Below are 72,089 nucleotides of genomic sequence, written 5' to 3' on the forward strand. Positions count from 1 at the left end.
TCTCATATGGCCATATGTTCATGTTGTTTGCTACTGATCCGTGCCTCTTTTGAGGATGATCAGTAAGGATGTTTTGTTAATATTGTAGTGCTCTATCCATCCATGTCTTTGTTTGCAATTATGGAGCACCCTAGCTTGAGTCAATCGAGCTCTACTTTTGCTACTTCGTGAATCTGGGCAGATTGTCTACTTGTTAGCGATTTTGCCGATGATGTTGTAGTTGATCCATGCATGCTATGTTATTGTTCTTGCCATGTCTAGCTTGTATTTTGTGTATTCTTGATGGGTGTATGCTTAGTTGGTCATGACTTGCTCTGTAGTGAGTGCATCGAGCTCGTAAACATGCCTACTTGATATCTGTTTCAGCATGCTCCAGTTTTCACTAAGTCTGTGATCTGATTATGTTTTTGCCATGTTCACATGCTTGCAATTGTATTTTCTGATCCCTTTTGGCTCAAGGTCACTAAGGGACTTTTGTTAAGATCTTTGAGTAGATCCATGCCATGCCTTACTTTGCCATGTTCAGGTCCTGTAGCATGTGGTTTTGTTGCTCCGAAGAGTGCTACCTGATCTGAAATTCCAGACAAGTGTTAATTTCACTAAGTCTGAAATCTGTTTGCCATATGTATTTTTGCCATGCTTGTTTGAACCTGCTAATGGATGAATTGGCTGTAGCTCAGTGCTAGACTTTTGTTAAGCATCATGAATGCATCCCTGCCATGTATTGTGTTGCCATGTTTGGGTACTGTAGCTTGTTCATCTCATTGCATTTAGATGGCTACTTGCTGTAAATCGCAGACCGGTGTCATATTTGAATTGCTTGCCATTTCCAAACCGTAACTCCGATTCCGGCGTTCTTTATATCGTTTTCAGGCGATTTCATCTCATATTTCCAGTGGCACACTTGGATTTCCAAGTTGAGGCCAGGTTCATGCTTTCCCTTTTCAAATCTTGCATATGCATCCCGCATCGCATCCCGCATAGCATACCATCTTTGCATCATTTTGGTTGAGTTGCACGTGGTTGATTGTGTCCTTGTTGCTTGTTTGTCTTGTTTGGGTAGAGCCGGGAGACGAGTTCGCTAACGAGGAGCCCGTTGAGTTTGCTTTCGAGGATCCAGTCAACTCTGACAACTTTGCAGGCAAGATGATCATACCCTCGAAATCACTACTATTTTTGCTATGCTAGATTGCTCGCTCTTTTGCTATGCCAATGCTATGATGCCTACCACTTGCTTTCAAGCCTCCCAAATTGCCATGTCAAACCTCTAACCCGCCTTGTCCTAGCAAACCGTTGATTAGCTATGTTACCGCTTTGCTCAACCCCTCTTATAGCGTTGCTAGTTGCAGGTGAAGATCGGAGGCCGTTCCTTGTTGGAACATTTATTTTACTTGTTGGGATATCATTATATTATCTTATTATCTTAATGCATCTATATACTTGGTAAAGGGTGGAAGTCTCGGCCTCTCGCCTAGTGTTTTGTTCCACTCTTGCCGCCCTAGTTTCCGTCATATCGGTGTTATGTTCCCGGATTTTGCGTTCCTTACACGGTTGGGTTATAATGGGAACCCCTTGATAGTTCGCCTTGATTAAAGCTTTTCCAGCAATGCCCAACCTTGGTTTTACCATTTGCCACCTAGCCCTTCTTTTCCCTTGGGTTTCCGGAGCCCGAGGGTCATCTTATTTAACCCCCCCCGGGCCAGTGCTCCTCTGAGTGTTGGTCCACCTCGTCAGCCGCCGGTGGATACCAGTGGTAACTCTGGGCTGGCCTACCGGAAGTTTAGACAATCTGAGTGTGCCCTGAGAACGAGATATGTGCAGCTCCTATCGGGATTTGTCGGCACATTCGGGCGGTGTTGCTGGTCTTGTTTTAACCTGTCGAAGTGTCTTGAAGAACCGAGGTACCGAGTCTGATCGGAACGTCTCGGGAGGAGGTCTATTCCTTCGTTGACCGTGAGAGCTTGTCATGGGCTAAGTTGGGACTCCCCTGCAGGGATTTGAACTTTCGAAAGCCGTGCCCGCGGTTATGGGCAAATGGGAATTTGTTAATGTCCGGTTGTAGATAACTTGAACCTTAATTTAATTAAAATGAATCAACTGAGTGTGTTACCGTGATGGCCTCTTCTCAGTGGAGTCCGGGAAGTGGACACGGTGTTGGGGTAATGTTTGCGCAGGTTGCTCTCTAGTTTCCTGCTCGCGCTTTGCCTCCTCTTCTCGCTCTCTTTTGCGAACAGGATAGCCACCATATTTGCTAGTCGCTTGCTGCAGCTCCACATATATATTTTACCTTGCCATACCTATAAGCTTAAATAGTCTTGATCGCGAGGGTGCGAGATTGCTGAGTCCCCGTGGCTCACAGACTACTATTACACCAAATGCAGGGCCTGATGATTCCGCTCCAGGTGACGCGCTCGAGCTCAAGTGGGAGTTCGACGAGGACTCTCAACGTTACTATGTTTCCTTTCCTGATGATCAGTAGTGGTGCCCAGTTGGGGGTGATTGGGACCGTGTCGCATGTTGGGTTATCTTTTATTTTGGCGCCGTACTCGGGCCATGAGTGTTTGGATGATGTAATGTTATTTATGTACTTGATTGACGTGGCGAGTGTAAGCCAACTATGTTATCTCCCCCTTTATTATCTATATTACATGGGATGTTGTGAAGATTGCCTAACTTGCGACATATGCCTTCAATGCGATTATGCCTCTAAGTCGTGCCTCGACACGTGGGAGAGATAGTCGCATCGAGGGTGTTACAACGTTCTTATATTATGGGACGGAGGGAGTAGCTGTTAATGTAAGTATAGTGATAGACGACGTTCAGTCCTTACAAGAGGACTGCAGAGCTAAACCTCTTCAAAAGCATTGGGTTGATTCTAAATTTATGTAAGAGTCCATACGGATCTTATAATGTCCACCAAATGGACGATAACGAGGCTAACATGTGCAGTGATGCTACATAATCAAACAACTATGAAAGTAACTATGGTCATACAGGGCAAGAGGTACTCACAAGAGCAATGCAGTGTGCAGTATAGTTGTGAGATTCTGTGGTCCCTTGAGAATGGATGTTCTTCTGCTAAAAGTTTTCGTACAAGTGAGACGTTAAGGAAAATGCAGAAATGTAGTTCAAATTGTGATGCGATATCATAGACAGTACCTTACGCTGCAGCCGAGACCAATGTGTAACAAGATTATTCCAGTCACCGTCGGATAAATGTAGCACAGGAGACTTTATAGAAATTTCGTTTAGAGGCTTGCCATTGAAGTGCACTTGCCTCAGGTAGGAACGATACTTCATCAATGAGTGCTTGAAAAGCGCAACCAACCCTTGCTCGTCTTCACAATCCAGTTTGGTCCTCGCCTATTTAAAAGAATGAAATCTTGTATCTTCTGTCAGCAAAAACATATGCAGTAATGACCATGAATAACATTAGTACATTACTTACGCGTAAGTTGCGGAGGAAGACTGGAAATTGTTCTGTGTCTGCGGTATAATCTTTCCATGAAGGAAAGATGCGCACAAAGTTTCTGACAACAATATAAGGTTCGTCTTCTAAACTGGGAAGAAATGGAAGGGCTCTCTCTGGTTCGAAAAGGGATTTGGCAACTGGATTTGGTGTACTCTTTGCTGGAATGGGGGTTTTGCATCGTAGAGCTGGTGCTATGTCAACTGGCATAATCATACTGTTTGCTGCAGCTAGGGTCTGCTAAGTTGGGGCATCAGAAATGACCAGTGTAGTAGGGCCAGAGTCTGCTAGAGTTGGGGTGTTTTGTGGGTCAGGAGATATTGCAACTACACCTAATGGGCTATTTGATTTATCAGGTGCCACTACCTTTTCCAAGTACTTTGCTTGTGCTCATCCACGATCAGCAATCACCCTCTTCCTTTTGAACGTCTGATACACAAGAACATCATTTGAATGCATAAATATGGTATGATGACAGATGGAATATGTACTGAAAATGGATAGGCAGGGCGTATTCACATACACGATGTGTAAACTAAGCTAATGGCAGTTCAACAAAGTAGAAGCAATGCAAATCATCAGTTGCAAGATATGTGCGACCAATATAACCTTGGAAAGTTAGAGAAGCACCTTGATGGGTGAATAAGATAGGGTTTCCTCTGACTCCGCCACTAGGGAGCTACATTGACTTAGGTCTCCCTCTAGCTCAGAATCACTGTTAGGATCATATTCTAAGCATGAATCTGTAGGTGGAGAGCATTTGCATTGCATTGCATGCACACTTGATTTCAGTCCCTTAATGCCAAGTTTGACAGCCATGGCATTGTTCTGCTTTATTCTTTTCATGCGCGCAAGCTCATAATCATTATGATGCTTTTAAGAATCTGAGATTTATGAAAACATAAAAAGTAGTCAGATTATCTATGGAATGCATTGCGGATTCAACTCGAAGAGTGTCTCCCTATAAACCCCTGCATATGCAAAGTTCACCCCCCAACCGTGCTGATCAGACCACACACAGAAATACAAACCCCTTATGTCTCTATAAGAGGCAGACACACATTTCAAAACTGAAGTAGGAACATTAGAATCATATGAAATTCGTATTTGAAAAAATAAACTAAGGAATTATGAGTGGCATAATGTTTAGCTTCAAGGGTGGAGTGTTGGTAGTGTGACACAAAGCAAGTAGGCAGATTGTATTCCATGTAAAAGATTGAAGCCTATGTAAAAGCTGGAAATGACACTTTCTTTCTATACAATGCAGTGTTCGTTGCCCACACATGATGGAAGAGATCACATAGAGAAATACTATTCACTCATGTCTACGGTTCCAATATTTAGAAACAGGGTGGTCCACCCTAAAAGAATATTGACAACAAATATGACAAGACAAACATAGATGTAGTGAATCAATCATTTACTTGTGAGCTTACTAGGACAAGTATGCAGAATTGTAACTGTAGTAAGAGACCGTCCAAAATCCTCCTAGAGTCATGCCGTTCGGGGACGCCAAGTCGCCGGCGAGGCAGGCGGCTGGGGGCGAGTAGAGATCGGAAGCGCGCAGCAGAACAAAGGGGAATCAGGGCCTGGGACGACCCAAAGTTCTAGGGTGGGCTGGCCCACCGTGGGCACCCTGTAGAGATACACACCCGAGCGGCGAACATGCATTTTTGAAACTAATTTAGGAACATTTAGCTGACTAATTAAATGACTCTATTTTAATAATATCATATTCGTATTTGAACAACTAAGCTTGTTTAGCTTGATGAGTGGAGCAGTGCTATTATGACACGAAGCACATATTCTGATCTTATAGTGATCATAAAAGGGGGAAACTCTAAGCATATTTTTTTAGCAAAAGAGGGCTTCCCGTTCGATTTCTATTAAAGAAACCACCACGGAACCAACATGATCAATTAAACCGTATTATGATTGTGCCATGGCAGATTTGAAGCTGCAAATCAAAGAAATGATATTTAGCAGCCATTGTTTGCTTCGAACTAAGAACTAAATTCTAAGAGCCGAAAAGAAAGTAGAGTAACCAAGTTAAGATCTATTTTCTGGTTGAGATCAAAAGGTTGAGGAGATATGAAGTACCACCTCTCTTGCGGCGCCGTGTAGGCATCGGGGGTGCGATGGCCGTCGGTGGCGTTGAAGCAGATCTGCGATGGTAGACGGGTGCATCGGGGGATAAGCCCAGTTGCGGTGGAAGAGAAGGTCATGTGAGCGGCCCCGGCAAAGAGGACGACGGCGCCGATGAAGCGTAGGATGTGATGCAAGGCTCTTGGTCCGTCGCCGTGGATGAGAAACGTCCATCTCTTGCAGTGGATGACGCGGTCTTGGTAGGCGCTCCGGCATGGTGGAGGACAGTGGCGATGGATGTGGTGGAGGACGACGGCGATGGATGGGGTGGAGGACGGCGGCGATGGATGGGGTGGCGGACGGAGGCTGGTGTGTGGATGGTGTTCTAGCACGAACGATGTATGAATGGGAAGATGGAGGGAGAGGTACGGGGAACCATGTTTTTGGGACGCGCCTGTCTGAAATATGGGAAAGTTGCGAAATTAGCCCCCGTTTAAAATTTGGACGTCTCGTCGGTTGGGGATACGACGGTAATCTCGCATCTCGCCAATATTTTCCTAGAGTGATTTTGGGCGAGGAGAGGGTGGTTGGCGCCCATGGTTGCTGCCCACGGTGTATGAAGGGGGTTGACAGATAGGGCGGTTGTGTCACGTCCGAGTGAAGTTACAAACCCGCCCCTATTGAAAATATTTGCCTACATCGATTTCGGCCGAGTCGAGTTTGTTTTTCCACCCACCGTGTATGAATGGGCAGATGGAGGGAGAAACAGAGGTCTTTCGGACGAGTTTGAATCAAATGTGTTTTGCCGCCCATGTTTGGCGCCCACCGTGTCGGAATGGGCTCAGAGGCGGTCGTGTCATGTCTAATTGAAGTTACTAACCTCCCCTATTTAGAGCAGTGGAAATCGGGCCGATGGATTGTCCGTGTAATGGGTAGACAGTAATTTCCATCTCCCAAACACTTGGCTTCGGGCAGCCGACGTGGGAGTGGACATTTTGCCGTTTCTCTCAAATTTTGGGACAATAAGCATCCACATTTACCCTGGCAACTAAATTCGAATCCATTTTGTATTCCTATACGAATCTTTATAAATCATTCTATGTGTTTTTTATATATCTTCAAAATGACGACAAAGATGTATTCCACTGTCATATATGAATATGGTTTACAAATGCCTATACTCAAATTCAGAAGCTAAAATCCAGTTTAAGGTGAACTAGAATATTTGGAACACTTCATGTGCAACTCAAATGTCACACGCATCATAGTGTGTACTCCCATTTAGATATGTACACGAGCGATGTATCAAGATTCAAATACCGAGTCAATCAACCAAGAATGTACAGAACTAGCAGACATATAAACACTTATAGAGTATATGGATCAAAAATATCAACTAACATACATAAGCCAGGCCGATGTACTTTTTTTTGCTACAACAACATCCTTTTTTAGCCAAGCTACTACAACATCTTGGCCCTTTCCGATGCATGCCACTTATGGTCCATCTATACTACTATTATTGCTGAATGCACATTCAGCCCAATTGGCATATTTGTAGGTCTGGCACAACAATCAAAATGAAATGTCTCCGAGTCTTATCAATTAATACAGACTTGTGCTCAAATAAAATTACAAACCAAAAACCAAAAAACAAAAAACAATTATTACATGATCTCTAAAACAAATGGTTTGATTGATTACATGAACAAACAACACAAAGGTTATTCAACGATGGAAAGAACATTTCACCTATGATTTACCAAGTGGGAATTTAATTTCCTTTTTTCCTTCAGGACCTTAACAATGTGGTCAGTCTCAGCTTGCTTCGTTTTGAAATCCACCAAATATTTAATAGTTGTCTTGAGTACTGCTTGTGATTGTGCTGTTTGCTTCCTCAACATGTCAACTTCATCTCTAAGTGCAGAAGCAGAATCTCTTTCTACCACTAGTTTAGCCTCTAGAGCATCAATAGTTGGCAATTCGTAATGCACGATTGGGCTGGTGCCACTTCTGTGGGATGATATCGCATCCATGGGGACCTGGCTCTTTGATCTTGGGCTAACCTATTTTGCCATTAAAGTTCCGATTGGATTCAGAAAAGTTGAAGTTAGATAAACATCTCAACTGGGAGTTATAACATCAAACTAGTTAAACAAACAAGGAATTAAAGAGTTTCAATTGGATGCTGAAAAGTAGTTATTAACATCATTGTAACACGTTGTTGCAGCAGCAAAGCAGTTAAAAAACAAGTAGCTATTTAAGTTCAGGAAAATAGGTAATTCTTAACAGTAAGTATCAAACACATAGATAGGCGCAGTCTATAATAGGATTAACATGCCGTGGCATTATGTAATCAGTAGCAAACTAAATTAAGCCAAGCAACGTAATTGAACAATTTTGCAATTAGTGGCTAACTAAAATTCCAAGAAGCAGGTAACTGAACGTATGCTAGTTCTTTGTACAGGCACACTGCAACTTCTTTTTTGCTTACAAGGTTGTACGAAGGAGTCCATGGCATCAATTGCTTGGATACGCAGTCCCAATACTTCTTTCTTCCCACACTGCATTGGTAAGTCAAATGGTTAATCTGGTAAGACGGTGCGTCCTTGATATGTTATATGAGGATGTGTAGTCAGACTAGTTGTAGCCACACACATCACACTGGCTTTTACTGTATATTTCGTGCGATTACTTTTGGCATATCGAGATCTAAGCAATCTACAATAGGATGAAAATACTGGCATCCTTCACATTATTGGCGAATTCAGTTCATAGAAACAAGCAATTCAACCATTCCGTGGGTAAATCAAAAGCACCACTGGAATATTTTTCACTACCCCAATCATACACGCAAAAAGGGGTGACGCCACCATAGGGGCTGGTATGGGAGGCCGCCTCGGGTGGCTAGAAAGTGTGCACCTAGTTTGAGCCGTCCAGGTTGGCCTAGTCTAGTTTTGTTCGTCCCAACGCATGAGCAGGCAATGTAAAACAGTGAATAAAAATGTTTCAATCTGGATGGGCCAATAACATAAGTGCAAGGCATGCCCTATAGCAGGCTCGCGGCCCAAACGAGCGCCTCCCATATCGATCGACAGCAGGAAAAATCCTAATTCATTCGCTCCAGCCTCCAGTCTGGTTCGCTCCTAACCTAGCCGCTGCTGGACAGACCGACACATCACTTCCTCGCGCCCTCGTTGGAGGGCGGTCGCCGGGCTTCAAGCGAACGGAAGGACAAGAAGATGAAGATCCAACCCTGGGTGTAGCCTGCATGGGAGGCAGCGGCGGCAGCACGGGCATGGCATCGAGCTTGCGCAAACGGACAGTCGCAACTTGCAAGAGTAGCATGTGCAACGAGCAGGTACATCACATCCCTGATAATATCTAATTCAACTCTTCAATTTCTGGCCAATAGTTAAACCTGACGGTGTAGTAAAACTGTTTGTATGTAGGGAATCTATGAGAAAATGAAACCAATTTCTACTTATTTTATAGCTCCCCCAATCAATACTAAACTGACTGAATCTGATGTATCTAATCAAGTTTCCGGTGCAAACATCCAAGCTCATGTCGTTCTTGAGCCTGAAGTGTCTAATGAACAGACTGCTAATGAAGGATTTGATGCAAACATTTTACATGCTCGTGGTGATGAACATATAGTGTCTAATGAGGGATCTAATGCAAGCATTTTGCAAGCTCCCATTGAAGGATTTAGTGTCTAATGATGATCTGCTATGTTGAGAGAGACATAGAGATTTGTAGGCATTGATGACAAGCAAATTATAGTGCATTTTCATGGCTTGAGGAAACATCGAGGCCATCTACCAGAAAGTCCCCGTATCATGACAACGTAGCATAAATACTTTTCTAATCTGTTGTTTGAAACTATTGGCATACTTGTGCAGGATAGATATATTGATATGCAGTTTGCACACTGGTTATAGGTGCAATTACACTTCGATATTTTCAGCCACAGAACGAATAATTCAAGCAGGTACAGACCATGTTTGTAGTCCTTGTACACCATGTTGCATTTTGTGTTTTTGGTGCTTGCATCATTTAGTGTTTATAATCTGAACTACTTTGGATCATTAGCTGGTTTTCAAAGTGCATGTAGCTTCACATTTCTCAAGTTATGTTGATTTCCGGAGTTGAAGTGCATTCGTATTTTTTAAGTTAAATGTTCGCCCCTGGTAACTTGAATTCGTGGATCCGCCACTACACACGAATCATACACGAATGCCAGTACGAATTAAATGAAATGCAGGGACTTACGCTAGCTTGTTGTACAGGCTCACTGTAGCTCTGCTTGTGTTTGAGATGTTCCATGTACAAGTCCATGTTACCACTTTCTTGGATGTGCAGGCCTTGTGCTCCTTGCATCCCCCTCTGCATTTTTACACGACGAATGGTTGATCAAATAAGAGGAATCGACCTTGCTATTGTACTGAAGGATAGATACTTACAAGGTTATACGGGTGTGCAGGATGTGTACCAGATCCTGTAGCACCATCATGCTTCGCTAAAAAATGGATTTGCTTGTTTCACATGATATCTCCAGAAGAAATAAGAGTTAAAGTCAGTGTTGCATAGGCGTGTACACTAAGAGAGCAGTGAAAGGATATCCAAACATCGTCGGAACAATGCAGAAGGGAGTGATGTGTGGATACCTGATACGTCTCTGTCGTATCTATAATTTTTGATTGTTCCATGCCAATATTATTCAACTTTCATATACTTTTTGGCAACTTTTTATATTATTTTTGGGACTAACATATTGATCCAGTGCCCAGTGCCAGTTCTTGTCTGTTGCATGTTTTTGGTTTCGCAGAATATCCATATCAAACGGAGTCCAAACGGGATAAAAACGGATGCAACTTATTTTTGGAAAATATGGAAAATTCGGAAGGAAAATCAACGCGAACCAGTGCCCGAGGTGGTCACGAGGCAGGGGGCGCGCCCCTACCCTCATGAGCCCACCGTAAGGCGGTTGACGCTCTTCTTTTGCCGCAAGAAAGCTAATATTCGGAAAAAATCACGGCGAAGGTTTCAGGCCAATCGGAGTTACGTATCTCCATATATATACGAAACGGTGAAACAGAGCCAGAACAGAACGCAGAACCAGAGAGAAACAAAGAGATAGATCCAATCTCGGAGGGGCTCTCGCCCCTCCCACGCCATGGGATCTAAGGACCAGAGGGGAAACCCTTCTCTCATCTAGGGAGGAGGTCAAGGAAGAAGAAGAAGAAGGGGGACCTCTCCCCCTTGCTTCTGGTGGCGCCAGAGCGCTGCCGAGGCCATCACCATCACCGCCATCTTCACCAACAACTTCACCACCATCATCACCAACTCTTCCCCCCTCTATGAAGCGGTGTAACCTCTCTCTTACCCGCTGTAATCTCTACTTAAACATGGTCCTCAATGCTATATATTATTTGCTAATGATGTATGGCTATCCTATGATGTTTGAGTAGATCTGTTTTGTCCTAATGGCTATTTGATGATTGTGATTGGTTTGAGTTGTATGTTTTATTATTGGTGCTGTCCTATGGTGCTCTCCGTGTCGCGCAAGCGTGAGGGATTCCCGCTGTAGGGTTTGCAATATGCTTATGATTTGCTTATGGTGGGTGGCGTGAGTGACAGAAGCACATGCCCGAGTAAGTAGTTGTTTGCGTATGGGATAAAGGGGACTTGATACTTTAATGCTATGGTTGGGTTTTACCTTAATGAATCTTTAGTAGTTGCGGATGCTTGCTGGAGTTCCAATCATAAGTGCATATGATCCAAGTAGAGAAAGTATGTTAGCCTATGCCTCTCCCTCAAATAAAATTGCAATAATGATTACCGGTCTGGTTATCGATTGCCTAGGGAAAAATAACTTTCTCGTAACAACAAGCTCTTTACTAAACCTAAATTAGTTATTTCTTTATCTAAACAGCCCCTAGTTTTTATTTACGTACTCTTTATTATCTTGCAGACCTATCCAACAACAGCTACAAAGTACTTCTAGTTTCATACTTGTTCTAGGTAAAGCGAACATCAAGCGTGCGTAGAGTTGTATCGGTGGTCGATAGAACTTGAGGAAATATTTGTTCTACCTTTAGCTCCTCGTTGGGTTCGACACTCTTACTTATCGAAAACTGTTGCGATCCCCTATACTTGTGGGTTATCAAGACCTTTTTGTAGCGCCGTTGCCGGGGAGCAATAGCGTGGGGTGAATATTCTCGTGTGTGCTTGTTTGCTTTATCACTAAGTAATTTTTATTTGTTGTTCTTAGTTGTTTTCTATCTTTAGTTATGGGTAGGAAACACAAAATACCAAAAAAATTAGTTGTACCTACTGAACCAATGGTTGAAGAACCACTCAAAATCTATCACACTGCTGAAGCTTATTACTTGGATCATCTTCGGTCCCTATGTGCTCGTGCTGAAACCCCAACTAGCTTAGTTGAGGGCAAATCCTTAGATGAGCATGCTTGTTATGTGCGACACCGAATATCTGAAAAAGGGAAAATTCTATTGGGTCAAATTCGTCGTTTGCAATGCTATGCTTGGAATTTATGTGAAATTTATGATTTTACTTGTTGCTCTGAAAACCCTAAGAAACACCTTCCCTATCAATGTGAGTTTAGTGATAATGGAATCGTATCTTCGTATGCTAAGGGTGTTTACAATTACTATGATGTTCAACAAATTGAAGAATTTGTTGCTTTTAAGGGTGCTTATGAAATTGCTTCTTTGATTGAAAAGTATGATGCTACTTTTCACAAATCTGAAATTTTTGCTATACTTAAATATTGCTATGATAATTATGCTTCTAATGCTTATGTTAAACCATATATTGAGAACTACTCCGCTGTCCAAGAAGAGACTAATATTTTGCAGTAGTCTGTGGAAGAAGAAATTGATGATACTGTGAGCTCATTGGATGAAAAAGATGAGACGGAGAGTGAAGAACAAAAGGAGGAATAGTGGATTAGCTACCCGTGCCCACCTTCTAATGAGAGTAACTCTTCAACTCATACATTGTTTAATTTCTCTTCATGCTTACCGGAGGATGATTGCTATGATGATTGTTATGATCCCGTTGATTCTTTTGAAATATCCCTTTTTGATGATGCTTGCTATGCTTGTGGCCAAGATGCCAATATGAATTATGCTTGTGGAGATGAACTTGCTATAGTTCCTTATGTTAAACATGAAATTGTTGCTATTGCACCCACACATGATAGTCCTATTATCTTTTTGAATTCTCCCAACCACACTATATCGGAGAAGTTTGCACTTATTAAGGATTATATTGATGGGTTGCCTCTTACTACCGCACATGATGATTTTAATAGATATAATATGCATGTGCTTGCTGCTCCTACTTGCAATTATTATGAGAGAGGAACTATATCTCCACCTCTCTATGTTTCCAATATGATAAAATTGCAAGAAACTGTTTATACCATGCATTGGCCTTTACTATGTGTGCATGAATTGTTCTTTTATGACATGCCAATGCATAGGAAGAGAGTTAGACTTCGTCATTACATGATATATGTTGCTTTGTGCTCACTACTAAATTACAAATCATTGTTAATTAAAATTGGCTTTGATATACCTTGGGATCCGGGTGGATTCACTACTTGAGCACTACATGCCTAGCTTAATGGCTTTAAAAAAAGTGCTGCCAGGGAGACAACCCGGAAGTTTTAGAGAGTCATTTATTTCTGTTGTGTGCTTTTATAAAGTTCAATTATAAAAATAATGTGCCAAGGTTTGCCTTTAGGATGTTTACGATGCTTGTTGGTTTGTGCGGTGCAGGACAGAAACTTTGGCTGTAGTGCGTGAATTTTAATTGTTTACTGGAACGTCAAATGGTTTGGATTCTTTTTGCACTGTCTTTATGTACAAATTGTTTATTTTTCCTAATTTTGGAAGAATTTTTCAAGTATCAGAATTATGGTGAATGTTCAGATTATTACAGACTGTTCTGTTTTAGACAGATTCTGTTTTTGATGCATAGTTTGCTTGTTTTGATGAAACTATCAATTTATATCAGTGGATTAAGCCATGAAAAAGTTATATTACAGTAGACACAATGAAAAAACAAAATATGAATTGGTTTGCAACAGTACCTAGAGTAGTGATTTGCTTTATTATACTAACGGATCTTACCGAGTTTTCTGTTGAAGTTTTGTGTGGATGAAGTGTTCGATGATTGAGAAGGTTTCGATGTGAGAAGAAGGAAGAGAGGCAAGAGCTCAATCTTGGGGATTCCTGAGGCACCCCAAGTAAATATTCAAGGATACTCAAGCGTCTAAGCTTGGGGATGCTGGGGAGGCATCCCCTCTTTCTTCAACAAGTATCGGTATGTTTTCGGATTCGTTTCATTCATGCGATATGTGCAAGTCTTGGAGCGTCTTTTGCATTTAGGTTTTTACTTTTCTTTTATGCACCATGCTGGCATGATATGGTCCTTGGTTGATTTATAGAATGCTCTTTGCACTTCACTTATATCTTTTGAGTATGGCTTTATAGAATGCTTCATGTGCTTCACTTATATCATTTGAAGTTTGGATTGCCTGTTTCTCTTCACTTAGACAACCGCCATTTGTAGAATGCTCTTTTGCTTCACTTACACTTATTAGAGCATGGGCATATATTTTGTAGAAAGAATTAAACTCTCTTGCTTCACTTATATCTATTTAGAGAGATGACAGGAACTGGTCATTCACATGGTTAGTCATAAAATCCTACATAAACTTGTAGATCGTTGAATATGATATGTTTGATTCCTTGCAATAGTTTTGCGATATAAAGATGGTGATATTAGAGTCATGCTAGTTGAGTAATTGTGAAATTTAGAAATACTTGTGTTGAGGTTTGCAAGTCCCGTAGCATGCACGTATGGTGAACTGTTATGTAACGAAGTCGGAGCATGAGGTGTTTATTGATTCTCTTCCTTATGAGTGGCGGTTGGGGATGAGCGATGGTCTTTTCCTACCAATCTACCCCCCTAGGAGCATGCGCGTAGTACTTTCTTTCGATGACTAATAGATTTTTGCAATAAGTATGTGAGTTCTTTATGACTAATGTTGAGTCCATGGATTATACGCACTCTCACCCTTCCATCATTGCTAGCCTCTTCGGTACCGTGCATTGCCCTTTCTCACCTCGAGAGTTGGTGCAAACTTCACCGGTGCATCCAAACCCCGTGATATGATACACTCTGTCACACATAAGCCTCATTATAGTTTCCTCAAAACAGCCACCATACCTACCTATCATGGCATTTCCATAGCCATTCCGAGATATATTGCCATGCAACTTCCATCATCATCATATACATGACTTGAGCATTTATTGTCATATTGCTTTGCATGATCGTAAGATAGCTAGCATGATGTTTTCATGGCTTGTCCGTTTTTTGATGTCATTGCTACGCTAGATCATTGCACATCCCGGTACACCGCCGGAGGCATTCATATAGAGTCATATCTTTGTTCTAGATATCGAGTTGTAATATCGAGTTGTAAGTAAATAAAAGTGTGATGATCATCATTATTAGAGCATTACCCCAGTGAGGAAAGGATGATGGAGACTATGATTCCCCCACAAGTCGGGATGAGACTCCGGACGAAAAAAATTAAAAAAATATTACAAAAATATATAAAAAAAGAGAAAGGCCCAAAAAAAGAGAAGGCCCAAAAAAAGAAAAAAAATAAAACAAAAAAAATGAGAGAAAAAGAGAGAAGGGGCAATGTTACTATCCTTTTACCACACTTGTGCTTCAAAGTAGCACCATGTTCTTCATATAGAGAGTCTCTGGAGTTATCACTTTCATATACTAGTGGGAATTTTCATTATAGAACTTGGCTTGTATATTCCAACGGTGGGCTTCCTCAAATGCCCTAGGTCTTCATGAGCAAGCAAGTTGGATGCACACCCACTTAGTTTCAGTTTGAGCTTTCATATACTTATAGCTCTAGTGCATCCGTTGCATGGCAATCCCTACTCCTCACATTGATATCTATTAATGGGCATCTCCATAGCCCGTTGATACGCCTAGTTGATGTGAGACTTTCTTCATGTTTTTGTCTTCTCCACATAACCCACATCATCATATTCTATTCCACCTATAGTGCTATGTCCATGGCTCACGCTCACGTATTGCGTGAAAGTGGAAAAGGTTTGAGAACGTCAAAAGTATGAAACAATTGCTTGGCTTGTCATCGGGGTTGTGCATGATGTGAATGCTTTTTGTGGTGAAGATGGAGCATAGCCATACTATATGATTTAGTAGGGATGAGCTTTCTTTGGCTATGTTATTTCAATAAGACATAATTGCTTGGTTGGTATGCTTGAAATATTATTGTCTTTATGTCAAAGGATAGATTATTGCTTTGAATCACTCGTGTCTTAATATTCATGCCATGATTAGACATATGATCAAGATTATGCTAGGTAGCATTCCACATCAAAAATTATCTTTTTTATCATTTACCTACTCGAGGATGAGCAGGAATTAAGCTTGGGGATGCTGATACGTCCCGTCGTATCTATAATTTTTGATTGTTCCATGCCAATGTTATTCAACTTTCATATACTTTTTGGCAACTTTTAATATTAATTTTGGGACTAAAATATTGATCCAGTGCCCAGTGCCAGTTCCTGTCTGTTGCATGTTTTTGGTTTCGCAGAATATCCACATCAAACGGAGTCCAAGCGGGATAAAAACGGACGCAGCTTATTTTTGGGAAATATGGAAAATTCGGAAGGAAAATCAACGCGAACCAGTGCCCGAGGTGGTCACGAGGCAGGGGGCGCGCCCCCCTTAGGGCGCGCCCCTACCCTCGTGAGCCCACCGTAAGGCGGTTGATGCTCTTCTTTTGCCGCAAGAAAGCTAATATTTAGAAAAAAATCACGGCGAAGGTTTCAGGCCAATCGGAGTTATGGATCTCCATATATATACGAAACAGTGAAACAGAGCCAGAATAGAACGCAGAACCAGAGAGAGACAGAGAGATATATCCAATCTCGGAGGGGCTCTCGCCCCTCCCACGCCATGGGAGCCAAGGACCAGAGGGGAAACCCTTCTCCCATCTAGGGAGGAGGTCAAGGAAGAAGAAGAAGAAGGGGGCCCCTCTCCCCCTTGCTTCCGATGGCGCCGGAGTGCTGCCGGGGCCATCACCATCACCGCCATCTTCACCAACAACTTCACCGCCATCATCACCAACTCTTCCCCCTCTATGCAGCAGTGTAACCTCTCTCTTACCCGCTGTAATATCTACTTAAACATGGTGCTCAACGCTATATATTATTTCCCAATGATGTATGGCTATCCTATGATGTTTGAGTAGATCTGTTTTGTCCTAATGGCTATTTGATGATCGTGATTGGTTTGAGTTGTATGTTTTATTATTGGTGCTGTCCTATGGTACTCTCCATGTCGCGCAAGCGTGAGGGTTTCCCGCTGTAGGGTTTGCAATATGCTTATGATTTGTTTATGGTGGGTGGCGTGAGTGACAGAAGCATAGTCCCGAGTAAGTAGGTTGTTTGCGTATGGGATAAAGGGGACTGGATACTTTAATGCGATGGTTGGGTTTTACCTTAATGAATCTTTAGTAGTTGCGGATGCTTTCTAGAGTTCCAATCATAAGTGCATATGATCCAAGTAGAGAAAGTATGTTAGCCTATGCCTCTCCCTCAAATAAAATTGCAATAATGATTACCGGTCTAGTTATCGATTGCCTAGGGACAAATAACTTTCTCGTAACAACAAGCTCTTTACTAAACCTAACTTACTTATTTCTTTATCTAAACAGCCCCTAGTTTTTATTTACGTACTTTTTATTATCTTGCAAACCTATTCAACAACACCTACAAAGTACTTCTAGTTTCATACTTGTTCTAGGTAAAGTGAACATCAAGCGTGCGTAGAGTTGTATCGGTGGTCGATAGAACTTGAGGGAATATTTGTTCTACCTTTAGCTCCTCGTTGGGTTCGACACTCTTACTTATCGAAAACTATTGCGATCCCCTATACTTGTGGGTTATCAATACCTAGTTCGGGCCGGCGTTTGGGCATGCTCGCCTAGCTAGAGTGCGGGTCACTTCAGAGCCGTTGAGGGTGATGCGCTGGCGTTGGCTGGCCGCGCACGGATGCAGATCTTGAGTGGCAGCGAAGCACTATGATGCGGTGGACGAGACCGTTGGTGAAGCCCCAGCGGCCTTGGGGGGCGGAGGTGCGACGATGTGCTCGATGAAGTAGCCCCGGTGAGCTGCGAGACAGCGTCGGTGAAGCGCACCTGATGCGGTGGAATTCGGTGTCTGTGAGGCACGTCGGTTGCGGTGGCCGACATTGTCGGTGGACCACCCAGTGTGATGGACGAGGGCGTAGATGAGGTAGCTCCGGTGCGGTGGTGAAGCGTGACCGTCGTCTTCGTAGTCGTCGTCCGGCACAGAGGTGGGGAAAGAGACGAGACGAGGGGCGATTCGAACTTTGCTTGGGTTGGCGGCGAATTAGGGATTTGAGCAATCTAGGCGCGGAATGGGACGGTGGAGAAGGGAGATTTTGTAGGGCTGGAATTGGGGCCACCAGATATTTCAATCCGAAACGTGGAAGCGCAAACTTATTTTGTCGTCGTCCTTTTTTGGGGGGAGGGGGGAGGGAGGGAGGGGGGGTGGGTGGGACGCTAAAGGCACCTGCCTTTGGGGCACTGACATGTGGGCCAGCCACCTGTTGGGCCCACATGTCATAGACACAAAGGTAGGTGCCTTAAGGCACCGAAGCATCGTCCAGGTGGGTGGCTGGGTGCTAAGCCACCGTACGATACACGCGACCACCACAACACGACCCTGGTCTGCCTCGTGCGCCTACATTTGAGAGGAGATTTGAGAATGCAAACAAATCTTCTTTCATTTGCAAATGAATCTTTATGTATTACCATGCCCGTGTTTTCCTTGCATATAATTAGTCATTCGAAACGAGATACTATAAATTAATTAATGAGGAGTTATTTGAAAAAAAAACAAAATGGTATCCACGCTAACGTGGATTAGAGTGTGTGTCACATAATTAGTTATTTGAATTAGAGTGTGTGTCACATAGCGATCTCCAATTATAACGTGGATTTAGCATTTCACTGTATCCATGCTACTTTTTTAATACAAATTCATATGTATATGATGAACACCATGGTAGTGAGAAAACTTTTGGATGGATTCAAACATATGACCTACAAAATAGCACAACAAATCGAGTCAATGTCTACTTTTCGAAACCTAGTATGGCACGAATTCAAAATAATTACCCATATGCATGGTCCTCAGTTCAAATCTTACAATGTACACCGAATTGAAACATCAATACTAAGTCTCGTACTATCTACATTTGAATGTTGTTTTTAGCCCCACCCCCCGCACGCACGCTACATACTTCCTGTATTGGTCAATCTTCCTCTCCTAACCACCTTAGGAAGCTATCGGTTTCCAACACACATTCATTCTTTATCTCCATGTTTCGTTATCTCTAACTCTCTCAACTACACAACCCCCCTCTTCCACTCTGTTACCAAATGTATTTACCTCACACACCCGCCATTGCACCCCATGTCGAGTTCTCTCTCTCTCTCTCCCCCTTCTCACCCTCTCGCGCTAAATACATGCATTGCCTATCTAGCCCCCCAACCTCTCGTGCGCATGCACGCACGCTGTCTATCTAGGTCACTCCCTCGAGACTGTCTCACTCTTTCTTCCGCACGGGCGGGCCACACTCGCTCAATCTCGCTCTCTTTATCTGAGTCTCGTTTAACCTCGTTTTCTTTCACACACAAATGATATATCTCCCTGTTCGGGCCTTGATCGACACACTCTATACTCTCTCACGCAGATTGTCTATCTAGGTCAGTCCATCCAAGCCGCCCCCACTCTTTCGACCTCATGGCGGCCACACTCGCGCAATCTCTCTCTCTCTCTCTCTCTCTCTCTCTTCCTCTCTCTTTTTGTATGTCTCGATTGACCTTGCTCTTTCTCGGACAAAAACGATATATCACCATGTTTGAGCCCAATTCGACCTATTCACATTGTATACTCTCTCACGCACATTGTCTATCTAGGTCACTCTCTCCAACCCGTCTCACTCTTTCAATAACACGACAACCCTATGTGATCGATTGACCTTGCTTCCTCCCACGCACAAAATATATCTACACGTCTATGACTGGATCATCTCTCAAGCTCTATCTTACAGCCCTCACCCTTGCCAAAAGCTCAATCGGAGAATATCTCTCCAGAGCATATATATCTGTTCAATGAATGTCGGACCACACTCACTTTGTCTCTTTATCTATATGTCTCTCGATTGACCTCGCTTTCTCACGCCGTATCTTACACACATTGAAGCTACCTCTCCATCCCTCGCAAAGTCGGAGCTATTTACATTGCGAGAGGCACCCCAACCTTGGATTAATTTGTGTAGGCATTTATTCCGGTTGGTTTAGATTATATTTTCGTAGCATTCGGCCCACAACTACTCCAAACACCGTTGCAACCCCCGCAACTCCCCTAGTTGATTTCCCTCTGGCTCGGTCATCGCTCTCTCGCACGTCCTTTCTCGCCTTCAACGTCACACCATGGTATTATTGCAAAAAACTCTGTTGTTCTCTTTAATTATTATAAATAAGCTACAAAACTACACACCGATAGTCCACTTGGAATGGAACAAATTTCGACCCACAAATTAAAGTGCTACAAACTACACACCGAGGGGCCCACATGTCATGAAACAAATTTGGACCCATATACAAATTCAAAAATAAAGGACGAGGATCGAACATGCGACCAGGGCCTTCAAGCCGCACGTCAATAGGCAACATACGTAGAACAAAAATGTTTGTTGTACCTCCCTTTGTTCACATAATGTTTTTATATTACCACAACCTATTTAATGGATAACATGTACTATTTTTTTTAGTACTATTCGCCTTCATTTACTGGTGGGTTCCATGTGTGCTCTCTCTCTCCTCCCCTTCTGCGTTTATACACACGGGCAAACACGAAGAACTCGCATGCGATGTTGCCGTTGACCATATCTGGACGAGTTCACAAGTTACGGCACCAGTTTCACATACTAGCAGCACTAGTCAGTGTGTACGTGCAATGCACATTAATTTGGAAGTATATTAAGTGCATGCGAATATTAAGTAGGATATTATGTGCATGTTATTATGTGATTAGCACTATTTTGGGCATGAAATTAACTGCACGTTAAACGTGTTGAGCGCTCGACATTGAAGCAGTCTAGGTCGTTGGATGACAAGGAATACATGTGGCTTGATGACGTTTTATATTTAATTTGATACGGCTCTAGCAGAACATTCAATCGATCAAACCATAGATTTCGTTCAGTCTGACTCCGACTTTAAATTATACGACGATCGATCTAAAATAAACGGAAATGATAAACATTCGGATTTTAAGCATGGCAATCCGAACGTTTTTCATGGCAAATTTAGATTACGCGGCGGCGGCGGGGGCGTTTTGCGGTGGGAAGCGGCTCCTTTGTCGTGCTCAGTGTGTCGTCGGGCCACGGACCGACGGCGAAGGTGGCGCCTTGCGCCGTTGTTGGCGTACTCCTGGACGTTGGCCTAGCTTCAAGGAAGGCCAAAATGTTCTGGACTTCGGAGCGAGTCAACTGGCGGGAGGAGGCGACTGGCGTTGGTGCAAGGAAGCGGTCGACGGCGGCCATCCATGCTGCTGAGGGGGGCACTGGCACCCGCGAGGGGATATGCGCTGACAACGGCTCAGCGGAAACATTCCTGTGCACGGGCACCGGCACGGGCGCGCACGTCAGTGCACGCACAGGCTCAGGCGCTGGCAGGTGCACGGGCACCGACACGGGCGTGCGCATCAGTGCACGCGTAGGCGCATGCGCTGGTAGGTGCACGGGCGCGTGAAAGTCGGCGGGGACCTCGTGGAATCCCGTGGCATCAAGCTCGGCGACAATGTGCGGCTCCCATCCCATCAATGCCACGAGGATGGATGTTAGCGCAGTCGGGGCGACGGAAGCCGGAACGGGAGCGGGGACATGCGCTTCATCTTCCCGCAAGGCCAGTTCAAGCTCATCCCAAAGCACCTTATGTACTTGAGACTCCGGCTGGGTGTCTTCCTTAAGAAACTAGAGGACTAAGGGAAGACCATCGTGATGCGGCATGTCGTACATTTAGGTCAGGCTGGTTGGAGGTAGACGACAGGAGAATCAGAGAGGAAGAGAGAAGATTGTAGCAATACCGGGTAGTGCGGGGTTGATTTTAAATTGAGGCGCCGGCGACATTAAAAGTGAGAGCAGTTGGGACGAAGGTGGGCGGCAGAGCCTGGTCAAAAGGCTCGGCTCCCGACGAGCCTGCACACCGGTCTTCTCGCACGCCTCCCTGTCAGCCGGCGCAGCGGTCTGCTTGCACGCCTCCCGTCGACTCACATGCTTGCTCGGATGGCACCTGCCGATGAGAAGTGGGACTCGTGGCGGCACGTAAACTCCCACGGTTTCAATAGTGAAAGCATTCACCTTAACGTGACAGGTCTTTGTTCCAAAATACCTTGGCTCTTCATTTGTGCAACTTGTCATAAGTAGCTTGTCTCAAAGTGAAGAAAAAAATTACGAAGTAATATTTGTGCCATATCACGTGACCATGCTCAGTTTCAAGAATTTATGGTCACTTTTGGATTTTCTGAAATTTAAGATCCAGGATTCGAAACAATATCATAGCCTGCATCATGCAATAAATTTTCAAGCCATACATTTGTCCCGTTGTATTTCTTAAGAAAGGATTTGGTCAAACATTTTGCTTAGTTAGACTTCAGACAAGTTATATATGCAGAGTAAAAGGATAATCCCTCCGTACCAGTGCATTGCCTGGTATATTAACTCAAGTACCAGGCACGAACAAACGGGCTCAATTCTGTGCTCATCCTGGTGTAGTAGTAGTAGTAGTAGTAGTAGTAGTAGTAGTAGTAGTAGTAGTAGTAGTAGTAGTAGTACTAGGCAATGCAGTTGACGGGTGACCTTGGCGAGCGGCGGCCGAGGGAATTGAACCGTGCTCGGCACGGTAGGTAACGTTGTCTAGTTACTAAAGCATCCCCCCGTTGTTCATCGGTAGTCATTATGGACCGGGGACATGAGGGGAATTTCCTAGGGCTGGAATTCTGGCCGCTAGATATTTCGACTCGAAATGCGGAGGCTCGACTGGTTGGGGTTGCCTAATGTGCGTACCACACAGGCCACCAGAAGGACACGAGCCCAGTTTTTTAGGATCAACACGAGTCAAGGTCTGGCTGGTACGCCGTTGGGTCCTACCATTCGAGAATATGAAAGGAACCTTTTAAATTGCCGAATGAATCTATGTGTATTACAATGCCCGTATTTTCCTTGCAAATACTAATCTCAACATGGTAATTGATTTATGACGAGTTGTTGAATTAGAGTGAGTTTGTGATATGGTGATCTCAACATGGATTTCACATTTCATGGTATCCCTAGTAAGTTTTTCAATGCAAATTCAAATTTAAAAGATGAACAATATGGAGGTGAGAAAACTTTCTATGTATCAAGCATATGACCACACACACACACGAACACAACAAAAATCCAATAAGTACAGTGCATCTATTTTTCCAAACCATGCATGTATGAAACGAATTCAAAAATACTCCTTCTGTTCCTAAATATTAGTCTTTTAGAGATTTCAACAAGTGACCACATACGAAGCAAAATGAGTGAATCTAGACTCTAAAATATGTCTATATACATTCGTATGCGCCATTCCATTTGAAATCTCTAAAAAGACTAATATTTAGGAACAAATGGAGTAAAATATAAGACATGCATGGTCCTCAATTCAATATTTAAAATGAACATGAAACTAAAACATGAATATTAAGTCTAGTACTACAGTACATGCAAATGTTGTGTTTAATTAGGCGGAGCTATGATTGTCGGGGGTCAACCCCTCGACCTTAGATAAAATTGTGAAGCTCTGTTTAGGGTTGTTTAGATTATATTTGTCCGCACCCTCCCAACCGCTGATTGGTTGTGCACCCCCACCCCTCCTCCCCGGGAGGATATCATGTGCCCCCATACCTTAGATGCTATATGCTGATACGAGTTGCTTGGAGCTTGTAGATCTGAGATATAACAGCTCACATGATGTCTTAACATTTTTATAGGAAACCTTGATGAGTTTGAGAATTGCACACAATTTGTACAAAAACTACTCAGATGCCCTTGGATCCCATATCCAACGACCTCGAAGATCGTATCACCGTAGCATCTAAGATGAAGGAGGACATCATATTCTCCTGTATGTAAGAATATCATGTGCTACCACACCTTATATGCTTTGGTGATACAAGCTCTTCGGAGCCGTTTTCCAACACCTCCTCGGTGGTTCAAATGTTTTTTTTACAAAAAAGCCCCCAAAGAGTTCGGCCACTGCTTACAAGCACAAAGACTGCTTAGATGCCATTGGATCTCAGATCAAACGACCTCGAAGCTCGTATCACCGTAGCATACAAGCTGCGAGAGCACCTTATGTTTTCTCGCACAGGAGAATATGAGGTGCTCCCGCACCGTAGATTCTATGGTGATACGAGTTCACAGAGATCTAACGGCCCATAGTAGGAGGTTTGAATGTTTTTGCAATATACGGCTGAGAGAGTTTGGGAATTGTGCAGAAAGTACAATTACTACGCATGTGCCATCTGGTCACTGATCGTACGACCTAGATGCTCATATCACCGTAGCGGGTAATTAAGCTACGGGGAGCACCTAATATGAGCAACGGGGAGCCGTTGGATCCAAGATGCAGCGGCACACATGAGGCCTGAATGTTTTATTTTCAAAAAAATCTTTGGAGAGCTTGGAAATTGTGCATAATTACAAAGAGTACTCCCAAGCCATTGGATCTCACTTCCAATGGTGTAAAAACTCGTATCACCATAGCATCTAAGCTGCGGGGTGGATGCGATATTCTATGCCGCTGTCATTTTTGTTCGTAAACTTGCAAAATACGTGTAACTCGTGCCATTACTTGTCTAACCACGCAAAGTGTTTGTTCAAAAAAACCATCCTACACTGAAATATCGGAACAACACACGGGGGTCCCACTTGTCATTAATCAAATTTGGACCTAAAACTAACAAATCTGAAAGACGAGATTCGAACTGGCAACCTGGACTACAAAGCGAAACAACAACGGTTGTTGGCTTTTTCCCATAACTTGATTTTATATAGTATTACATTGAGTAGAGTAGAGGGAGTGCCTCGTCAACACATGCATGATCATTGACTCACTTACTGGTGGGTCCCAGGTCTGCGATCTCTCTCTTCTCTCCATCGTCTAACCTTTGCACGGGCACACACGAAGAGCAGCGCTAGCTTGCCATGGTGTTATTGCAACTAAAAAAAGCTTGGAAAATAGAAGAATCGCCTAGAACAAGAGACGTTGTGGCTGGTCGAGACAGAGCTAACCACACCTATCCTCCGTGCCAAGTTAGCATGATGAAGCTGTGTGGCTAGTGGGGTGTTTTCGACCGACTGGCTGGGTCCCGAGGTCGAACCATAGGTACTACGTCTGATACAGTATATTTACACGCACATTTGTCCTCCGTGCCGAGACATGGCACACCCTACCGCGCGGTTTCGGGGTCCTACAGGGTGGTGCACGCATATATTCTTCCTGACGTGGGACGCCCTACCGCGCGTTTTCGTCAAAGCAAGTAAATGATTCATCAAATCACGAAAGCCCACCTTTCCCGCCGAGTACATTAGTGAAGCACGGTGGCTAGCTATTTGGGTTAGTTCGACCGATTAGCTAGGCCGCCGCCACATTTGTTTTTCACCCCTTTTTTATCTACTTGTCGGTAGGTAAATTTAAATATCCACCGCAGCGTTGCTCTGGTGTTTGGGTGCGACAGGATTTTTAATTTTTGATTGACGGGAGCAGGCGCGGCATGATTTTTAATTTTTTTGATTGACGGGAGCAGGCGCGGTAGCAATTAGTCACGATGACTCCGCCTGTAAAACACACTACTCCTTGATGTGAGAAGTCGTCGACTGGTGTTTTACCATGGTGAAAACCAAAAGATTCCCCGCTCCTCGGCTGGCTCCCTCTGCCTTCCTGTAGATTGCCTTGCTTTTCAGCTGTTTCGCCCCCTGCATCACCAACGTCGTGCGCCTCGAGAAGTAGAGGGACTTTGGTGGTGTTTAGTAGGGGTGGAAATTGGTAGCGGATAATCCAAAATATCCGATATTCGTATTCGAGAAAATGCCTATTCGTATCCGAAACATCCGCATCCGAACCAAAATGGAAATGGAAATTATCCGTATCCGAATTTATTAAACAAATAAAAAATAAAATATGGTACGAGATTTTGAGACAAATATGGATATGGAAGTGGATATATCCGTATCCGAATAAGATTATGGGAGGTAATTTTCAAAATTCTAGACCCAATATTCCAATTATCCAACATAAAAGCCAAATAAGTGATCAAATTTTACTCTTTATATGATTAAACTTATAAATTATTATGCATTACAATAGTATTTATTCATAAACCTATTTATCATTGACTTATTGTATGTCACAAGTTGATTATTTCAGGTCGCATAGCTATCGACTAATTTACTTAAGCAATATGTTGATATTATTCGTATCCGTTCCGAATCAAGAAAATATCCGATACGTATCCGTATTCGAATAATATCCGAGCCGCATCCGTATCTGATAACATCCGTATTCGGATTCGTATTCGTTTTGAAAATATGAAAATGGAAGTGGCAAGAGCACTATCCGATCCGCATCCGATCCGTTTCCACCCCTAGTGTTTAGGCGCCCTCTGCATGGGCATGTCCATGTCTCGGTGCAACATGACCGTTGGATCAAACTCAGACGGTGCAGATATGTCACTGTAGCACAAAGCGTGTGGGTGTGTTTGGTTGCATTCTCATCTCAATATAGTTGTTTCCTCTTCGTGTATTTGCGTTAACCTACTAGTGTGGACTCATGCACCCTTCATGCACTCTACCAAACACCTAAAAGTGGGTCGAGAAGGGAACTTTTGCTCCCATCCCGTGTACCCTTCATACACCCTGCCTAACACTATTCGTGCTTCATATGGTTCATGTTTCGTGGAGTACTATAGCACCGTACTCTCCGTGCGCTGTAGACCTAGTTCTGTTAACATTGATCTCACCGTTCATTCTCGACCGGACAGTCGAAAAAGCAGTACTATGTTACTACATTACTGTTCATATAGTTGACATGCACACAACATCATTTGTTGTTGTCATATCTTACTACACTAGCAACAAGATTATGTAGTACTGACGTATGAACCACTGCACATGCCTAGTAGTAGGAGCACTGTGTATGTTCAAGTGGCTACCGTGTTTCACACTCCTCCGTTGTAAGAGTGGAAACGCTTGCTCTAATAATTTTTTCTTCAGAAAAATGGTGGACACGCTCTGCCGCGCGGATCCTCCTCCAGCCATGCACTAAATTAATCACTTTTGCCGACGTCTGGGACAGCCAGCATTGGGGTCCACCATCCATACACTAAATTACTCCGTAGTAGAGTGACGGTAGACTACCCCGATCGAAGCGCCGCAGTAATGCCCAATGAGTCGTCAAATCACAAAACCCCCTCCTTTCCAGCAGTAAGTTGGACGGACGAAGCAACCATCATTTCAATCTTCTCTCTCAGCTTCCTCTCTACCCAACTCGCTTCTCCCTCCTCTTGTTCCTCATTTCTTCAAGAAAACCCCGACCTGCTTCTGCCATTGTTCTTCTCTCCCAAAGAAGGAAAGGTGAGTGCATCAATGGTGTTGATTCTGGCCAAGGCCCGGTCTTGCAACCCCGAGACTGATCCTATAACTCCATCTCTGTTCTTCTTTTGGGTTTGTGATTATGGTTTCTTTTCTTTTATTTCTATTTGACAGTTTCTTGATGGACGCTGGAGCACCAGCCAAAGTGATGTCTATGGCTCCGGCCAAAACCGTCGAGGCTCATGGTACGAGGAAGCGCAAGCACCCCGTCAAGACTACCACAGACAAGCTCAAAGCCATCGCCCTGTCCAAGCCCCCCTCTCCAGGATCCCTCATTAAGCAAGTCTAGGTAATATCTCTTCTTGACGATCTTTTTATCGATCTTGATCATGTTTTTTCATCTAACACGCAGTACTAGTACTAGTAGTACAACTCTCTGGGTGATCTTGCATGTGATGTTTTTGTGCCAAATGACGGTTCTAAATTCCTCTTTTGACCAAAACACGCGAGAGGTTGACACTGATTTCTTATAGATTACTTTCAACTACTCCCTCTGTCCCAAATTTCTTGTCTTAGATTTTTCTAGATACAGATGTATCTAATACTAAAATGTGACTTGATACATCCGTATCTAGACAAATCTAAGACATGAATTTTGGGACGGAGGGAGTACTTTATGAACATCAATGCTACCTTTGAAGAGGGTATATTTGCCTTAGTAACTTATGTTATGGATATTGCAAGTAATCCCTCTGCTCTCATGCCTTTGAAGACATGTTCTAGTCTCTTTGTTCACTCATTTCTGTGCGTATATGTAGTCATATATGGAGTATAATATCGAAAATTATCTTATATTTCTGAACGGAGGTAGTAATAAAATATGGTTTCTGTTTGAATTAGAACTAGGTCCGCGGTGGAGATGAAGTTCTCAAAGTCATGCCGTGTGAACTGGAAGACCTGAGGATGAGTTCTACTGCTAAACTAGCCAGCTACTGTGTCCTTCTCGCCATGTGTCCTGAACTAGTATTTTCATGTAGCATTGTTGTCAGGCATGTTCTCGAGGCTGTACTTGACCACAACAATTTCCTGGTTGTGCCTTCGATTATGAAGGGTGTGGTTCTTGTAAAGCTTCCCAACAAATCTGATGCGGCCTGTCTTCATCATCATGTTTATGAGTGGAAAGACCACTCTGTTAGGTTCTCCAAGGTTGACGAGATGGTGATGGTGCATGTAGACATCTCTCAAGAAGTCCATGGCCTAGTCAGTTATGCGGGGTTCATCGCGTAGGTCGGTGGCAAGAAATAGTCTGCAGAGTTTAATTAGTGCAACTTTGCTTGTCTGTAGTAAGTACTATTGTTCAGTACTTGATTTGTGTTTGTGAACCCTGTATTGTTTATTAGTATTGCCGCTTTCGGTGTGGTGTCGGTCCTGAGAACGGTCTATGTTAATGTCTGTCCACTCAATTCAGTCTGTATATTTTGAAGTATCCAGATCATCTTTTTTGTGAGGACGATTTATCAATTATGGTTACACTCCAATATCTGTATGCATTGCAGGGTTTATCGCACCCACCAGGATTTCTAGTCCCATGGAAGTTCGGTCCATACGATTTGTCACGACCTTTGGACTGTCCTGCTTGTGGGAGTAGGCGGGGCCCCTGCATGCCACCCATAGTTGGACGAACAATCGTCTGTTTAGTACTTCAACATAGTGATTTCCTGGTAAGGATTCACTCGTGTCACATCAAGTAAATCTTATTGATTTACTGTCTAAATCTTATTGATTTAATGTCATGTTTTCTTTCTTTTCCTGCAATTTTACTATGCAGGTTTTGCCATGTGACATTCATCACAGAATAAACTGTTTGGTTTGCTCTACGATGGCTATTTTTGCAGGTTTCACTTCTTATGTCGTGTCAGTAACGAAGGCACTGTCCATCACTTATATTACTAGAAAAAATTGGATCAGTCTGTTGTCTGAGTACAAAGCTGAATCCCTATGATGAACTGCAGTTTGGTTTAATAAAAACGCCACAATTAGTCCTTCTCATGTTTAAAAGAAATGAAGAAAAAACGGGATCACGGTCACGGAGCCTAGTCAAGTTCGAAAGCTGATCATAACAGACCAGACACGATCACCGCTGTCTCACACATCGGTACCACCTTCAGCAACGGATCGAGCACTGGCAGTTGCTCTAGCACTGACAGCGGTAGCAGCTCAGTCTGATCCAACTGAGGATTGGGCACCGACTGTCGTGGTTCTAAGTCTGACAGTAATGTAGGGGGGTAGGTATGGAGAGTCAAGATCTTAGCTATGGAGTAGTTGTAAGCACATGAGGTTTACAAGTTCAGGCCCTTCTCGGAGGAAGTAATAGCCCTACGTCTCGGAGCCCGGAGGCGGTCGACTGGATTATGTGTGTATGAATTACAGGGGTGCGAACCCTTTACACTGAGGAGGGGGGTGGCTTATATAGAGTTCGCCAGACCCCTCCGGCCCTCAGTTATGCAGGGTTTCAAATACATTAAGGTCGGGCGTTACTGGTAACACCCCTAATAAAGTGCTATGATGACCATAAAAGCTACTTAATGACCGACCGTTAGCGTGCGGAGTGACTTTAGGTCTCCTGGCCGTCGAGTGGTTGGATCTTGGTCGAGTGATTGCTTCTTGGTCGAGTGTCTTCGAGTCTGTCGAGTGGAACACCTCCAAGTCGATTTAAAGGTGATTTCTTCTAGAGATGTCCTTGGGTAGGGCAGTTAGGACAGGTCCATGACCCTACCCTAGATACATAGCTTCATCATTAGCCCCCGAATGGATCGAGGTTTGAGTGGGGAAGGAGTTGAGAACTTCTCTGACTCATTTTTCATGCCATGAGCATATCTTGTTTCGGATCAATGAACCTGAGTGATGACATCAACTTCCTTTTCAGTCGCCTTGATCCATTCTTAGTTTTTTGTCGAGTGAGTTTCTTTACTTGAAAATTTCCGAGTGACGGTGTGGAGGAGATCTTCCGTCTGACAAGTTGTTCTGCTGCCCGCAGATTTCGCGGGATTCGAATTTTGGGAAGCGCGCGAGACGGGGGAGGCCGCAGTAATCGAATGGGATAGGGCGGAGCCTCCTCGATCTCCGCGCCACCTTTTTCGCCACGTACCGCGCGCGTGATTGTTACAGGATTTGACAGGATCGTCCGGGCCTACCAGTCAGCCACTCCGAAGCGACCTCATATAAGGCGTCGGACCGGGGTTTCTTGAACAGTGCGTTCTCATTTCCTCTTGTCCTCTTCAGGCTTCTTCGTCGCGCTCGCTCTCGCCCCAGCGCCGCCGCTCTGTACGCGTTTCACCGGCAACGATGGGGAAGGAGAAGACGGCGGCTTTGGAGCGGGCGAAGAAGGCGACGGCAAAGGCGAAGGGGAAGGCGACCAGTCGGGGTGGATCTTCCTCACGAGCCGGCCTGCCGAAGGGCTGGATCCAGGGCGACTGGATCCGCTCGGCGATCCGCCAAGAAGACCTCGACGACCTAGCCGACGGAGGACTGATCCCCCATGGATCGGCGTAGCTTCCGGGGAAGGAATCCGAGCCGCAACCTCGGGAGGGTGAGCGCGTTCTCCTTGCCACCCATGTCGACCGTGGATTTTCCTTGCCTCCTCACCCTTTCTCTCGGGGATTTCTGAATTTCTTTGGGGCACAACTCCACCACTTCAGTCCCAACACAATCGTGTATCTCGCTGCTTTCGTGTCTTTGTGCGAGAATTTCTTGGGTTGTCGGCCTCACTGGGGTCTTTTCAAGCACATTTTCACCTGTCGTTCTCAGACGGTGAAAAAGGCCAATCCGAGTGACGAGAGAACACAAGTGATTCAGATGTGTGGGGGTCTTGGTGTTCAGATGAGAGGGAAAAATTCCTTTCCGGCCATGATTCTTCCTGACTCGGTCCGCGGATGGCAGTCGACCTGGTTTTACTGCAAAGACCAACCGACGCCAGGGCAGTCGACTGGCCTCCCTCCTTTTACCATGGACCGAGTGAGGAAACCCTCCTCTTTGAAGGTGATCCCAGAGGAGAAGGCGCGAGTTAAGGTGCTGGTCGAACGAGTGGTCCAGCTTATCCGTGACGGGGTCGCTGGTATGGATCTCTTGGAGGTTTTCCTTCGGCGGCGCATCCAGCCTCTTCAAGCTCGAGACCATCCAATGTGGATGTATTTGGGTCTTGACGACACCACTCAGATTCATCCGGAGGAGGTCGATGACAGCACACTGGAGGGGTGGCTGTCGGGCATTATCGGAAACAAGGACAACCCCAGGGGAGCCAGGAGAGTTCCTCCATTCGACCAGTCCCACGAACCAGAAAAGGTCCGATTCTAAGCTTTTGATTATAATCTGAATTCACTCACGCAGCTGTCTATACTGCGTCGACTGACCTTATTCTTACTGCTTTCTTTCAGGCCCTTATCGAAATGTACTCAGTGCCCAATGGAGAGCAAGAGGAAGATCTGGAAGGAGAGGCGAGCGGCGGCGACAATGGCGAATGGAATTCTGACGGAGAAGAGGACGAAGAAAGCAACGAATCAAGTGACGAAGAAGAAGTCGAGTCACCTCCTCGCAGGGAGAGGCGATCCAAGCTTGACCAAGAACGACCGAGCTTACGTGAAAAGGCGATCGCTCAGACTGGTCAGTCTTCAAAGCGTCCTCGGACATCTTCACCAACCCCAACTGAAAAAGTGTCAAAGCATCTCAAAGTTGCAGAGCGGAAGCCTCGGAAGGCGTTGCCGAAGATTAAGATTGACATCCCTGTCGCCTCTGCGTGAGTGTCTCCCTTTGTATTCACTCGACGCTTAGTGTTGTTTATTTTTTCTTGATTTAACCAGACGGACTTTGGAACTGGCAGCGCTGCTACTTCCGGGACCTCAGCTTACAGATATGAGGATGAGGTAATGGAGGATGCAGTCACTTCCAATCTGGGTATGATTTCTGTCAATTTGTCTTTATTTGGTCGACTCAACTGCAATGTGTACCATTGGGTGATGTGATTTTGGCGATTGATCTTTGAACAACTCCTAACATTATTGACCTCCCCGATGATGATGATGAAGAGCCTAAGAGGCCTTTGACGAGGAAAAATAGGAAAGCTCCTGCAAGCAAGGTGCCACAGTCGACGCCGATGGCAGAACCAGTCGTTTAGGACGCTGGTCATCCCAATCAGGGTTCTGTTACCTTCGCCGTACCATTGTCGAGTGCCCTGCCTTCTTCGTGGACTGCTCAAGCTCCTGCCGACCCACCTTCAGTTTTTGCGATCCATCATGTACCAGAGGACGAAATGAATGCTGCCAAGGAAGCCATACGCCAGGCGGGCATTATGATGGAGAAGGTGAAGATGGTGCGGGACGCCAGCTCGGCTCTCCAAAGCAATGTTCGGGTTAGCTGGTCACCGCTTGTTCTATTAGGATATGCTATCTGGAGATTCTCTTTCCGAAAATCTTTGCATCTGTACACCCACTGGGTGCGTCGGTTGAATTTTTGGACTAGTGGGGGCACGCTGAGTGCACCCACTGGGTGTAGTCCCCGAGACTATGGTGGAATGTTGGCAGTCGACCGTAGTCTTTGTATTTTAATTTTTTCGCTCGATCTGGTCTGGCTGTGTCGAGTGTAAACCAAACCGGTGGGGGCACGCAAAGTGCACCCACTGGGTGTAGTCCCCGAGACTATGGTGGACTGCGGGCAGTCGACCATAGTCCTAGTATTGATTGTCTTTGTCGTTTTTCGCTGTAAAATAACTTCCCCTCCCTGTTTGCAGAAATCTTGCGATCTTGGAGCTCGCTTTGCTGACTTGGAGAAACAGCAGATCCAGCTAAACCTTGACTTGGAATTGGCCAAGACAGAGCTGCAAAAGGCCAAGGATGACGCCAATGGTAAGACGAGCTTGTCGACTGGTTTGTCTTAGGCTTGAGTACTCTTCTACTCTTTCTGAATCAAGCACCATTTTTTTGCAGAAAAACTGAACGAAGCTCTGGCGAAGAAGGATCAGGATTTGGCTGCTGCTCAAAAGAAAGCTGACGACAGAACCGCTCTGTCTGAACAGAAACTGGCTTCAGTCGGCCAATTGGAAGAAGAGAACGCCAAGATGAAATCTGCCCTAAACGAAGCCAACAAGGAGTGCACGTGCTTGAAGAAAAACAATGTCAACCTGTATGAGAAGATGGAAGGCATCGCTCGCAGGAGGGATGATCTGGAGAGTTATCTGAGGAGCCTTGCCAAGAAGTTGTTCATCAAGCTTGAAGGTATACATTTTGTTCCGACTGATGTTTTTTTGTCGACTTAGCATACGAAAATTGACTTATCCTTGGATCGTGAATGCAGAGTTTTGCCAGAACTTCGAGGAAGAGACTGGGCGGATTGAGCCAGGTTTGGACCCCATCAACTCTCCCGTGAAAGATGAAACTGCCATGAATCTGCTCCGACTGGAATCCCGCATCAACGGTGTTGTGGACTACTTGGCTCGACTGAAGGTCGCCACGTCACGAATCGACACAACACTTTGGCCAGAGGCCACACTCCAGAATGATCTCGAGTCTCTGATGACTCGACTTAACGAGATCCCTGGTCAAGTGCAGGAGTGGAAGAAATCTTCTGCTCGGTGTGGTGCTGATGTGGCTCTATCTTTGGTTCGTGTCCACTGCAAGGAGGTACGACAAGATAAGCTGGCAGCAATCAAGGTCGCCAACACCCAGAGGCATGACTTCCGATCTTTTATGGAGACTTTTATTGCTGCAGCCACTCGGATCGCCGACGGCGTCGACCTGGACGAGTTCGTCGAGCCTGCCAATCCTCCTCCTGCGGAGTGCACAAACTTTTATGCCCCACCTTAAATTTGCCTCAGAATGCCGAGTGGTTTTTGTAACCGTTAAACTCTTTCGGGCTGAATGCCCGAGCACTTCGATCTACGGTCTGGAACCTTTAGGATTTTTCTGAATTTGGTTTATCGTTGAATATCTTCACGAATTCTCCGTCGAGTGGAACTCGTTCTTCACTCGAGACAACTTTTGTATTTGTGGCGCAGCTCCGAAGGAGAAGGTAGCAGTCGACCTGCACCTCGTCGTCCTTGCGGGTCGGGATGGAGCACACGTTGTGTTTGTGGCGAAGTTCCGAAGGAGAAGGTGGCAGTCGACCTGCACCTTGTCGTCCTTCCGGATTGGGATGGAGCGCACGTTGTATTTGTGGCGAAGCTCCCAAGGAGAAGGTGGCAGTTGACCTGCACCTCATCGTCCTTGCGGATTGGGATGGAGCGCACGCTATATTTGTGGCGAAGCTCCGAAGGAGAAGGTGGCAGTCGACCTGCACCTCGTCGTCCTTGCGGATTGGGATGTGTTTCGTACTTAGGCGAGTACTGGACTGCAGCTGAGCCTCCGAGTGGGAGGGTCGCTCTCCACTCGGTAGGATTTTTCAAACTTAGGCGAGTACTGGACTACAGCTAAGTCCCCGAGTGGGAGGGTCGCTCTCCACTCGGTAGGAATTTTCAAACTTAGGCGAGTACTGGACAGCAGCTAAGCCCCCAAGTGGGAGGGTCGCTCTCCACTCGGTAGGATTTTTCAAACTTAGGCGAGTACTGGGCTGCGGCTAAGCCCCCGAGTGGGAGGGTCGCTCTCCACTCGGTAGGATTTTTCAAACATAGGCGAGTACTGGACTGTAGCTAAGCCCCCGAGTGGGAGGGTCGCTCTCCACTCGGTAGGATTTTTCAAACTTAGGCGAGTACTGGACTGCGGCTAAGTCCCCGAGTGGGAGGGTCGCTCTCCACTCGGTAGGATTTTTCAAACTTAGGCGAGTACTGGACTGCAGCTAAGCCCCCGAGTGGGAGGGTCGCTCTCCACTCGGTAGGAGTTTTCAAACTTAGGCGAGTACTGGACTGCAGCTAAGCCCCTGAGTGGGAGGCTAGCTCACCACTCGGTAGGATTTTCAAATACTTAGGCGAGTACTAGACTGCAGCTAAGCTCCCGAGTGGGAGGGTCGCTCTCCACTCGGTAGGATTTTTCAAACTTAGGCGAGTACTGGACTGCAGCTAAGCCCCCGAGTGGGAGGGTCTCTCTCCACTCGGTACGATTTTTCAAACTTAGGAGAGTACTGGACTGCATCTAAGCCCCCCGAGTGGGAGGGTCGCTCTCCACTCGGTAGGATTTTTCAAACTTAGGCGAGTACTGGACTGCAGCTAAGCCCCCGAGTGGGAGGCTGGCTCACCACTTGGTAGGATTTTCAAATACTTAGGCGAGTACTGGACTGCAGCTAAGCCCTCGAGTGGGAGGCTGGCTCACCACTCGGTAGGATTTTCAAATGCTTAGGCGAGTACTGGACTGCAGCTAAGCCCCCGAGTGGGAGGCTGGCTCACCACTCGGTAGGATTTTCAAATACTTAGGCGAGTACTGGACTGCAGCTAAGCCCCCGAGTGGGAGGCTGGCTCACCACTCGGTAGGATTTTCAAATGCTTAGGCGGGTACTGGACTGCAGCTAAGCCCCCGAGTGGGAGGCTGGCTCACCACTCGGTAGGATTTTCAAATACTTAGGCGAGTACTGGACTGCAGCTAAGCCCCCGAGTGGGAGGCTGGCTCACCACTCGGTAGGATTTTCAAATGCTTAGGCGGGTACTGGACTGCAGCTAAGCCCCCGAGTGGGAGGCTGGCTCACCACTCGGTAGGATTTTCAAATACTTAGGCGAGTACTGGACTGCAGCTAAGCCCCCGAGTGGGAGGCTGTCTCTCCATTCGGTAGGATTTTCAAATACTTAGGCGAGTACTGGACTGCAGCTAAGCCCCCAAGTGGGAGGCTGGCTCACCACTCGGTAGGATTTTCAAATACTTAGGCGAGTACTGGACTGCAACTAAGCCCCCGAGTGGTATGCTGGCTCTCCACTCAGTAGGATTTTCAAATACTTAGGCGAGTACTGGACTGCAGCTAAGCCCCCGAGTGGGAGGCTGGCTCACCACTCGGTAGGATTTTCAAACACTTAGGCGAAACAGGTTCGCAGCTAAGCCTCCGAGTGAGAAGCTGGCTCACCACTCGGTAGGAAATTATTTTTCAAACACTTAGGCGAAACGGATTCGCAGCTAAGCCACCCACTGGGGGATTTCTCACACAAAAAAAATAAATAACAATCACTGGGAAAATTATAACGCTCTTGTCTTTGATAAATAAACTATATAAGTTTTTCTTATTACATCTCATCCGAGTGAGAATTCAAGAATAAAAGGGGCGGAGCAGCTCCGCATTCCAGGCTCGTGGCTCATCAATCTGACGATCGACATTATAAAGGTGGTACGCTCCATTGTGGAGGACTCTGGTGACTATGAAGGGACCTTCCCAAGTAGGAGCGAGTTTGTGTGGTTTCTGTTGATCCACTTGGAGGACCAAGTCTCCTTCTTGGAAGGCTCGACTCTTCACATTTCTGGCATGGAATCGACGCAAGTCTTGCTGATAGATGGTCGATCGGATCATGGCCATTTCTCTTTCTTCTTCCAGGAGGTCGACTACGTCCTGCCAGGCTTGTTCTGCTTCATCTTCAGAGTAGAGCTCGACTTGGGGTGCATTGTGAAGCAGGTCACTCGGCAAAACTGCTTCGGCTCCGTAGACCAGAAAGAATGGGGTTCTTCCAGTCGATCGGTTCAGGGTTGTCCTCAATCCCCAAAGAACTGATGGAAGCTCATCGACCCATGCACCTGCTGCGTGCTTGAGATCGCACATCAGTCGGGGTTTTAGTCCTTTGAGAATTAAGCTGTTTACTCTTTCCGCTTGTCCATTCGACTAGGGGTGAGCGACTGAAGCGTAGTCGACTCGTGTGCCTTGAGAGGCGCAAAAGGCTCTGAATTTGTCAGAATCGAAGTTTGACCCATTGTCAGTGATGATGCTGTGCGGAACTCCATATCTGAATATCAACTCTCTGATGAAACTGATAGCAATGCAAGCATCAAGATTCTTGATAGGCTTAGCTTCAATCCATTTGGTGAACTTGTCGACTGCTACTAGCACATGAGTGAAGCCGCTCCTGCCCGTTCTCAGTGGTCCAACCATGTCCAGTCCCCAAACAGCGAAGGGCCAGACGAGTGGAATGGTTTTCAGGGCTGACACGGGTTTGTGCGACATATTGGAGTAAAACTGACATCCTTCACATTTGTCGACTATCTCTTTCGCCATTTCATTCGCCCTTGGCTAGTAGAATCCCACTCGGTATGCTTTAGCCACAATGGTCCGAGAGGACGCATGATGACCACAGGTCCCTGTGTGGATATCATCAAGGATTATCTGACCTTCTTCTGGTGTTATACACTTCTGACTGACTCCAGTCGCGCTTTCTCTATACAACTGTCCCTTTATGACTGTAAAGGCCTTGGATCGACGGATGATCTGTCGAGCCTCTTCTTCGTCCTCTGGGAGTTCTTTCCTTAGGATATACGCGATGTACGGTACCGTCCAGTCAGGAGTGATGACCAAAATTTCCATGATCAGGTCGACCACAGCTGGAACTTCAACTTCAATCGGATCCGTGGCACGTTTTGGCTGCGGGGCTTCTTCAGTGAAGGGATCCTCCTGAACTGACGGCGTGTGGATGTGTTCCAAAAACACATTGCTGGGAATGGCTTCTCTTTTGGAACCTATTTTTGCCAAATCATCAGCTGCTTGATTTTTCAGTCGGGGTATGTGATGAAGTTCTAACCCCTCGAATTTCTTCTCCAGCTTTCTCATTGCGTTGCAATAACCAGTCATGGCTGGACTTCTGACGTCCCACTCCTTCATCACTTATTAACCACCAAATCTGAGTCGCCATAGACCATGAGGCGATGGACGCCAAGTGAAATGGCCATGCGCAACCCATATAAAAGTGCTTCATATTCTGCTTCGTTATTGGAGGAATCAAAGTGGATTTGAAGAACATATCTGAGCTTATCTCCTCGGGGAGAGACCAATACCACCCCGGCACCAGAACCATTCAGCATTTTGGAACCGTCGAAGAACATGGTCCAATGCTCCGAGTGAACCTGAGTCGGCAGTTGTTGTTGAATCCACTCGGCGACGAAATCTGCTATTGCTTGGAACTTGATAGCTTTCTTTGCCTCAAACTTGATATCTAGAGGAAGGAGTTCAATCGCCCATTTTGCCACTCGACCAGTTGCATCTCTGTTGTGCAGGATCTCTGACAATGGAGCATCGCTGACGACTGTAATGGAATGATCAGAGAAGTAGTGAGCAACCTTCTTTGTGGTCATATAAATCCCATATACAAGCTTCTGATAATGAGGATATCTTTGCTTCGACGGGGTCAAAACTTCAGAAACATAATATACTGGGCACTGAACTTTGAAGGCTTTTCCTTCTTCTTCCTGCTCGACCGTAAGTACCGTACTGACGACTTGTCCTGCGGCTGCATTGTAAAGCAGCAAAGGCTCTTTGCTGATTGGGGCAGCAAGCACCGGCTGGCTGGAGAGCAGAGCTTTGAGCTCTGCAAACGCTGCATCAGCTTCAGGAGTCCACTCGAACTTGTCTGACTTCTTCATCAATCGGTAAAGAGGCAATGCCTTTTCACCGAGACGAGAGATAAATCGACTTAAAGCGGCCAAGCAACCAGTAAGCTTCTGGACATCGTGCACGCACACAGGACGTTTCATCCGGAGTATAGTACCGACTTTTTCTGGATTGGCGTTGATTCCCCGTTCGGAAACGAGAAAACCGAGTAACTTTCCGCCAGGAACTCCGATTGTGCACTTTGATGGATTAAGCTTGATATCATACCTCCTGAGGTTGGCAAAGGTTTCAGCAAGGTCAGTCAGCAGGTCGGAACCCTTCCGTGACTTGACCACAATATCATCCATGTATGCTTCCACATTCTGACTAATTTGAGTGACAAACAGTTCTGAATCATCCTCATGAATGTGGCTCCGGCATTCTTGAGGCCGAATGGCATGGTAACATAACAGAAGCACCCGAATGGAGTGATGAAAACTTTTTTGATCTCGTCAGGTCCATACAAACGGATCTGATGGTACCTAAAATAAGCGTCTAAAAAAGACAGTCGCTCACATCCTGCAGTCGAGTCGACTATCTGGTCGATGCGGGGGAGAGGAAAATGATCTTTCGGGCAGGCCCGATTGATATGTTTAAAGTCAATGCACATGCGAAGTGACTTGTCCTTCTTGGGGACCATGACAACGTTGGCGAGCCACTCGGAGTGGTAAATCTCTCGGATGAACTCCGCTGCTAAGAGCCGAGCCACCTCCTCACCAATAGCCTTTCTCTTCTGGATGACGGACCGTCGGAGATGTTCCTTGACGCGTTTCACTTTCAAGTCAACTCGTAGGCGGTGCTCAGCCAGCCCCCTAGGAACACCCGGCATGCCAGAAGGCTTCCATGCGAAGATGTCCCAGTTCCCACGGAGAAACTGGATGAGCGCTTCTTCCTATTTGGAGTCGAGTGTTGTTGAGATATGAGTCGGAGCAGCACTGGGATCGGTCAGGTGAATGTGAACCGGCTTCGTTTCACTAGACGACTGAAAAGCTGATTCTGTAGTGGGCTTCTTGGCTCGCAACAAATCACTCGGGTCTGCAGTCTTCTGGTACTCCTACAGCTCCACCACTGCCATCTGAGCATCAGCGATCTTTGAGCCTTTCTGAAAACACTCTTCTGCTTTCTTTCGATTGCCCGTAACAGTGATCACACCTTTGGGACCAGGCATCTTCAATTTGAGATACAAATAACATGGTCGAGCCATGAAGCGTGCGTAAGCTGGCCTGCCCAAAATAGCGTGATAAGCACTCTGGAAATCCACAACTTCGAACGTCAACTTTTCTTTGCGGTAATTCTTGGAATCACCGAAAACCACATCAAGAGCAATTTGGCCGAGTGACTCAGCCTTCTTCCCAAGAATGACTCCATGGAAACTGATGTTGCTGGTACTGAGTCTGGACATCGGAATGCCCATCCCTTTCAACGTCTCAGCATACAGTATGTTCAAACCACTGCCACCATCCATCAAGACTTTGGTCAGTCGAGTGCCTTCAACAATTGGGTTGACCACCAAAGCTTGCCTCCCAGGGGTGGCAATGTGCGTTGGGTGATCGGACTGGTCGAATGTGATGGCAGTCTGAGACCACTTCAGATAACTGGGTGTCGCCGGAGCAACCATATTCACCTCACGGTTGATAACTTTCAGTCGACTTTTGCTTTCAATATCAGCAAAAATCATCAAGGTGGAATTGACCTGGGGCTATCCATCATCACTATCTTCCTTGTCCTCAACATTGTCCGACTCCTTTTCCTTATCTTTGGGCTGTTTGCCCTGGAACTGCTGGATCAAGAGCCGACACTTTCGAGTGGTATGTTTCGGGTAAATGAGCGTACCCTCTTCATCTTTCTTGGTGTGGATGTGACATGGCAAATTCAACACATCATTTCCGTCTTGATCTTTAACTTTCTTGGGGTTCCAAGGCCCTTTGGGTTTCCCGTTAAACTTTCCTTGAGTTACAGCCAAGGCTTCCTCAGGAGCAGCTGGCTCGGCTTTCCGCTTCTGTTTCCGATTGGAATTTCCTCCTCCGGTTTTGTTGGGCGACTGACTTGTGCTTGCCACTCCGGAGTCGATCCTCAGCAAAAATCATCAAGGTGGAATTGACCTGGGGGTATCCATCATCACTGTCTTCCTTGTCCTCAACTTTGTCTGACTCCTTTTCCTTATCTTTGGGCTGTTTGCCCTGGAACTGCTGGATCAAGAGCCGACACTGTCGAGTGGTATGTTTCGGGTAAATGAGCTTACCCTCTTCATCTTTCTTGGTGTGGATGTGACATGGCAAATCCAACACATCATTTCCGTCTTGATCTTTAACTTTCTTGGGGTTCCAAGGCCCTTTGGGTTTCCCCTTAAACTTTCCTTGAGTTACAGCCAAGGCTTCCCTAGGAGCAGCTGGCTCGGCTTTCCGCTTCTGTTTCCGATTGGAATTTCCTCTTCCTGTTTCTTGGGCGACTGACTTGTGCTTGCCACTCCAGAGTCGATCGTCATCTTCACCATTAGCGTACTTGGTGGCAATCTCCATCATCCGATTCAGAGACATGTCTTCGGTTCGACCGAATTTCAGATTCAGTTCTCTGTACTTGACGCCTTCTTTGAAGGCACAGACTGCTTGGTGATCAGGCACATTCTCTACCGTGTGATGTAACGTGATCCATCTCTGGATGTAATCCCTCAAGGTTTCATTCGGCTTCTGCACGCAAGACCGCAGTTCCGTCAGTCCTACCGGTCGCTTGCATGTTCCTTCAAATGTAGTGACAAACACTCGGGCGAGATCTTCCCAAGTGTAAATGTTGCTGGGTGCTAACTGATTCAGCCACGCTCTGGCCGAGCCCTCCAACATGGGAGGCAGGTGCTTCATGGCCACTACATCATTGCCACCGCCAATCTGGACAGCCACTCGGTAGTCTTCAAGCCAAGTATCAGGCTTGGACTCACCAGTGAACTTACTGACTCCAGTCGCCAACCTGAAGTTGGGAGGAATCACAGCGGCCCTGATGGCTCTACTAAAGCACTCTGGCCCTGAAACATGTACTCTGCTGCTGGTAGGTGCATCTCTGTCGTGACCTTCTCAGTGAGCTCTGTTCCCGTCGACCAAACCTTGAACGAGAATGGATCTCGCATCAAAGCCTGGTTCCCTGGGGTCGACTGGAATCCTTCGCCCAACACTATGAGGGCGCCTGTCATCCTGCTGTCGAGGCACATACGATCCACTCCTCGGGGGAGGGGTGGGCACTTGACGTCGATCATCACGATCGAATCGGTGATCATACTGCTCACGGTTTCCGTACTGATCACGCCGGTCCCCACGTCCCTCACGCCTCGGGGGCGATCTTGGGCTATGAGCCGACTGGACTGTGCCTGCAGCAATGGATCTGCTATGAATCTTGTTCCGCGACTGAGAAACAGCGGAATTCTGGTCTCCTGCTGCCCGGAGTAACGTTCTGATCTGCAGCAAGCCTCTGCCAGCCTCTAACTGGGAAGGCTGAATTGACTCTGCTATACGGGCTGCAGCTGCTAAATTCTGAATCGGAGTTCGATATACCTGCGGGGGCGGAAAGAGCTGACGTCCACTGGATTCTGGAACCCGTTGTCGCGCACGCTCGTCGAGTGCTCGCTGGAGGTTCTCCAGTCGAGTGCGCTCAGCCAAGTTTGCTAGGCGCGCGTCGTCCAAGGCACGAGCCTCAGGGGTTTCTCCAACGATAGGAGTGTGCAGTGCATCCATGTTCTGGCGACGAAGTTCTTCTCTCTGCAGCGACGTGAGAGGCTCGGGGAGATATTCCTCATGGGGATGCGATGGGTCGCCTCCACCTGTGCCTCCGTCGGTGCGGGGAAAACTGGGAGCACTGCGCGGTCCATCGACCATTAGAACCTCCGCCGCCGGATCACCGCTGTCGCACTCGGATGCGGTCTCTGCGGAGCCAGTCGAACAGGCCGTAGAGGGATTCGTCGGGCTCGATCGCCGCAACTTGAGGGGTGGCCGACTGGTGTGCCACCGCGTGTCTCACCCACCGCTGAAGTCTCGACCGACCGGAGCGCTTGCGCCGGCTGGAAACAGGAAGGGAGGACAACACAGGGGCCGACCGATAATGGGTCGACGGTTGCCGCAAGAGGATGCCGCGGACGCACGCGCGAAAGTGCGTTGCCCTACGAACAGGGAGTGCGTCCACGTCGAGCGGAGCCTCCTAAAGCCAAGCGGAGTCATCGGCGATGAACGTGAGCGCGCCGAGACGGATCTCGCGGCCCTCCACCAAAACTCCGCTAAAAACTATGATGATTTGGGTCGGAAAAGATCGCAACTCCTCCAACAAATCGCTACGAGTGGTGATGAGGTGACCAACCGATGGCGACACGCGGGGCAGCCGAGTGGTGATGAGGTGACCAACCGATGGCGACGCGCGGGGCGGCCGAGTGGTTATGAGGTGACCAACCGATGGCGACGTGCGGGGCGGCCGAGTGGTTATGAGGTGACCAACCGAGTGGTGACGCGTGGGGCGGCCGAGTGGTTATGAGGTGACCAACCTATGGCGACGCGCGGGGCGACCGAGTGGTTATGAGGTGATCAATCGAGTGACGACGCGCGGGGCGGCCGAGTGGTGATGAGGTGACCAACCGATGGCGACGCGCGGGGCGGCCGAGTGGTTATGAGGTGACCAACCGAGTGGCGACGCGCGGGGCGGCCGAGTGGTGATGAGGTAACCAACCGAGTGCGACGCGCGGGGCGGCCGAGTGGTTATGAGCTGACCAACCGAGTGGCGACGCGCGGGGCGGCCGAGTGGTGATGAGGTGACCAACCTATGGTGACGCGCGGGGCGGCCGAGTGGTTATGAGATGACCAACCGAGTGGCGACGCGCGGGGCGGCTTAGTGGTGATGAGGTGACCAACCGAGTGGCAACGCGCGGGGCGGCCGAGTGGTGATGAGGTGACCAACCGATGACGACGCGCGTGGCGGCCGAGTGGTTATGAGGTGACCAACCGAGTGGCGACGCGCGGGGCGGCCGAGTGGTTATGAGGTGACCAACCGATAGCGACGCGCGGCGCGGCCGAGTGGTTATGAGGTGACCAACCGAGTGGCGACGCGCGGGGGCGGCTGAGTGGTTATGAGGTGACCAACCGATGACGACGCGCGGGGCGGACGAGTGGTTAGGAGGTGACCAACCGAGTGATGACGCACGGGGCGGCCGAGTGGTGATGACGTGACCCGCGGAGTGGCGACGAGCAGGGCGTTCGAGTGACGTAGACGCGTCCCGTAGAGTGATGATGCGTGGGGCATCCGAGTGACGTAGATGCGTCCCGCAGAGTGTCGATGCGTGGTGCGTTCAAATGATGTTGACGTGACCCGCAGAGTGGCGACGAGTGGGCGTCCGAGTGACGTAGACGCGTCTCGTAGAGTGCTGACGTGCGGGGCATCCGAGTGATGTAGATGCGTCTTGCAGAGTGATGACGTGCGGGGCATCCGGATGATGTAGACGCATGCCGCGGAGTGACGATGCGCGGTGCGTCGAGTGATGTAGACGCGACCCGTGGAGTGGAGACGAACAGAGTGTTCAAGTGACATAAACGCGTTCCGGAGAATGGCGACGCATGGGACATCCGGATGATATAGGCATATCCGACGAAGTGACGACGCGCCGCGGAGTAACGATGCTGGGGCGGCCAAGTGATGCTGGTGTGTCCAACCGAGTGACGATGAAGACGCGTCTGGCTGAGCGATGGCGCACGGACGGAGTCGAGTGACGACGCGCGGGTGGCCGAGTGAATGATCCGTGTGTTGGTGATCCAATAGGCAGGAAGTGCAGCTGCACGTCCGGGGTGCGGTCAACCTCCAGCTTCCGGCTACTTCCCGCCGCGGGAGTTGCCCGCTGAGAGGCTGATGCCGGGGGAGGAGCCGCCGCGTGTGTGCACCGCGTCGAGCAGTCGGGTGACGAGGAGTGCCCATCTCCAGTTCTTGCACCGCGCCGGGTGCGCTCCAGTCCCGTCCTGAGTGAACCTGGGTTCGCCCGAGTGGGCAGGTTAGCTGTCGGAGTAAACAACCCACTTAAGCATAAAATTCATCCGAGTGATCCGCCTATCAACGAGCTTCGTCTGGCCATAATTTACGTTAGAGATCCTCATCAAGTGGTGGATTGACTAGGGCAGCCAATTAACTCCTCGCAGAGTAATGAGGCCCACGTCCTTCCATTCTTAAAGCGCATGCAAGTGGGATACGCGTTGCTGCATGTAATGGCAATTTTCTTCTCTTCACCACGCACTAATTGACATTGATTTGACAATCAAAGTAGTTTCCTTTCTTGGTTCTTAATGTGCATGCAAGTGGCAAGTGGGATATGCGAGACGAGGAACCTGCATGCACGCGTGACAAACGCGAGACCAGTCGCCGAGCGATCGACGCCGGCGGGAGGAGGTGGCCCGTGGCCATGCGTGGGAGTCCGACGACGACGTGGTAGATGAGGCCGGAGATGTCGATGGGGCGGACCGCGCCAGTGGCCATGTTCAAGAGCTCGACGACAGCATCGTAGATGAGGCCGGAAACGATGAGAGGCAGATCACGCTGGTGGTCGTGTCCATGGGCTCGACGACTGCGCTGTAGACGTGGCTGGAGACGATGCGGCGGACCGCGCCGGAGGTCATTTGTATGAGCTGGCCGTCGACGAGGCCGGAGACGACGCCGCGGACCGCGCTGGAGGGCGTTTGTACGAGCTCACCGACGGTGTTGTAGACGAAGCCGGAGACGACGCGGCGGACCGCGCCGGAGGGCGTTTGTACGAGCTCGCCGACCGCGTCGTAGATAAGGCCGGAGGGCGTTTGTGGCGGTTGCCAATGGCAATGATCATGTGAAATGGTAAGAAATATGGGGAACGACTTGTCCTTTTCTCTTCTTCTCTGCTTCATGGTCGGTCATGCATGGATGTGTCTGATCCTATAGAAGCAAAAGATAAACTCATTGTTAGACGATTTATTGTAAAAAGACTAGATCAAAAGAATACTTCCCTGATCGTCTTGTTTGTGTGAATGGCACAATGGCCAGACATCCAGCAGCCAATTTCTTTGGCGATGGTCGCTGATCCGCTGCCGAATATTGAAGAAATAATCATTTGCATCATGCCTCGATAGACGTGATGCCCCACGGTGGGCGCCAACTGTCGTGGTTCTAAGTCTGACAGTAATGTAGGGGGATAGGTATGGAGAGGCAAGATCTTAGCTATGGAGTAGTTGTAAGCACACGAGGTTTACGAGTTCAGGCCCTTCTCGGAGAAAGTAATAGTCCTACGTCTTGGAGCCCGGAGGCGGTCGACTGGATTATGTGTGTATGAATTACAGGGGTGCGAACCCTTTATATTGAGGAGGGGGTGGCTTATATAGAGTTCGCCAGACCCCTCCAGCCCTCAGTTATGCATGGTTTCAAATACATTAAGGTCGGGCGTTACTGGTAACGCCCCTAATAAAGTGCTATGATGACCATAAAAACTACTTAATGACCGACCGTTAGCGTGCGGAGTGACTTTAGATCTCCTGGCTGTCGAGTAGTTGGATCTTGGTCGAGTGATTGCTTCTTGGTCGAGTGACTTCGAGTCTGTCGAGTGGAACACCTCTAAGTCGATTGAAAAGTGATTTCTTCTAGAGATGTCCTTGGATAGGGCAGTTAGGACAGGTCCATGACCCTACCCTAGGTACATAACTTCATCACCGACCGCGTCAGCGGATCAGGCTGATCTACCGGAGGATCGGGCATCGACACTAGCACCTGCTCCGACATCGGCACCAGCTCTACAAGAAGCACCATCTCTGGCAGCAGTAGCGGCTTCGGCACCAACACTTGCACTTGCATCTGCTCCGGCCCGTGCAGCGGCAACCGAACGAGCAGTTGCACCGGCAACAGACTGTGCTGCAGTTCGCACTTCATATACCAAAGTCCTTACAAAAACCGACATGTCCACCTTCTTGGTAAGTATTGGCCGCCCAAGTGCTTCGTTCTTTTTTCTTTCCATGTTGTTTCGCATGATTCACTGTGTTGATCTAACTGCTTGGGTATGTCTTCTTGTTTGCAAACAGAGAATTCCTAAAGCAACGAGGGAGTCGTTCAACAATCTGGGCGACAGCGGCCAAGTTTCTCTTACCATGCGCAATCTTGATGTGAATGAGCTTGCTCAATATACCGTAAGTACAAAGGATGGTCACATGAGGATTTATGCTAAAGGATGGTCAAGGTTCAATTCTAAATCATATCTTGCGGTAGGGGATGATCTCAAAATCAAACTTTCTCGGCAAGGAGAGCTGGTCCAAATCAACTTTGAAATTCTTCAGTAGCAGCACGCAACTGCCGAACTGATCTATCCTCCGAGATATTTTGATGTAATAATCTGGCATGGTGAAACAGGTGTCCTGTGTGTTTAAGTAATACGACAGTATTATTTATCACATGGTATATCGTTGGTAGAATTGCAACTCTCATTCCTGGTTAGGAACTATCATTCGATTTCATTCCAACAGCTGCGTGCTTTATTCAATTTTGTGTATTCGCCTTGCGACAATATCTAAAACCAGCGCCGTAACGATCGCTTACAATATGAAAAGCGCTGAGGTAGAACACATGGCCCCCCAAACATGCAGGGTGGGCTTGCGGCCCAAAGTCCAGAACTGTGAGCCTGTCTGACTATTATATTCTCAACTGAACCCCCATAATGCCCATGCGTTGCACGTAACATCAAGATGTATTTGTATGAGTATTTTATCTTGTGAGAGAAAAGGATAAACGAGGGAAGGCCTTATTTGCAAATGTGGAGAGGTGTGTGGGTACCTTTTTGCCAAATTGCCATAGTTTCCTTCCTATCTGTCAGATATAAATCAGACGGCCGATATTGCAGGATGGCAGGCACACCATCATCACCAACTCGTCTATACTGTGTTAAAAACAACTCTGTTTTTTATAATTATATATGTTATATATATTCCCCTTGATTTTTCTTATGTATAAAGTTGTGATATTAAAGATTTGTATATTTGTTTACAGAGGGAGTATCTCTCTGTCAAAAATATATTTATGTGTAACTAGTTACTCATGTCTTTCTACTTCCTTTCGCTGATATGTGGGGCATCCGTCAACGGGGTCCACGTGCCATATGCATAAATTAGAGTGCACAACTGCATGGTAGACACACCCCGGTCGTAGCGCCGCAGTAATGTCCAATGAGCCGTCAAATCACAAACCCCCCTTTCCAGCTTTAGCAGTAAGCTGGACGGACGAAGCGGCAATATTTCACTAGGCCTGAATCCCCTTCTCCCTCATCTGCTTGTTCAGAGAAAACCCCCTCTCGGCGATTGCATAGGGTTTTCTCATGGAGAACCAGGTACAAATTTTTCATCCATCCCCGATAAATCCAAGTCCCTTGGTCGCGGGTAATCCTAGGATGGCAGCCGCCGCCGTTGATGCATTTTTCTTCCTACTGAATCTAGTGTGTTTCATTTGCAGTGCCCAAAGTGTGAGGACCCTACAGGTTTCTGTGCCCTCGGCGAGACGCCACACTTGTTCCCTCTCATCCTAATACATGATTTTAAAACGTGCACAATATGTTCCTAGAATCCTCTTTTCTATCCGGGAGGGTGGGGTTTTTTGAACATGCTGTCGACTAATTTGGAAATTTGGATTGCTATATTTGGATAAAAGGTACTACCAATACGATGGTCAACACTGACGTGAAGGAGGAAGTTATTTCTAGATTTGGATAGGGAATACATTGTGTTCACATATTATTTTTCCTATAGTGCATTATTTGCTCTGCCAGAACACATGTACTCAAGATGCTCGGCCTTGCCATAACTGAATACACCAGTTTAATGATCATAGTGAAGACAAGCCATGGATATAAGTTTCGAGTTGGGTTCATGAACCAACAAGATCGCTGCTTTTTTTATGGACGAACTTGGATAAACTTTCTCAAGTGTTACAGACTGAAAGTTGGCGCACGAATGTTGATGAAAATAGCAGAACCTGGTCTCACCATCACTGCGATCTTCCACCCCGACGTCGTTCCAATTGTTCATCCATGTTAGTTCTATATCTGGTTCTTGCTTGTTGCCTCGATTACTTCTTAATCCACCTATTTTGTCTAACTAATCACAATTTAACTTTAGAAGTGGCAACGAATCTCTCACGAAGATGCTACTTCTAACTAATATTTTCTTATAATTGGTGGCACATGTAGGTTTCTTCAGAATTAAGCAGACTGCTCGTTTGTTATTCTGTAACAACTCGGCTGTTACTGATGGCACTGAAGTTGACTGGGACGACATCCACAAGTTCCTACACTTTATTGATCGTCTTGAGGTCCTTGTGGGGCGTTTCAATGGTGGAAGGCCACGTGGGATATGTGTGATACTGCTGCACTCGTTGAATAGGTCCAACTTTGTCGAGAAACTTATGGTACAAGCTATTTTCTGTTATATATGGTGTTCACAAACTATTGCTTATACACAATTTTACAGCTGTAATCTTCTTGAAACAGAAACTGCCCAGTTCTATTGTTCCTATACAGATGCCTGACCATTGTTGGGTCAGACTTGCGCTTGGTCACAACATGATGTTTATGTCGACCTACTCCATTCCCCTTGGAGGTGAAAAGATACTTATTCATGGGTGGTCTCAAATAATAAAGGCCCATCCATCTTGGAGAATAGGATAGAAGATTATGTTCCTACTTTTTCATGGCTCTAAAGCGAATATCCTGTTTATTGACCACATTGCGAGATGAAGCCGCTTTCAGAAGGTTGTGGATGCGCGGGGTGGCGCCTGGGCCTTGTCCTGGGGCTTGGCGGCCTCACCCTTGGTTAACTGTAGGCAAAGTAGCACTATTCTAGGCGTGCTTTGTACAGTTGAACCTGTATAAGTACTCATACCGCTTTCAGCTATGGTTGTCAAGTGCCCCTGCTGGTTTCAGTTAAGGTTGTTAAGTACTCATGCTGCTTTTACAGTCTATCGTGTTTCTTCAGTCCTGTCTTCCTCCAGCTGCCAAAACCAAACCAGCACCGGTAGGGCCGCCTGCTTCTGCCTCCCATGGTTGGTTGCGCCTCAGCGCACGCATCGCCGCCCCACCGTCTCCTAAATCGTTAACACCGACGTCCGAGGCCTCGTCATCATCCACCGCGCGTTTTGGTGCGCTCACGCGGCACCGCCCTCTCGCATTGTCAACGTGGTCAACAAACAACAGGAATCGGTAGAAGTACGTGGAGAGGATGACAGTAGGGGCCCACCATGTCAGCGTATGGAAAAATAAAATGCTTCCTCCTAGTGTTTTCCTGACATATGGGACCCACGACATTGTGAGCGTATATAGTCAATAGACAAGAGAACAACACAAGATCGGCTAACACCTGGGATGTAGCTGCTCGAGCAGTATTTTTTGTTATTGTTGAGACGGAGCAGGGCTTGAACTGGGCTGTGGCCCGTCTAGCCCAGACTTATATTTTATGTTCACCATGTGACCAGCCCAACTATTTTTTCTTTGTGAAAATGAGCCCATTTTATTTTTTCTGAAGAATACCCAATCCAGGCCTACTTATTTTTCTACGCTCTGATGGGCTGCAACTCTTTCAAGACGCCTGCAAATCTTGAAAGTAATATGAAATGAGTTGAAAATACAAAAACAGATGACAAATTGGCAATTACTTTATAATTTCTGAATTTTTTTTCACATTTTTAGATTCCTATTTCACTAGGCATTGGCCTAATTTAAATATATCTTCAAAGTACTTTAAATCTGGCTCGACATTTCGGTATTAAAAATAGTTTGGAACCCATAGAAATATGCGAAATTGGCGCTGGCCAACCAAAAAAACGGACCGCAATAAATTGCATAAGAAGTCGCAATGAGCTATATATAAATTATTAAAAAAAGAGGGAATGGTCTGACTTGTGAGCCTATTAAGTTGACACGTATGCATGATTTTTTTAGTTATTATATACATCAACAAACGATTCTAGCAGACGTAACCGTTGGATGTCAATCCAACGGCCGTCGTGTTTCTTCAATCTCTGATCTTCTTACTCCAGCCGCCAAATCCAGCGCCGGTGGGACCGCCTGCTCCCGCCTCCTGTGGCCGGCTGTGCTGACGCACAGGCCTCACCGCCCCTACTACTCCCACCGCTGGCCAGGGCATCCCTCTACTCACCCACACCCCTGTTATTCTGCGGTGACGGCAGCCTCACACCGCAGCCGAACCAGTGAACCCTCGTACTCCTTTCCGCGTGGGCATCCACTGCCCTGTCTTCCCCGGCTCTGCGTCGTCCCCTTCCTAGGCCTCGCCGTCGTCCACCGCCCTGGTGCACTCGGCGTGGCGTGGTCAACATGGTCAAGGAACGACTTCTATCTGAAGAGTACTGTATGTGGAGAGGCTGACAGTTGGGTCCACGGCGGCCGCAAGGAAGTGCCTCCTTATTACGTGCAAAATAATTATTCCTCCATCTAACAGTAGGGACCGACCGGACGGGCCACCATATTTTGCGAAAAAATGTTTCCCCCCTGACTGCTGGGACCCACCAGCTACATCTTCACACACAAGGAAGTGCGTCCGGGCAAAAAAAAAAATGATTCGCCCCCTGACTGCTGGGACCCACCAGCTACATCTTCTCACGCAAGGAAGTGCCTGACAGTTGGGACCCACCTGGTCGAAGCGTACATAGCGTTGTCATTCTGGTCACGAACGTGTACGTACAGACTGGTCGATGTAGACTCGCACGTGTCGTAGTAGAGGCGCGCATGTAGCATGTACATGTACGTACATCGGCCAGGGTGCAAGAAAGAAAATACGGCCACGTACGTACATACGGGCAGGGTCTCGAACGCCTACTTGCGCATACGTACGGCCAGTGCTCGTGTACATGGCTGGGTCGGAATGGAGAAACTACGTCGTCGTCGCGTTCATGGGGAGGCAACGGAATGCGTCGTGTTCATCGGGAGGCAACGGAACGCGTGGGAGCCAACCGGCTTGGACGGAATAACCGATGGAAACGAGGCCTGGCGTACCGCACAACGGAGGAAACGGCCTTGTGTTCGACCGGCCATGTTCGAAACGGGATCCTGTTCATCGGGAGGGGTCTGGCGTACCGCAAAACGAAGGACACGGACCTCCTACGGTCGAAACGGGGTCCTGTTGATTGGGAGGGGTGTGGCATACCGCAAAATGGAAGTAACGGACTTGTGTTGGAGCGCTACTGTAAAAATGGGGGTCCTGTTCATCGGAAGGGGTGTGGCGTACCGCAAAACGGGACTCCACGGGATACTGTTCATCTCCACCGTCGACCCCCTCCAGCCTCCACATGCTACTGTTCATCCACCGTCGACCTCCTCCAGCCTCCACCTGCGACTGTTCATCCACGGGCTCCTGTTCATCCAGCCTCCACCGCACGCTACTCCACCGGCTACTGTTCAACCAGCCCTCTCCACGGGCTCCTGTTCAACCACCCCTCCACGGGCTACTGTTCATCTGTCCCTCCACTGTCTGCTGTTCATCCAGCCCTCCACGGGGTGATCCTGTTCATCCAGCCCTCCACGGGGTCCTGTTCATCCAGCCCCAACCGGCTCGATCGATCGGGGTCCTATTCATCCAGAGGCAACACCACGGGGTCCTGTTCATCCACCCCCAGCAACGCTCACTTTTCATCCAGAGGCAGCATCGATCGGCTTCAGTTAGCAGTAGTAGCGAAGGAATCGCTCGATCGGGTTCAATTAATAGCCATCGATCGATTGCTCAGGTTCAGTAACGCGTAGCCTGCAGGGAAATTGCTCGGGTTCAGTAGGCGAACACCTCGCTTGGGTTCAGTTAGAGCCCAACGCCTCGCACCCACGTGCGTGCATGTACGAGAGAAACGCGCAAACCTCCGTGCATCACTCGGCCCCGACCACCCACCATAACCGGGAACACCCCGATATTTTCCTCGCCCTCGCTTCTACCATGGTTTTTTCTGTCATGGACGGCCCAAAGAATGTCATGCAGCTGCGTCTCCCGCCCGCCCAGGACGAAAAGCCCATTTTTTGTCATGATTTTTTTCATAGAAGTAGGAGCCCACCACATATATGATGATGCAGGTTTTTGTCACAATTATCGTCATAGAAGTTTCATAAGTATGACATAATTTTTTTCGTTTGGCCCAAAATGTCACAGATGTGTCTTTTTTTGTAGTGGGTATCCCATAATTCCTTGGCACTTGTGATATGTATGTATGGTCTCCTTTGCTTGTCGGTCATACCTCTTCTTATGCATATGGTTGCTGTGCCGTTGAGATTCTTGTCATAGACTTCTCTTGGAGTAAGATTCTTCAGGTCAACAGCTCGGTAGCCATACTCCAAGATCTCCAACATCTCATCATTTCCATATCGAAGATGATCCTGCATAGCAACTCTCCACAAAGCAAAATCGGTAGTTTCATCAAGTAAAGGAGGTTTTCCTTGAGGGTTATACTTAGGTTTCTCTATTTGAGGTCTTGCATAAAGCCAAGGAACACTGGAGTGTTCATTGCTAGGAGGTTGTTGGCCAAGTGAGGGAGTAGGCACAGCTGGCCTCGAGGCCGCACCACCAGAAAGTGGTGCAAGCATGATGGTTAGTGTGGCTAACCTCATTTGGACCAAGGCCTCAAGAGAGGCATCATGCTCCACCTTTTTCTTAACAAGAGCTCGTTCCAGATCCTTTGCAGTGAAGGACTTGGCTTCCATCGAAGCCACGCCCGTATTCTTCGGATCTCCAACAAGGGGAGAACCATCGGGGTTCATCTCGCTCTAGGGTGGTTAAGCCACAAGAATAGAGCACGAGGCTCTGATACCAATTGAAAGGATCGAGATGGACCTAGAGGGGGGGGGGGTGAATAGGTACAATTACAAATTTTAATTATTACTTAGCAATTTTAGGCAATAATGCGGAATATGAAAGTGATCCTAACAATTGCAAGTGTGATGCTAAGAGCTAAGCAAGATAAACAAGTAACACAAGTATGTAAGTAAGAAAGCACAATATGATATAAGTAAATGCTAAGAGACAAGTAACCACAAGTAGAGAGTTACGGTTAGGGATAACCACAACTCCAGGAGACAAGGACGTATGCCGATGTTCACTTCCTTGGAGGGAAGCTATGTCACCGTTAGAGAGGTGGATGTTACCACGAAGGCACACCAACGCCACGAAGGCTCACCCTATTCTCCCTTTGAGACAACACCACGGAGGCGTTTCTCAACCACTAGTGGTAGACCTTGGGGTGGTCTCCAAACCCTCAAAAAATTTTCCAGGGGTAATCACAATGCTCGATTCCTCTCCGAAAGACTCCTACCGCCTAGGAGTCTCCAACCTCCAAGAGTAACAAGAACGATGGGGAAAATCTCAAGACTTGCTCAAATCACGAATTCCATTGGTGCAAAGAAGGGGAAGGATTGGATCTATCACTTGATCAGACAACTTCTCTCAAATGCCCTCAAATCCCTTAGGGATCTAAGATTTGGTGTGGAGGAGTGAGAGAAAGAGTGAAATGTGTTCTAGGGTTTTGCTCAATGTGAATGGTCAACCCTCTCCCATGGGGAAGAAGGGCCATATATAGTGTGAGCACAAATATGGCCGTTGTAGTGCAAGTGAACGGGCATGCCGGACATCCGGGCCAGGGGCCAGACATCCGGCCTGGCAAGCCACTCGAAGAGAAAGGCAGAAATAGAGCAGAAAACATAGGGACTGGACATCCGGGGCCAAGTCCGGACATCCGGCAAGTTTACCAAATCAGAAACGCCCTCTGGATAGCACAGGCCGGACGTCCGGCAGGCAAGCCCGGAAATCCGAAGTGCACTGGGAGCCCGAACATCCGACAAGCAGCACAGCACAAAAGTGCTCTCTGGATAGCTAGGCCCGGATATCCGGCGATCAGGCCAGATATACGGCGTGAGGCCCGGACATCCGGCTTGAAGCCCGGACATCCGGTAGCCCATAGACAAAAGCATGAAGATGGAGCATGTGCATATATGGCAAGGAGGTTTGTGGCAAGAGTAAGCCTTTAACTAACTCTATCGATCCCCTCTTAATAGTGCGGGATCCTATACTCAAGAAAACGAATATGTAATCAATTTTTATGCTTCATCCTTGAGTAAACTCACTTTGTATGCTCTTGATCCACACACTTCGATGAACCTGGGGCTAACACCTGAGTTTTACTTGACAACCATTGTTAGACCCCTACATGTATATTGTCATCAACATCAAAACATGTTGTAAGGGCATGATTGCTCTTTCAATCCCCCCTTTTTGTTTATTGATGACAATCATACATGTAGTATCATAGATGCAATAAATAATCTTAGTATTGACAAACATGAGAGCAGAAGTACAAAATATGTTGATGTTTCTATTTGCTTTTAGCTCCCCCTCATTGTGTGCATGAGATGAATATGTTAGGATGTACAACACAATCTTCGTATGGTAGCATATGTAGCTCAAAGAGATATAAATGTGAGAGACATGCACATATGAGACCACCATAACACATAGACTAAAAACATTTCATAGCCACAAGATAATATCATGTCTCAAATGATCAAGTACCATACGTAGCAACATAATAACATAGTCTCACACAATCAAGTACCATAGGTAGAATAATAGTAGCTAACACAAATAGCAAACACATCATAGCACGACCATACTAAGATACTACTTCCCCCCTTTGACAACAACAAGTAAAAAGGGGCGAAGAACTAAACAGACACGGTCACTCCTGGCGGATGTCATCATCAGCAACAAAGAACTCGGGGTACTCGTCATGAGACGGGAAACCGAAGGTGGAAGTGGACGGAGCCGCAGGAAGAGGATCATCATCACTCACGGGACTCCCACGACCATGGAGGCGCTGCTTGAGCTGATTCTTTGAAATGATGAGGCGCTTCTGCACATCATGATTTTGCTGACAGTTGAATGTGATTGCCTTCATAATAGCAGACCGAGCCTTGCCTAAGAAAGAGGCAAGATGGCCACGAGAAGCTGTCGAGGAAGAAGGCACGGAAGAACTAGTGGGCTGAGACCCACCAGTAGTCTTCCTAGGTGGTCGAGGTGCAGCAGCCGGTCCAGGAGCAGCCATGCACATGTGGATGGGTGGCTTCCAAATGGAATGCCCAACGGTCTTAGCAACCTCAAACGGAGCAGTGTGATCAATGATGGCCTGAATGAATGCAGCATGTGGGAATTGACGCATCTGAATGAAGCTGGAGAGATGAATCTCATGCCAAATATAGTGAGCAGTGTCAAGAGGCTCAGTAGGTGCATCATGCATACGCACCATTAGATCAATACAGTAGTTGCGAGCCCTTGAGCGATCTCCCTTCTTCGTATAGAGAGTGCAAAGCACACACTGATAGAGAATGTAGTAGGAAGACCGAAAAATAGATGACTCATTGGGTGGATATGCATGTACCTCTTCAGTGAGCTGAGAGGGGGGCTTAAGAAGAGCCATGCACGCATCAATCCCTTTGGGCTTATAGCGAGGATCCATACTGTGAATGTGATGACCAACACCAGAGAAGCCCAAAATCTGAACAAAGCGGTCATAGGTGATGCCCAACACAGTGTCATCAGTCATCCATGTGAGAGTGTGGTCTGGCCCAAAGAAGCAGGTGGCATAAAACTGAAGGATAGCAGTTTCATTCCAATCACACTTGTAGGTCATGGCTTGACCTAGAGTCATATCATCAATGATCTTGACAGTGTTGTCAGGGAACATGGCAGGATGATCACACATGAACTAAAGATCCAGGTATTTGTGAGGGGCAAGCCCACGACCATGGACGAAACTTGAGTACATATCTTGTTGCATGCGAGTACGGAACTGAGGATCCTCGGCATCAGCCACCATCTCATATTGGTTGGTATCCTGTCGGAACTCAAGGTATGGACCAGCCCCCATGGTGGTGAAGTCGTGTGGAAGGCGGTACCCATTGTCGGGAAGCTCCATGGAGATGCGACGACCATGGACCACGGGCATGGCAGTACCACGGACTGGAGGCACCGGTGCCCTTCGAGTGCCTGGTTTTGACTGGCCAACAGAGTGTCTTGGAGCAAAGTCATCCTCTTCCTCCCCAACATATTCCTTATCATCTGGATCCGAGGCCAGCGGACTTATGGATGGAGCCCACTTATTCTTCTTGGTGGTGGTCTTCTTCTTCTTAGGCCGAGCATGCTCATCAGAGTCGGTTGAGCCTTGCCGGCGATCGACTGAAATGGATAATGATAGGTCCCGATGAGATGGAGCCAACAAGTATGAACAATGGTAAAACAAATTAAACAGTGGGATGGACATTTTCAATCATGACCATAGAACAAGTCCAGTGATAGATCAAAAAATTTGACATGCCCATGATTAAGTTGATTAGCCGAGTACATAGAGAGATTTTTAGGCTTAGGTAAGGGACACCAAAAATCTAGAGAGAGAGATATGCCAAGATATACATGATAGATAATGAAGCCCTAAGATGATTTGGTCACAACAAGAGTAGAATGCAAGAGAGATAGCATCCATACCCCGGGAAGAAGGCTCGGGGTGCTCGGGGCCGCAGTTCCTGGTACGTGCCATGAGGAACTCCGGTGGTGAATCCCACAATACACCAGTCCCTCTGAGAGATTCTCACCACAACCCAAGGGATGGATTGGATAGAACCGTAGATCGAGAGGAGGAGAATCCGTGGGCAGGAGATCGGGGCTGGAGGACGGAGGAGAAGGCCGGAGCACAGCCCAATGGCGGTGGCTGTTTAAGAAGATGGGGAGAGAAGATGGGGAGAGCAACAAGGAGAGAATGGGGAAACTGCCCCCAAATCCCAAGCCCCGCCCCTGTTATGTGTGGCTGCGGGCGATGGGCCGGATATCTGGGGTCCTGGCCCGAATATCCGACGCGCGGAGGTCAGAGAGCAGTAAAAACCAGGCCAATGGGCCGGACATCCGGGGACAAGCCCGGATATCCGGTGTGGATTCAGGGCCCGGATGTCTGGCCACTGGAATGTTTGATGGAAGTTTTTGACCAACAGAAGAATTTTGCCCCAGGGCCCAGATGTCCGGTTGAGGAGCCGTATGTCTGGCCACTGGACAGAAAAACCAGGCAAAGGGAAAGATTTGTAAGGGGCCAACAAATATAATTGATATAGACTCCGCCAAGGAGTTTTTAGAGATTTAGGGGGTGAAAACCTGCGTATTCTAAGGCCATACTAAGATGTAATAACAACCCAACAATATTAAGTAAAGAAAGGTCCATATAAGCAATTCACAAGCGGTGACCGAGGTCACCATGTTTGAGCATATGGAACATAGTGTAGCAAAGATGAAGACTTTGGGTGCATAGTCACGACTCCATCATGTTAAAGCACCATAGTTCGAGAACCATGATAACTTTGAGAGTGTTTGTTCTATTTATGCATTATGTAGGGTGAGAACACTCATGAATTGAATGCGCCCCCCTAAATATATGCCTACATCAAGACAAGACATTAAGTTCATGCATGAATGGGTACTATATTTCACATAATATTGTCAAGCTCCAAGATACCAAGTTCACGCCTAAGTTGAAAAAACCTTGCTTCATCCAATGGCTTGGTGAAAATATCTGCAAGGTGCATATCTGTGCCAACATGAGCAATGTCAATATCAACCTTCTCCACATGATCTCTCAAGAAGTGATACCTAATATCAATGTGCTTGGTGCGGGTCTGATATTTGGGGTTCTCAGCAATATTGATGGCACTTTCATTATCACACAGAAGAGGCACATGTCTATAGGTGATACCGTAATCCTTCAAAGTTTGCCTCATCCATAGTAATTTAGTTGCACAACTGGCGGTTGCAATGTATTCAACTTCTGCGGTGGAGAGGGTAACACAATTTTGTTTCTTCGAGGACAAACTTACCAAGGAGCATCGAAGAAACTGACATGCGCCGGAGGTGGACTTATGATCCACTTTGTCGCCAGCCCAATCCGCATCCGTGTACCCAATGAGATCAAACTTAGCATCCTTGGGGTACCATAGACCCAACTTTGGGGTGTGAACAAGGTATCTAAGAATATGCTTAACCGCCTTATGATGGTTTTCCCTAGGGGAAGCTTGAAATCTAGCACACAGGCATACACTAAACATGATGTCTGGTCCAGATGCACAAAGATAAAGCAATGAACCAATCATAGAGCAGTAAATAGATGGGTCGAAAGGAATACCATTTGTGTCTTCAGTGAGTACAATTTTGGTTGGCATGAGTGTCTTACATGGACTAGCATCAGACATGCCAAACTTCTCTAGGATATCCTTGAGGTATTTGGCTTGAGACAAGAAAAATTCCTTCTTGAAATTTTTGAATTTGAAATCCGAGGAAGAACTGCAAATCCGCATTGAGTGACATCTCAAAATTCTTGGTCATGGAAGCCGCAAACCTCTTGCACAAATGAATGTTAGGAGAACCAAACATGATATCATCTACATAGATTTGGCGTAAGATCAAATCACCCTTGTCCCTCTTAGTAACAAGAGTGGGATCGATCACCCCTCTCACAAAACCATCATCGAGTAAAAACTTCTTAAGATGATCATACCAAGCACGAGGTGCTTGTTTGAGGCCATACAAAGCCTTATGAAGTTTATACACATAGTCTTTGTGATCGGGATCAACGAACCCAGGTGGTTGTGATACATATACTACTTGTAGAGGACCGTTAAGGAAAGCACTCTTCACATCCATTTGGTGTAATGTAAAACCATTGAAAGTAGCATAAGCAAGTAAGATGTGAATGGATTCGAGACAGGCAACGGGGGCAAAGGTCTCACCAAAGTCCAAACCTTCAACTTGCCAGTACCCTTGTGCCACTAACATTGCCTTGTTACAGATGATTACACCATTCTCATCTTGCTTGTTCTTGAAAATCCATTTTGTTCCAATGATGTTGTGCTCGGTAGTTGGCCTCTTAACTAATGACCACACTTGGCTGTGTACAAAACTGTTCAACTCTTCTTGCATATCAATGAGCCAATCATTGGCCATCAATGCATCTTGTACCTTGAGAGGCTCAACACTAGACACAAATTAGAAGTGAGCACAAAAGTTTTTCAAATGTTTACGAGTGACTCTACCTTCCGATATGCCGGTGAGAATTTTGTCAATATCAACACGACCGGCCACACGAGGCATGATGGAGGTAAGAGTTTCACGAGGTTCAACTTCATGTCCATCATCCACGTCCTCAACATATGGATCATTAATGTGTGGTGGAAGATCTTCTTCTTCATCTTGCATTAGTTGAGGTTCATTGTCAATGATTGCACTTTCTTGTTCTTGACCTTGAGGATGATCTTGTTCTTGATGATTATCATGAAGAGGAACTTGATCATCATCTTGTACTTGGTCTATGGGCATTGGTTGAGCAATAGGAGCTTGTGGTGGTAAGGGTGTTGAAGTAGTTTGATGATGCGTGAAGCTTCCATCTTCTTGTTCATCATCATGAGGTTCTTGTTCCATTGGAAGAAGTGCACCAACACCCATGGTCAAGATATCTTGAGAAGAATATTCTTCACCTACATCACTTAGATCAACTTGCTCCCCATGGGAGCCATTAAATTCATCAAACACCACGTCACAAGTTTCTACAACACATCCATTGGATTTGTTGTAGACTCTATAGGCATGAGAGTTTGATCCATAACCAACAAATATGCCCTCAATGGTTTTGGATTGAAATTTTCCTAACCGTTCTCTTTTGTCGAGGATGAAACATTTGCACACAAATACACGAAAGTACTTGACATTCGGCTTGTTCCCAGTTAGAAGCTCATATGGAGTATTTTCCAATATAGTGCAAAGGAAGAGCCGGTTTGATGCATGGCATCGATGTTGACAACCTCGACCCAAAAACTATGTGGCGACTTGTATTCATCCAACATGGACCTTGCCATCTCCACAAGTGTGCGGTTTTTCCTTTCCGCTACACCATTTTGTTGGGGAGTGTATGGAGCTAAATATTGATGCTCAATCCCTTCATCACTAAGAAACTCTTCCAAGGTGTAGTTCTTGAACTCAGAGACATTATCACTTCTTATTGCGAAGATTTCTTTGTCAAACTTGCGTTGTTCTTGCTTGGCAAAATCAATGAAGGCGATCTTCGTCTCGTCCTTGGATTTGAGGAAGAAGACCCATGTATATCTTGAGTAATCATCAACAATGACAAGCCCATACTTTTTCCACCAAGACTATCCCATGAAGGAGGCCCAAAAAGATCCACATTAAGGAGCTCCAAAGGACTTGAAGTAGACACAATATTCTTGGGTGGGTGCTTTGATTGATGTTGCTTCCCGGCTATGCATGCACTACACACATGATCTTTCTCAAAGGAGACATTGGTTAGTCCAAGGATGTGGTTACCCTTTATGAGATCTTGAAGATTTCTCATGCCGACATGGGCTAGTCAGTGATGCCATAGCCACCCCTTGTCGGCCTTGGCCATTAGACTAGTTGCATGGAATGTGCTCTCTTTTGAGAAATCAACTGTGTAAAGGTTGCCATCCAACTCTCCAACAAAGGCCACTTCGAGAGTATATCTCTTAAAGACTTTCACATTCGTTAGTCCAAAGAGTGTATCATAACCAACAGAAGCCAATTGGCGAACAAAAAGTAAATGGTATTTAAGGGATTGGACAAGCATGACATTTGCAAGAGACATGTCATTTGTGGTATCCACCTTGCCCAAACCGAGTACCTGTCCTTTTGATCCTCCACCAAACATAATGCTCATAAATGGTTGAATAGCTTCCATGAAATCGTAGAGCAATTTGCTATCTCCGGTCATATGATTGGTACATCCACTATCAATCACCCATTTTACTCCACCAGAGAAAGCAATCTACACACAATTATTACTTGGTTAGAGGCACCCATTTTGCAATGGGACCTCTAATGTTAGTCACAAGGGTCTTAGGGACCCAAATAGTATAAAACCGGAATGTATTTCGAGGACCAACAAACTTTGCATAAACTTCTCCATCCTTATTCTTACAAAGTACATAGGATGGAGGCATGAACTCTTTTGACTTGTTGAGAGTGGGCATGCCCCTTGTGTCCTTCCCACTATCAACTTTACCTTTCACCTTGTGCCCTTCTCGTACAAAATTTTCTTTAGAGGAGTGGTGCACTTTCGAGAGAACGTCTTCTTCTTGCTTGTGCTTGGGTCAAACCTGAGTCCCTCTTTGGCAAACACCTCATTGTGTTGGCTCAATACCTCATTAAGGTTCTTTTGCCCTTGAGAACATGTCATGAGACCTTTCTTGATTTGAGCCTTGAGAAAGCGATTCTCCTCAAGAATAGATGCTAGATCACTACTAGAGTTAGCAGTACAAGCATCAACATTGATAATAGGAGAAGAGTAAGCCTTGGCTAGAGTCTCAATATAGGTAAGCTTGAGCATCTCAAAACTCTTTGTAAGAAGGGTGATCTCTCTTCCTTAGTCTTGAGGGACATGGATAGGAGCTCACAATCCTTAGAGAGAGAAACATTAGACTTCACAAGCTTACTTCTATCATTCATCAACTCTTCGCAAGAGTCAATAGCCTTTTTCAAGGAGGCAAGATCTTTAGTATGAAAATCAATGTTTGCACCAATTTTCAAGCATAGTTCATCATTTGGTGCTTCCTCATATTGGACTTTCCGCTCAAGGATTTCATAATTTTCCTTTTCCTTGGTGACGAGGGTTTCGAGTTCCTTAATGGTGATGGTGTGCTTACTCACCATGCCCATAAGCATACGAAACATAGTGTGCTTCTTTCCTTTGAGGGAGCACATGAACTTATTTAGTTTAGCAAGCATAGGATCATCTATATCATCATCCTCATAACTATCCTATGCATTAAGATACTCATCACTAGGAGTAGGAGGAGTGACAAGAGGAGGGTTTGATCGTGGGGTTACCTTGACCTTGTCAAGAGAGCTTTTGTCCTCTCCATCTTCAACCACAGCCTTTGCCATTAGGCACTTGTGAGCGTTGCCCTTGTAGTCCTTCATATAGTTGTAGGTGACAACATCACCACTCTTGTTGACTAGCCTCAATGTGTTTTGAGAATCTTGAGCAACTCCGGCAACACCACTAACATCATCGGGATCGGATTCTTCATGTGCAACCATTGGTTTCCCATCCCTATTTTTGAGCTTGGAGTTCAAAGGATTTGGCAACTTCTTCTTGGGAAAGGTCTTGGGAAACCTTGGTTTATCTTCTCTCTTCTCATAAGGGCACTCGTTCGAGAAGTGGTTGGTTTCTTCACAGTTGTAGCATTTTCTCACTTTCTTCTTCTAGAATCTTCCCTTGAATTTTCCCATGCTAAACTTCTTGACAAAGAGAGCAATGTCTTCATATGACGGGCTCTCATCTGAGTCAACCTCATCACCATCCTCATCACCATCCTCATCCTCATCATCTTCTTATTCACTTTGCTCTTCTTCACATATATGCTTGGCCTTCAATGCAAGATTGATCTTTGATGTTGAGGTACCATGCATGGCAAGATGTTTTGTGGCATTTGCCTTTGACTCTTCAAATAGTTGGAAAGTGGATATGATGTCATCTGGAGTCATTTCCTTGAATCCACGGTGTTGTCTTATGTCCCACACCATTTGGTGATGATATGGAGCAAGAGCATGAAGCAACTTGTCCACGAGAACTCGCTTAGTCATGTTGAATCCATCTTGAGTCTTGTCACATTAACATGACTCAATGTCGGCGGTGATAGTCATGAGATGCTCAAGTAGTTGCTTGGGAGATTCACCTTTCTCCATACAATTTTTTTGCAATTGACCCTTGGCAATTTCATACCGAGCAAGCCGGAAAGTGGAGGTACTGGTCTTGGTTCTCACAATGGTATCCCATAATTCCTTGGCACTTGTGATATGTATGTATGGTCTCCTTTGCTTGTTGGTCATACCTCTTCTTATGCATACAGTTGCTGTGTCATTGAGATTCTTGTCATAGACTTCTCTTGGAGTAAGATTCTTCAGGTCAACAACTCGGTAGCCATACTCCAAGATCTCCAACATCTCATCATTTCCATATCGAAGATGATCCTGCATAGCAACTCTCCACAAAGCAAAATCGGTAGTTTTATCAAGTAAAGGAGGTTTGCCTTGAGGGTTATACTTAGGTTTCTCTATTTGAGGTCTTTCATAAAGCCAAGGAACACTGGAGTGTTCATTGCTAGGAGGTTGTTGGCCAAGTGAGGGAGTAGGCACAGCTGGCCTCGAGACCGCACCACCAGAAAGTGGTGCAAGCATCGTGGTTAGTGTGGCTAACCTCATTTGGACCAAGGCCTCAAGAGAGGCATCATGCCCCACCTTTTGCTTAGCAAGAGCTCGTTCCAGATCCTTTGAAGTGAAGGACTTGGCTTCCGCCCATATTCTTCGGATCTGCAACAAGGGGAGTCCCATCGGGGTTCATCTAGCTCTAGGGTGGTTAAGCCACAAGAATAGAGCACGAGGCTCTGATACCAATTGAAAGGATCGAGATGGACCTAGAGGGGATGTGAATAGGTATAATTACAAATTTTAATTATTACTTAGCAATTTTAGGAAATAATGCAGAATTTGAAAGTGAGCCTAACTATTGCAAGTGTGATGCTAAGAGCTAAGCAAGATAAACAAGTAACACAAGTATGTAAGTAAGCAAGCACAATATGATATAAGTAAGTGCTAAGAGACAAGTAACCACAAGTAGAGAGTTAGTGTTAGGGATAACCACAACTCCGGGATACGAGGATGTATGCAAATGTTCACTTCCTTGGAGGGAAGCTACGTCACCGTTAGAGAGGTGGATGTTACCACGAAGGCACACCAACTCCACAAAGGCTCACCCTATTCTCCCTTTGAGACAACACCACGGAGGCGTTTCTCAACCACTAGTGGTAGACCTTGGGGTGGTCTCCAAACCCTCACAAACTTTTTCGGGGGTAATCACAATGGTTGATTCCTCTCCGAAAGACTCCTACCGCCTAGGAGTCTCCAACCTCCAATAGTAACAAGAACGATGGGGAAAAGCTCAAGACTTGCTCAAATCATGAATTCCTTTGGTGCAAAGAAGGGGAAGGAGTGGATCTATCACTTGATCGGACAACTTCTCTCAAATGCCCTCAAATCCCTTAGGGGTCTAAGAATTGGTGTGGAGAAGTGAGAGAAAGAGTGAAATGTGTTCTAGGGTTTTGCTCAAAGTGAATGGTCAACCCTCTCCCGTGGGGAAGAAGGGCTATATATAGTGTGAGCACAAATATGGCTGTTGTAGTGCAACTGAACGGGCATGCCGGACATCCGGGCTAGGGGCTGGACATCCGGCCTGGCAAGCCACTCGAAGAGCAAGGCAGAAACAGAGCAGAAAATAGAGGGGCCGGACATCCGGCACATGGCTGGACATCCGACAACTTTACCAAATCAGAAACGCCCTCAGGAGAGCACATGCCGGACATCCGGTAGGCAAGCCCGGAAATCTGAAGTGCACTGGGAGCCCGGACATCTGGCATAGAGGGCCAGACATCCGACAAGCAGCACAACACAAAAGTGCTTTCTGGATAGCTAGGCCCAAATATCCGGCGATCAGGCCGGATATCCGGCGTGAGGCCCGGACATCCGGCAGCCCATAGACAAAAGCATGAAGATGGAGCATGTGCATATATGGCAAGGAGGTTTGTGGCAAGAGCAAGCCTTTAACTAACCCTATTGATCCCCTCTTAATAGTGCGGGATCCTATACTCAAGAAAACGAATATGTAATCAATTTTTATGCTTCATCCTTGAGTAAAATCACTTTGTATGCTCTTGATCCACACACTTCGATGAACCTGGGGCTAACACCTGAGATTTACTTGACAACCATTGTTACACCCCTACATGTATATTGTCATCAACATCAAAACATGATGTAAGGGCTTGATTGCTCTTTCAACTACTCCCTCCTCATCGTGGTGGCTGCCGGGATGATGAAGATGGCCACCGATGATGATTTCCCCCTCCGGCAGAGTGCCAGAATGGGGTCTATATTGGTTTTCGATGGCTAAAGAGCCTTGCGATGGTGCAACTTCTGATCTAGGATAACCATGAGGATTTTTAGAATATTTGTGAATTTATAGGGTAAGGAGGGGGTGCAGGAGGCCACTGAGGTGGGCATAACCCACCTGGGCGCGCCTGGCCCCCCAGGCGTGCTCTATTGGGTTGTGCCCCCTCGGGGCACCCCCAGGTTCTGCTTTGGCCCATTGGTGGTCTTCTGGTCCATAAACATCCACAAAAAGTTTCACGGTGTTTGGACTCCGTTTGATATTGATTTCCTGCGATGTAAAAAACAAGCAAAAAATCAGCAACTAGCATTGGGCATTGGGTCAATAGGTTAGTCCCAAAAATTATATAAATTTGCTATAAAATGATTGTAAAACATCCAAGAATGATAAAATAACAGCATGAGTACTTCATAAATTATAGATATGTTGGAGACGTATAAGCATCCCCAAGCTTAATTCCTACTTGTCCTCGAGTAGGTAAATGATAAAACAAATAATTTATGAAGTGTGAATGCTAGCAAAGTGCACAAGTTTGATCAATGACAATTTCAATCACTTTTCCAAGCATCATAACAACAATTCTTTCTTATAAAAATTTCTCATGTTAAAGTAGCAACCAATTCACATGTTCAGGTTCAAACAATGAATTCTCTTGAAACTCAACAACCTATGTTCTCAGTCACCAAGCAATTGCAATTCAACTTGTTCAATAGAGTCTAATTAAGTTTTCCACATACACAACCATCATATAGTCTTCTATGATTGCTAACACTCACCGCATACACATGAGCAAAACGTTTCAACCGGACACATAGAAAGATAGGGGCTTATAATTTTGCCTCCCAACGTATTCACCTCAAGAGTGATGTCAACAATAATAACTCATGCTACCCATATTCAACTGGACATATGTGCCTAGATATTTCCTCACCACATGATGCTTGCCAAAGGAGAAAAATAAAAAGGAATAGGGAGAAAAACTTTGACTCTTGCATAAAAGTAAATACATAAAAGTAAAAGATAGGCCCTTCACAGAGGGAAGCAGAGGTTGACATGCGCTTATTTGTTTGTATGCTCAACCCCTTAGTGCAAAATAATGTCACATTGTATTGCCCCTTATGATAGCAACCTTTATTATGCAGTCTGTCACTTTTATTCTTTTCCATCACAAGTTCGTACAACGCTCAATTTTCTCTTACACTAAATGATCTAACACTTTTAGAAGCAATTTTTATTGCCTTATTGCATCGATGACAACTTACTTGAAGGATCTTTCTCAATCCTTAGGTAGGTATGGTGGACTCTTGAAGATAACATTTGGGTTTAAGGGTTTTTGGATGCACAAGTAGTATCTCTACTTGGTGCGGAATTTTTGGCTAGAAAGGATGGGGGGAAAGCACCACATGTTGAAGGATCTATGATAATATAACTTGTATGTGAATATGAACAAACACAAACCATTATGTTGTCTTCCTTGTCCAACGTCAACAATTTTGGCATATAATATTTTGATGGGGGCTCACAATCACAAAAGATTTCCATGATAGTGCATTTGCATGCGAAAGTTCTTCCTTATACTAATTATTCATGAATTGCTTGTATGCACAATATTATGATTATCAAGCCTCAAAAGATTTCACTTTCTAAACCCAATGTGAAGCTACCACTAGGCATGATATGATTTCAACTTCATGACATTCAATTTATTCAACAATTTACTCATAGGATGTAAGTGAAGCACAAGAGTAAATGACAAGCTACTCCAAAAAGATATAAATGAAGATCATGAGCACAATATTTCTTTCTCTCAAATTAATTTAAGTGAAGCAAGAGAGAATTTCTTCAGAAATACTAAAGCACGCCGTGCTAAAAAAGATATACGTGAAGCACTAGAGCAATTCCATAGAAAAGAGCTTCGATGATGGGATGTGAATGCCGCTTACCTAGCCTCCCTGGTAACTATTTGAGGACTCTATTTTATTTAAAAACTTTTATATCTAAGTATTTTATTAAAACAACAAGCAAAATGAAAATAACTCATGTAAGGAAGCAAAAACTTAGGCTCAACCGCTACTAACCGATAATTGTTGAAGAAGAAAGATGGGATGCCTACCGGGGCATCCCCAAGCTTAGATGCTTGAGACTTCTTGAAATATATTATCTTGGGATTCCTTGGGCATCCCCAGCTTGAGCTTTTGTGTCACCTTAATTCTTCTCATATCACGGTTTTCCTAAATCTCAAAAGCTTCATCCACACAAAACTCAACAAGGACTCATGAGAAAAGTTAGTATAAACCAATGCAAAAACCTTATCATTCTCTACTGTAGCAAATCACTAAAATTATTATTAAACATTGCATACTAAATGCCTATGCATATTTAATACTCCTATCCTCAAATAGAATCATTAAATAAGCAAACATATGCAAACATGACAACAATGTGCCAAAACAGTATAGTATGTAAAGAATGCAAGAGTGTCAATACTTCTTAAACTCCAAAGATTATGAAAATTTACCTCGCACTGTAGAAAATTTATCAGAGCTTATTTTGCAAAAGGTTTCAACATTTTATCATATTCTGACTTTTCTACGGAATTTTTGCAACAGCGGCAAACTTTCTGTTTTCAAACCGCAACATGTAGACTTGTAAAATAAGCTTAGTAAAGGCTATCATTGCCACTTTTATTGAAATAAAAGATGCAAAACATTATTATAAATAACAGAAAGCAAATACTAACAGAATAAATTGACGCTCCAAGCAAAACACATATCATGTGACTGGAAATAATTGTGGGAGCAAACTCAACAAAATAACTCATGTGATTGGAAATTAAAATCATGATGACAAGTTTCATGTTTATAGTTATTCAATATAGCATACATGTCATCACCATAATCATCATATATAGGAACTTTGTTGTCATAATCAATTGTAACCTCCTCCAAAATAGTGGATTCATCATTAAATAAATTCACGACCTCTCCAAATCCACTTTCATCAATATAATAATCATAAATAGGAGGCATGCAATCATCATAGTAAATTTTCTCATCAAAACTTGGGGGACTAAAAATATCATATTCATGAAATATAGCATCCCCAAGCTTATGGCTTTGCGTATCATTACCATCATGTATATTCAAAGAATTCATACTAACAACATTGCAATCATGCTCATCATTCAAATATTTTGTGCCAAACATTTTATTGACTTATTCTAACAATTGAGCACAATTTTCTGATCCATCATTTTCAAGAAAGATATTACAAAGATGATCAATAATATGATGCAACCTCAATTCCATTTTTTTGTAGTTTTCTTTTATAAACCAAACTAGTGATAAAACAAGAAACTAAAAGATTCGATTGCAAGATCTAAAGATATACCTTCAAGCACTCACCTCCCCAGCAACAGCGCCAGAAAAGAGCTTGATGTATACTACGCAACTTTATTCTTGTAGACATGTGTTGGGCCTCCAAGCGCAGAGTTCTGTAGGACAGTAACAATTTTCCCACAAGTGGATGACCTAAGGTTTATCAATCCGTGAGAGGTGTAGGATGAAGACGGTCTCTCTCAAACGACTCTGCAACCAAATACAAGAAATCTCTTGTGTCCCCAACACACCCAATACAATGGCAAATTGTATAGGTGCACTAGTTCGGCGAAGAGATGGTGATAAAAGTGTAATATTGATGGTAGAAATATATTTTTATAATATGAATAAATAAAAACAGCAAGGTAGCAAATAGTAAATGAGGCCTAGGGTCCGTACTTTCGCTAGTGCCATCTTTCAACAATGCTAATATAATTGGATCATATGACCACCCCTCAAAGTGTGATGATGAATCACTCCAAAGTTCCTATCTAGTGGATAACATAAGAATAAATTGTTTGTAGGGTACGAAACCACCTCAAAGCTATTCTTTCTGTTCGATCTATTCAAGAGTTCGTACTAAAATAACACAAAGCTATTCTTACCATTCAATCTATCCTAGAGTTCGTACTAAAATAACACCAAAGAAAATTCATATTTGTAATACTCAATCCAACACAAAAAACTTCAAAGAGTGCCCCAAGATTTCTGCCGGAGAAACAAAGACAAGAACGTGCATCAACCCCCACTACTGCAGGATGCTGCTAACGCGACACTACGATCAGAGACCCTTCGAGAAACTGCATGCGATGCAATAATCGCAAACAGTGCTGTATGAAAACTGTCAGAAATGTGTAAAACGTTTGCGATGACGGATGCATCAAACACGGTTCAGGTTTTAGTTGCGTGTGCGATGAAGGGCATACAGTTCAGTTCAATTAACTATTTGCCATGAGGAGGAACAATAGAAACGGGCAACCAGATGAAGGCGTGTGAGATACACAACATACGATTCACTCGAATGAACTGTTTGTGATTAGGCAACACAAAAGAAACGGTCAGCCCGATCAAGGTGTGTGTGATGTACAACATACGGTTCACTTGGATGAACTATTTGTGATTAGGCAAGAGAACGGAAACGGTTCAATATAACAAGATGTGTGTGATACGCGACAAACAGGTCTGTAATCAGAAATGTGTGCGAAGACCGATAATAACACAGACGATTGCTTCTAATAAGACGTATGTGATATGCTATGTCTACACAACATCTATTGGCCATTGTGGGACGGGCGGTCATCCGGATACGCCATAAGGATGTGAAGAGGCATTCCTATCAGCAAGGACTAGCTGTTCCACCAGTAGCTCTTGTAAGAAAACTATCAAGTTAAGTGTGCTCAGGCCGGAGCAGCCATCTGATGGGTGACTGGATGGGAAGTTGCGTCGATGTTAAATTAGTTGATGGGATGAGTCATTTCGGTCAAATGACCGAAATGCCCCATTCCCTCAGCTAATTTAACCTCGAGGTCCTTGTTTTTTTTGTTTTTTTAACACATGTTAAAGAAGGTCTACCGCATTACTTTTTGACAATGTGCAATACGTGGCATACAATTGATCCATCCGACCTATTTGTGATGGAATAGGCCATGTGTGTTGTAGAAAAACGCTTGCTAGTATTCAACCGTTTGGGATTGATGATTTCATCACCGATGGGTTCCCTAGTGTGGTTCGTGTTCATCTGATCATCATCTACTTCTTGTGCTAGCTCGATGCTAAGTTTCCATTAATTGATGGCATTTTATGAACATGCCACCGTTTCCCTCCATTTCCTCACCTGTTTCCCGCCATATTGCGCATAGGGGGTGCACGACGCACGGAGGCGACAAGCGCAGCCTGTAGGACATCCACCTTTTCCAAGCATGCCAACCCACCAAAGCGCTGCCTCTACCATCAACCTCGTAGACGAGGAAAACAAGCAGGCGCCATGGCCCGTCGAGGCCGAGACGCGCCCCGGCAATGCGATGGACGACGTCGTGATGCGCGTCATCACTAGGGTTGAGCAGACCTTTGGCGCATGGCACTTGAGCACCATGGATCAAGATAGGCATGTTAGCGCCGACAGGCTACAGCTCGCCGCACAACATGATCGATGGCGCGCCGCAGAGCAAGCTAGGCGTGTCCGCGCTGATAGGCTGCGGCTCGCCGCACGGCGAGACCGTTGGAGCGCCACACAGCAAGAGCGGATCAAGCGGCGCTTGCCTGCTATCGACACGGTGTCGCAGCTGGGTACACGTCCCGTCAGTACCCCCATTCCTCACCAGGAGTGGATAGAGGCCCTTAGCGCCGTACTTGCACCAGAGGCCGGCCGTGCCATACTTGCACCGGACGCCCGCCGCGCCGTTCGCATGGGTGCTGCCGTTCGCCTTGTCCGTGGCCCGCTGGATGCCAACGCGCTGGTCCGTAGGCTCGACCGCCTCCTTGGCCCAGGTGTCCACCTCGGCGTAGTAGAGGAACATGGCCGTCGCATCCTCGATCTGGTGATCTCCGATGAAATAGCCAACTTGGAGCTCAAGATCGCGCTCCAGATGTACCACAAACATGTCGACCGCTTGGACGAACGCCTGCACGAGTTCAGGTAGAGCCAAGAGCTACCCTAGGCAAGGGCTGCTGGTCATGATCTCTGGACGCATTTTATTTTGAAAAGTCGTTTCGACGTGGATAGCTATGTATTCACATCAATCATAGTATTGCTCTATTTA

The sequence above is a fragment of the Triticum urartu genome, chromosome 4A (genome assembly GCF_056163025.1).
Source record: "Triticum urartu cultivar PI428250 chromosome 4A, HENAU_Tu73, whole genome shotgun sequence".
NCBI lineage: Eukaryota > Viridiplantae > Streptophyta > Magnoliopsida > Poales > Poaceae > Triticum > Triticum urartu.